The sequence below is a fragment of the Ornithodoros turicata genome, unplaced genomic scaffold, assembly GCF_037126465.1.
Source record: "Ornithodoros turicata isolate Travis unplaced genomic scaffold, ASM3712646v1 Chromosome97, whole genome shotgun sequence".
NCBI lineage: Eukaryota > Metazoa > Arthropoda > Arachnida > Ixodida > Argasidae > Ornithodoros > Ornithodoros turicata.
In genome coordinates, this window is record NW_026999398.1 from 339,766 (window position 1) to 411,854 (window position 72,089).

The following is a 72,089-nucleotide window of genomic DNA, read 5'->3' on the forward strand; positions in this document are numbered from 1 at the left end:
GCACTCAATTCTTTTTACAAACTTTGGTTTGTGATGTGATGAATGTTTCGGTGACTTCCATAGGCCCGGTTTCACCAACTCTGGTTAACTGAACCAATATCAAGGGTTGCCAATCCTCGAACAGACACTTCTTTTTTTCCATCGGTGATGTGGTGAAGCAGATAGTTTAATGACCGTTCATCTTAGTTCAGATGCTGAAAAGGTTGGTGAAACTGGGTCATTATGTAGCCTTTGTGTTCTGGTGCTGTGCAATGGTTTTTCGAGGGATTCAAACTATAAAAAAGGGTAGTAATAAAAAAAATTCTTGGCATACCTACCTACCTACATATATGTCCTGGACAGCATGTAAGAAACTCAACAGAATAGAAATGTCATCATGACATTGGTAGACAGACTGATACCGAAACAAATCGGAAGGGGAAGGCTGGGTTCCACGAATGGGCACTTGTTCACTGCCTCCTCTTAAAAGAAAAGTAGGACCGAAAGTTGCGTGCTCTGTCAAAGACCACCATAATCCCCTCAAGACCGTGCCTTTTTTGATGCGAACTCGTCACCCCTAGCTTTGAGCGTAGCTCAACTGTACCAAATTGGTGGCACTGTTGAACAGTATGATGTCATTTGTTTTTATGATGGACAGTGTGATGTCATTTGTACCGTTTCTAAGGCACTTTGTACAAGGGTTTTGTATGCCAGCAGTGTACTGTCTGCGAAAGGTAGTTTCCGTGTCCACTTCAAGAAGACAATTTTTTTAAGAGGCTTAGAGGATGTGTAACTAATGTGTGATTCCCACTAAATATCAGAAGAGAGGTGCACACTTAAATACCTGAAACCCTCAACTCAATTAATTGTAGGATCAAAATTACGTGGAAATATATTGAGGTTTGTCTCGTTCACAAAAGACATCATTGCACACTCTGCAAAGTGCATCGGTAGTTGTCACGGCCTACATCAATCATAGATACTGCAAACCACTCATTGAGCATAGTCAGTCCGCGGTACACAAAGTGAAAAGCGTCATTGCCCATTGTGAACATGGCCATGCAACAGTGCTTGCGGCTCCGCATTTCTCACTAGTTTCTTTCATCACTTTGTTATGAGATGACTAACGCTTTGCCAATTCAACACTTGGAACTTTGGAACAACTTTGCAAAGCATATGTACTCGTATGCACTTCCTTTAATCGCTTCAGGAGTATTTCTTCCGTAACATATCTCAGCAAAGCAGTATGTCATGTAGGTAACACAATTTTGGCACAGTATTTGCTTGATATGTCCAACAAGCAGAGATATCAAATCTTTGTGCCAAAATGGTGTGCGACATGTCCGTGTAAAGACGAGTCGCTTAGATGGAATAGGTACAGCATCTTGATGTTGAATGCAAGAGGTTAATGTTTGACAACATATATGTCATGGGTTAAATAGAGCAGTATATCATACACATCAGAAGAATGCCAACACTTCAGTGTTTTACCTTTACCTGTTATTCCAATGTTTACTCTCCCTTCTATTGGAATTATGTATTTCAGAATCATTTTTGTATTACTGAATTTTAATTTGGCAATCCTTTCACATGTCTTGTGATAGACAGGTTAGCAATGTAAGCAGTGTTTATGTGCCTCTCACAACCTGCATCTTTATGCAAAAGTACTCCAAAAGCCGGGAGACGACATAACTAGACAAAAAAGTAGAGAACTCCAACTTAACATAACAAAATAACGAGGTTTACTCAGACGTTTCATCCGTCATGCGACAGACATCATCAGTGCCAAAGTGAATGAGCGATTGCACAACCGGTCATTATTTAAGGAGATGGGAGTATTGTTCGGGGAAGGGCCACGGTTTTTCTTAAAAACCGAGGGGTCACTGCGTATGTTCCGAGACTCTAGAAGCTTCCTCTGTCCCCATCTTTGTTCTCTCTTGTTATGTTAAGTTGGAGTTCTCTACTTTTTTGTCTGCATTTTTATGTCTGAGGGTGTTTTTGTGACAAGAGGGCAAGGGTGCCGGCAACATGGCACATGTTCACAAAAATGCAGAACCAGACACACACACACACACACACAAAGTATAGCATAACACAGTCCCAATCATTTTGTCGTGTCCTTTTTTATGTGTCGTCTGTTCTATAGTTTTTTTTGTTTTGTTTTTTCGTGTGCAGTTTCTGGATTTTAAGCCCAGGAGCAGTTGCTGTAGAGGATGCTGAGAACATGTGAAGCATACATTTTCTCATTCTCACATTATGCTGTAAGCAGTGTGAAATACAACCCAAAAGGAATTTAATGAGAGACAACTTGTCATCAAGATCAGTGTGGGAACATTGCAAAGGAAAAATAAATCTGAACCATAATGAATTTCTATCCTATTTAATGGTACAGTATCGGATGAAAGTAATCCAAATAATATTAAAGAAGTAACCGTGCAAATTATGAGTCAAACAGTGAAGCTGGCTGCAGTACACTACAATGTGTCACATGTAACAATATCAGTGTTTCCAAAACTGACACATAAACCATAGGGAGGCCGCAATAGTCAAAGCAGGGGTTACACCAGTTGGCGAAAAGAAAAAGCAGATGAAATGAACGCAATATGCAACAAAACCAAGGAAACTATCAAGCTACAACTGCAATATATTGAAGTTGTTTTTAAAAAATAGAAGTTGGTTCAGCGCACAGATATCAGCTGTCGAACACACAGCCATCCCGAAAACTATGCCCATCTTCCTTGATGCACCCACGAATCCACAGGAAGACCGCCGAGGCTTTCCCACTCGGATTAAGTATCTGTACCTTGAACTGTGAACAGTTTGGTGTACACTCCAGAAAACGAGAACAGCTGATTGCCGATTTCATGGGCGCGGCCATGCGAGCCGACAAGGACAGTTCAACAGAGGAGCAATTTGAACGCGAATGTGGCGCTAGTGGTAGGCGCAACAATTTGCACTTCAAACGACGTAAAGTGACCAAAAATTAAGCAGCGAGGATGCGTGCTTGCTCATTTGTGATTATTTGGGCCTGTAATCCACATCACGGTTCAGAAAAGCTGCTAAAAATGCCGATGACTGGCACAAGAAAAACGAGTTTGCAATGTTTTTTGACCCGTTGCGGTTCAAGCGAATATATCTTTTTTGTGCTTCCTTCCTCTTTTTTTCTTTCTTGTTTTTCTTTGTCTTTTATTGTTTTTTACTGTTGTCGGTTCGTTCCGAAGCCCTAGCTTGGAAAGCTGCTCCTGTTTAGTTTCGGTATAAATCGGAATGTGGGGGCCGTGGGGGCAGGGGGAACAGTCCACCGCTCCTCGAGTTTTCACAGTGCTGGCTCTGCCCCCCACCCCCCACCCTCGAATTTTCCCTCCGAGGACCTCTTTGAAAATGCCGTACTTCTCAATCTTTAACTCCATGTCCAGCAGTGCTCTCCTTCAGGTTAGGTTAGGTTGGGTTAGGTTAGGTTAGGGCTCGCTCCCCCTTGCCGACTTCCGAGTTAGTGCGAGCGAAGTATCTCGATAATGGAAAATCTGAAACGGTGCACTAAAAACAAATGTCACCTCTGGGGTATCTAAACTGATTGCCAGCAATTCTGCTCTTTCTGTTTCTCGAAGAAAGAAAAAGAGCTTCACACACACACACACACACAAATACATCTTAGTGAATTATGCAAATTAGAATGCCAAAATACCTTGCAGGTAAGGTTTTCCTCCACTCGCGTACGCGTACGTGCGAAACTAATGTACACATAGTCCTAGTTGTTTTATTTTTTAAAAAATCTACATTAAAATATGGCTACGACCACAAAGTATGCGTTTGTGGCACCCCGTTTATTTTGTGTGTGTGTGTGTGTTTCAGCTTGGGGGGGGGGACAAACTTTTATAAAAAAGTCACGAGAGCACGTCATTTTCACAGTTGAGTTCTACGGGCGCGTATCTTTTCCAAGAGAGACTGTAATGACTAATAAGGATGACTAATCAATTAAATTCATTAATTAACTCTAATAAGGACGTCTTGAACAAAAGCCAGATACCGATATGAGAGACTGTCCTAGTTAAAATCCACGTTTAAAAATTTTTGAAACGCGTACGTGTATTAAAATATCAATCCCTGAATTTTGACATGCAAATGGCCAAAACCGAAACCGTGGCAACCACGTTTGGGGTGGTGGTCTTCACGGTACGGGATCTGTATGGGATACTTCCGTAAGTCAACTGCGCTCGCAACTAAGTACTCTTCTCCTTAGGGAAGCTAGGAAGCGAAAGATTTATTGACTCTACGTTGCACTAGTGTCAGCGCGCTGAGCGGTTGAGCTGGAATTGGAATTAGAATTGGAAATGAATAAAAAAGAATGATAAATATTACTAGAAAGAAAAAGAATGAAAAAAGCGTTATCTGAGCTGATCGAACTCGGTTCACTCTGGAAATTCTTGCACCGACGACTGGCGCCACGTTCGAACTTACCTAAAATTGCTCCTCTGTTGAACGGTCCTTCTCGGCTCGCATGGCCGCTCGCATGGCCGCGCCCATGAAAGCAGCAATCAGCTGTTCTCGTTTCGTGGAGTGTGCACTAAACTGTTTGTAGTTCAAGCTACAGGTACTTAATACGAGTGGGAGAGCTTCGGCAGTCTTCCTGTGGATTCGTGGGTGCATCAACAAAGATGGGCATAGCCTTCGGGATGTCTGTGTGTGTCAGCCGGTGTCTTTCTCCGTCTGTTACGTCGCGACACAACTGAGATCACCGTCTGTGCGCGCTCAGGAAGCTTGAAATCTGCCCTGATACATATACAGTAATATACACCTTCAATATACGCTGATACATATACGGTCAATAAATTGGGACTTGCTCCACGGCAATCTTTCCCGGAGTTCACAAGAGGCACTGTTTGTGGATTTATGCCTTACATTTAATCTATTGCATGCCGTTCCACATCCTACCCGAATAACTCATGCCACGCAGTCAACCCTTGACTTGGTTTTAACCTCCCATCCTGAGCACATCACTTCTTTGCATGTCACTGATGGTCTCAGTGACCATTTTCGAAGATATCTCTTCAAGTAGTCCAAATGTTCATAAATTCAACGATAAAACCATATACGACTATGCTCGAGCTAACTTCCAAGCCATCAACGAGGGTCTTGAAGCTCTGTATGAAAATTCATTTCATGGCATCTTGCCTCACTCCATTGAGGATAACTGGTCCCTCTTTCGTGACAACATAAACTACCTTACCGAGTACAATGTTCCAAAGATAAGAGTGAAATCTTATGATCACAATCCTTGGTTCACGAAAAGTCTTAAAATCTCGCTAACCAAGAAAAAGCGCTTATTCAGGAACGCAAAGCGTCTTGGCGACAACGTATCATGGGCTAAATTTCACTACTGTGAACGGGAATACAGGTGCTCGATCAAGGAAGTGAAACATAAGTTCTTTACCATCGACCTCCCGTCTCTCTTGAGGAATAAACCAAAACAATTTGGAAAATCTTATCTCCACCAAAATCCCACCGTATCAGTCTAACTGACACCCGCTGACAGCGACAGCGCCAACGCTTTCGCTTCCTTGTTTTCATCTGTTTTCAACACCGATAACGGGTACACCCAAACTCCATTATCAGTAATCGCCTTGTCACCTATGGTCCCCATTCATATCAGCACTCATGGTATTTGTAAAATCATTGAGTCACTTAAGCTGTCGTCGAGTGTTGGTCCGGACTCTATTAACCCGAAGGTTCTATACAACACGAGATCTATTTCCAGCAAGATTCTATGTTGCATATTTACTCAGTCACTCCAAGATTCTGCCATACCACAGACTGGAAGATTGTCCCTATTCACAAATCAGGCAGCTGCCACATCGTTAATAACTACCGCCCCATTTCACTCACATCTATAGTATGTAAAATTCTCGAACGCATACCCCAACGTAGTTAAGTACCTTGAAGAAAAATGCTTCTTCTATCACTTGCAGCACGGGTTTCGAAACCTCTTTTCATGTGAAACTCAAGTAGTCAGTTTTGTTCACGACATCTTTCTCCACGCAGACAATAATCATCAGACTGACGCCGCTTTCTTAGACTTTCGCAAGGCCTTTGATATGGTGCCGCACTCTAAGCTTCTATACAAACTCTATCTGCTTAACCTCGACCCGTATGTCGTCCATTGGATAGCTCAATTTCTGACTAATCGTACGTTATTTGTTACTTGCAACAACCACCTATCCCCAGATGTACCTGTGCTTTCTGGTGTCCCTCAGGGTTCAGTCCTCGGCCCTCTCCTTTTCCTTATCTATATAAATGACCTTCCTTCAGGCATATCTTCCACGATTTGTCTCTTTGCTGACGACTGTGTAGTGTACAGGCAAATCCTCTCTCCTTCTGACCAACTAACCTTACAAAGCGACCTTTAACTAATCCGGCGTTGGTGCAATGAGTGGCAAATGCCTCTGAACATTGCACAGTGTCGCATTTTGTCGTTTTCTCGAAGACGGGTCTCCTGCCTTCCTCCCTTCCCCTACACTCTAAGTGATATCACATTAACCCGAGCAGATTCTTACAAATATCTTGGAATCCACCTTTCCTCCAACCTAACTTGGAACGAGCACATCAACCACATAATAACTAACGCTTCTCGCTCCCTAGGCTTTGTTAGACGCACCCTCAGGTTGGCGGGCTCCATCTTAAGCTCCTAACCTTCACGGCTCTTGTACGAAGCAAGCTGGAATATGCATCACCTATTTGGGACCCTCCCCAAAAGTATCTCTGCGACGCCCTAGAAGCCATCCAGAATCGGGCTGCCCGTTTCATTTCCAACGACTACAAATTCGATCCCTTGTAACCGCGTTAAAATCAAACCTTAATCTCGACTCACTCGAACATCGTCGCCGTCTTGCCAAGTTAGCCCTCTTCCATTGGTTCTTTTTCATCTTGCCACCGCACCAATCGCCCATCACCTGCCTGAGTGTCATTTTTCCTCGCATCCACCACACTAATAAGGTCACATGCTTTCATTGTAATACCAATGCATTATCCAGATCATTCTTTTGTTCAACTGCCATCGAATGGAACAACCTCCCATCACCTCTCGCAACTATTATCTACCATACACTATTTTGTAACACCCTCTCCCGTTCACTCCACCCACAAGACCACCACGCTTGTATGTCAGTTGCTATGAAATTTTTCACCTCCCCCTTATCATGCATAATGTAAAAAACCCCGAGCATGCATCATCTTCACCAGCTCGCTTGCTTCCTAGCCATTTTTTCATTGCCCCTTATCATATTTGTTAATTATCTGTACTTATGTGAACGAACTCCCTGTTTCACGCTTTAATACCTGTTTTCATATAAGATTGTACTGTCGTCGTTTCTTTATTTTCCTGTTTACTTACTGCTAATTGTGTTGTTCTTTTGTGCTTGCTTGTTTGTTTCTATCAAGTTGCTGTAAATGTATCTTACGCTCCAGTTCCCACCCCCCATGTAATGTCCTCCGGACCCTTTGGGTTCACGAAATAAATAAAGAAACATGAATGTTATACTAGTGCGTGCAAGTAGCGTCTGATGTAGGTCCACGGTCTCGTCATGATACAGTGAGGAATACTGCGGCACACTTGATTCAAAGCATTGCTGCGAGTTAGCTTGTTTCCCGACTGATTGTGTGCTGAACTGAACTTGCATTTTTGTAAAACAACTTCAATATAATGCAGTCGTGGAGAGATAGTTTCCTTGGTTTTGTGGCATATTGCCCTCACTTCATCTGCTTTCTCTTGGGCCCCGTTTGGGCTATCGTGGCCTCAATGGGGGTCCTGACACACGGTTTGGGAAACACTGAGGCATACTGTATATTGTTACATGTTGTAGTGTACTGAAGCCAGCTTCACTGTTGTATTGTTTCTTCGCATGGTTACTTCTTCAACATTACTTGAATGAGGAATGCGGAGAATGAGGAAATGTATGCCTTGCATGTTCTGGATGTGCTCTATTTGCTGACCCCTGCTGTTGGGCTAAAATCCAGCAACTACACAAAAAGATTAACAAATGCAGAACAGGAGACAGAAACACGGACACAATGACATGATTGAGATCATGATATGCTGTCAATTTTTTTCTGTGTCTCTGGTTCTACATCTTATGAACATGCGCCACATTGCCAGCACCCTTTCCCTCTTGCTACGAAGAGAGCCTCTCAGCAATAAAAATGCGGGTTGTCAAATGCACGTAAACAGTGGTTACATTTTTTGGGGGTCTTCACTCATCTAATGTTTATGCCAGAAAATGCTCCCCTAGTTCACATGGCATACTGAATATGAGTGTGCTCCACAGCCACAAACTACATTGTAAATTAGCACTGCAGTATGTTTATTGGCACACATGAAATTACCCTTCATAAGTGCATCATGCAAGCTGATTGATTCTGATGCCAGCTGCTCATGAAATAACGTGGGGTGGGTGAAAGACACTGGAATCACATGTTGCGTCACTAGCAGTGCCGTACTCACTCAGCAGTGACATCACAAGCAGTGATTTTTCACTAAAGCCTGCAACTCAACGATGTAATTTACATCTTGATTGCAGAAAAAGTAAGCACATGTTTGTTATTACTTGCTATACAGTTGAAACTTGTTAATGTGATGACGGTCATTCTCGTTGATTTTGGCAATGAAACCATTTTAGGATAAAAAACAGCTGTCAATGTGTAAGCTATGAAAAGTAGTAAATTGAGTGAGACATTTTAAATTGCCTTTTTTCCTTTATATTTTCAGTGCTGACATACATCAGCTTGTGTAACTGTCAACCTGGGCTGTTCCAGCCAAAACCAGCCAGAGATGTAGCTTGACTCTGTTAAATATCACTGAAAAAAATTGCGTGCATTTTTTAGATGATGCATATATCGAATGTAACTCATCATTTTGTTTTCTTGAACAATGGGGGCACATTAAACTGTGCCGAAATATGAAGTTGTCCCTTACGAGCTTCCTTCTGACATCTACATATGCATCATTTGTGCGCTTTCCTTGCCTGGTGTTAGAGGGGAACCACGGCTCTGCCATCCCAAAGGGTATGTAGAACGAGAATAAATCTGGTGACGTGGTGAGAACTCGAGAAAGGAACACATTTGGAGTCAAGTTTACAATAAATTTCTGACACATTAGCATTCTTGAAGGAGCCCCAGATTATTTATGCTTGTAACTGATTGCTTGTGATTAGCTTCACATAAAAATATCAAGCTGATCTATATTCATTGTTTAACCATGTGTTTGAGAATAACAAGCACTTGCAAAAAATTACTTTTTTTTCAGATAGTATATTCACATATAGGTCGTCTAAAAGAAATCTTCCCTTATTTGTATAACTAGTCCTCTCCTGCAACATATTGAAAATCTAGAGGTTTATTTTTCTTTAAGAAAAATTTTAAAAAATTGTCACCATAATGTGCTGCAGCTTGTTCGTGAGTTGAGGCCATCTAGGAAGCAAAAAAAAATAATTTGAGAACCTACAGGTGTATTTGCTCTTACGCAAGAAAAATGTTTCGTCAGCTCATTCATATCCCATCTGTATGACGCTATAGCACACTTTGACCAAATTCTGCATTCAACTGTTCTGCCCAGTTCTACAGATTAATTGCAGTCGCTGCTTCATAACAGCTTTGTCAACATTTATGATTGTTTTCACATACCTGAAGTCATCTGGAAAGTGAACAAATCTCATCATTTCAAGGGCATACCCTCTCCTATACATGTTCAGAATCTGCTGGCATGTGTTTTCTGTAGGTCTTATAGCATCAGCTGACCATATTGGCTCAGATCATGTCAGAATGCGACGTAACAGCTTTTGGAAACAATTTATTATGATCTCGTGTGCCCTTTAACCACAACAGAAAAAAAAAACAGTCTTTCTTTCAGTGGAAATAGGTGTTTTTGCTGCATTAACAGAAGGTGGCTCAAATTAATTGTGTACCTCCTTGTGGCCTGGGTGGAGCATGCCTCACTGTGCTTTATGTCCAGTAATTTCTTCTCCAACCGCATCTCTTTGGCAGTGAGCCACAACGTATGCAGTCTTCAAGCTTTCTTTCACCCGGAAGAACAGCTTACAGCTCTGCAGGCATCAGAATATTTGCACGAATAAAGGGACTACAATCTAGCCCTATAGGTGCCAATGTTTTAAATCGTACTGCGAACACAGTCATAGTACCCTATATCACGGCACAAAGCAATTATGTCAAAGTTATGCCTGTGGAGGCAAAGTCACGCTTGCCAAAGCCAAAGAGGCAAAGTGATGCTTATGGAGGGTTTTATTATGCCCTGCTGCTCAGTGTATGGCTTCTGTTTTTAGCTGGAACAAACCAATAAAAAAAAAATCTGAGGAAAGAAATATGCCACCTTCAGTTGTCATCGACCAAGCAAACTAAGTCAATAATGGTGGTTGTTATTCACTCTGCTATGTGATTGTCTTCATGTAACTTCACCTCTTTGGTACTGTGGTATCAGGTAGCTTCCTTGTAGCGTATCATATATGTGACCACATAGAGGACAAAGAGGAGGAATTAGCTAGTCTGGCGTAGGAGCTCTCACACTGGCATAGCTAGCCAAAAAGAAAATGTGGGCCATACATCACATAAGACACAAATACCAGTATATTTTCAGCAAGCACTGGTTAATTTCTAGTAGGTGCAGTGCATATAGCATGTCCATGGACTGATATTTTATTCTTAGAGAAATAATATTTTTGCAGTTATAAAGGATGACAACATGTTCTACATCCGAAGCGAATGTACTAATTAGGTCTCGTTTAATTATTAGAAATAGAAGGTCGGTGCAAATGCAATGTCAGTTTCCCTATGTGCCGCTATTAGTTTTCCAAAGTATGCTCGTGACCATTTAGTGCGAGGACATGGCCCCGAAATAATGGCTGTGTGAGAGTAAGTCCCGGAGCGTTCTTTTTGCCTTTTCACTTGAACGTGAGGAAGAAACAACGCTGCAGAACTGCAAGCAGCACATTTAATGTAATGTCGTACAGGATGCAAGTTTTACAGCGATTTCATATTTCAGCACAATATTTATAAGCTGTAAAAATGGGTGCAAGGGTACCATACAGTGAAGTTGCTGGTACCGTAAATTTTAGACCTCTTCTTGGCGTGGGTGCTTGGCATCAAGAGTGACTGCTAATAAACGTACTTGGGGATTTCTGAATGTGAAGATCATAGGAGAGAAAGGAAGGCAAACAAATACAACAGAGGGTGCCATTCATTTCTCACACTTCTGATTTCAGTTACTTCATTGCTCTTAGTTTTCTTCAGTTCCGACATCTGATAACCAGAATTTACACTGTATGTCCACGTGAATAAAAAAGATGCAAAAATTCCTGTGAGAAAATTTCATGGTTTTTAATACCTTGAAAATGGCATTCTTCGGTTCCAGTGTATTCAAAGACCAGTGAAAACAAAGTGCTTGAAGTATTATGTCTAGATACATCTTTTGCAGCTTTTGCATGGCAAATCGTTGTCTAGGAAGGTGCGCGAATCAATGTGGATGTTCCTGAAATTAGAATCTTATTTCGTTACACTTTGAGATTACCGTATGCTGGTTACAAAAAAAATAGGACCTCTGCTGAAGTTATTCATTCGAGAGAAAATAGTTTTTTTCTTGCAAACAAACACACAATTTCTTCACATTCATATGCAGCTTATTTGCAGAAATGCATTTCGAGAGTCTGTCCAGTACCTGTTCCGTGTGTTAACCAGAACGTCGGCTCACAAGGAAAACCACAGGCAGGTTCCGATTTCACGATTCTGAGGCTGGAACACACACAAACACATACAGACGGATAAACACAACACATCCACACGGTACCGGAATCAGGCTTTTTCGTCGATCGTCACTTTTCAGCTCTACGACTTCACAACCAAGGCAGCTGCAGGAGAATGGCGATGTTTGCGACAATGTTCATAATATAGCAGGTGTCCACCATAGCTGGGACGGCTGGGACCAACACCGGGAACTCATTCGGTGACACCACACGAATTCAGAGTTCGACATACTCAAATTTGACAGGCGAGCAGCAGAGCAAATCATTAACTGCAGTGTAAACAGAATCCTGATAGCCGGCGGAGAATACAGTAAACGATTCGTCCAGACTCGGTACTCTCGTTCCCAGCGCACCGCAAAAAGCCTCACCCTGCGGGGAACTATTTTGAGACGCGGGAGCCAAAAGCCTTCGCTGCTCTGAGGCTGCCGTGCCTGTCGACCAATCAGAGATGATTTATTTTGTAAGTTTGAATCTGAAGCGTTTGTATCGCAAAAGTTGATTTTTACGGCTTTATCTTTACACCGTGGATTTTTTCGTGATTTATTTTGAGGAGTTTATTCTCGGGGTTTATTTTGCGAAGTGTAAACCAGAGTGATCCCCAGTGAAGAGCCAGGCATAAATCAGAAGACGTCGCTTGGGTCTGCCAGGGTTTAGGCTGCTTTCACATCTAACCATCTATATATATCGAAAGAAATTGCGGTAAGCCACTGTCTTGCATTTGTTCCCACTTGTTGCAGAGTGTCTGTTCTTTACGCCTATTTATGGCAGTGTTTGAGCTACTATCCCAATAGATGGAATGAACTATGTTAGTGGTTATCTTTCAGGGATGACCGTTGCGAAGAGGCGTAGCAATCACGTGATGGTTATTATTATGACCATTATCAGTGATTATCTTTTTTGTACATGATGTTTCACTAATTGATTTATGATTTTAAGGAACGTGCACATAAAAGGATATACCCCTCATTGTCTTCTTAAATATTCACCATTACACATTTGTAGTCTTGTACTTGGACACATTTAGGTTTCGGGTTACCTGCGCTTTTGCGCCAGTAGAAGTGGAACTTTTAACGCAACATAGTAGGAAGAGGTAGCGCAAGACAACGTAGAATAAACAGTAATTCACAACATTTGATGAATGTTATATCAACATAGAAAAAACAAATGTCAACGTGCGTTATAAAATTTCGCTGATTCTACGTGTTTTGAGCGGACATTTTCTACGTAGAATCTACGTTGCACGCTATCGCAGATTCTATGGTGATATTCTAGACGTGTTTACAAGTGTACCTCTCTTGCATTGCGAATTCATTTGACCTCTCGTATATTCATGTAACTGTTCTAAGAATTGTTCACCTGATCAAGGATGGACTCGGCCAGACAGCTTGTTTTTCCCATTACAGTGATGCTCCGTCTTTTCGAATTTCTGTTGTCCGTCATACCCTGCAACTGGACTCTGGGGAAATCATGTGAAGTGTTGAAGCACATTGATATTAAAGTGCACGCAAGTCATATCATTGTTATATGTTCATATGAGAAGTTGAAGCATATTACGTTACGTTATCAACCACGCCAGCTGCAAATTTGCTCATGTGCGTTGATCATTATGCACAAGGAGAAGACATTAAGTGCACTTACAGCTGTTGTGACAGCGGTACTAGACATATGAGAATACTCATCTCAGGATTTTGGTGTTTTATTTATCGAATGTGCCAGCAGCATCGCGTCTTATCAGTGTCACCTTATATTGTTAATTATCAGCCTATTTATGTTGTAATATAATATTTTGTACTATTAGAAAGAGCGTTTTTTACAGTGCACGTACCGTCAATGTACTTGGTTTGTATTCAATAAACAAACGTTCGCTGATACTATGTTCTCTGTTGCAGAGTAGTATTTTCCGTAGAATAAGTAAAAATTGCAAAAAAGCAATAAAATACCGTAATAATATATGTCCTGTATATGTCCTCTATATGTCCAAATATCCCTGACAGACATTCCTGGAACCTTCCCTGGATCAGCAAATGTGGAAGAAATACGGGTCCTCTGTCTGTCCCAGAGACGTCAATGGGTTATTCAGCACAGTCCCTGGAATATCCCAAAATCCCAAGCAGGATATCGTGTGGGCGTTTCTGAGACATATCTGGTTTACTGGACATTGACTGGGAATACAGTGTCCACAGTGATACTGTCCGCTCTTCGGGTAATTGTCGGGTCGGGTCCCACCCGACCTCAATATCTGCATAGTTATATTAAAATACAGTGATGATAAATCGAGCTACAAGTCTGAGAGATTTGTTATGTTCCATTCGATCGTCGATTCTCCTCCGCTGATTGTACAAACAGGATAATAAACTTGCGTCTCGCATGATTCTATTGAAACTTGGGTAGGAGATATGTTGAATAACTCACACTCCCCATTCAAAGACAGCTGGGACTGTGCGTGTACAAAGTTGACCTGCGACATCTTTGCAAATGAAATACACACACACAATGCTTTCCTCATAGCTTTATTTGTTAGCATCTTACCCCAGCAAAAGGCTCTTTTTTCTTCCGATCCCCTTACCCTTTGACATTGTCCTCACAATCCTACCTGGGCCACCTGTTTTCAGAATGCGATGCACAATTCGAAGCATTGTCCACCTCACTTTCTACGAGTGAAAGGCCACCCATTGTCCGACTTCTAACCCGCTTGGACAGTGATGCACACTTTTAACCCCTCACTGACCATACTTTTCGGAATGCGATCCCGTTCACGATTGGAAGCATTTGTCAACCTCGTGAAAGGCGACTGTGGTTCGTTTTGCTAACCGCCAGCCGATCCAGTCCTCTAACCCCCCGCTGACCACATTTTTCGGAATGCGATCCCATTCACGATTGGAAGCATTGTCCTCCAATCCCCTTTACCTTTTGACATCGCCCTCAGAACCCAACCCTACCTGGGCCACCTCTTTTTCGGAATGCGACGCCGATTCGAAGCATTGTCCACCTGACTTTCTACAAGTGAAAGGCCACCCATTGTCCGACTTCTAACCCGCTTGGACAGTGATGCACACTTTCAACCTCTCACTGACCACATTTTTCGGAATGCGATCCCGTTCACGATTGGAAGCATTTGTCAACCTCGTGAAAGGTGACCGCGGTCCATTTTGCTAACCGCCAGCCGATCCACTCCTCTAACCCCCCGCTGACCACATTTTTCGGAATGCGATCCCATTCACGATTGGAAGCATTGTCCTCCAATCCCCTTTACCTTTTGACATCGCCCTCAGCACCCAACCCTACCTGGGCCGCCTCTTTTTCGGAATGCGACGCCGATTCGAAGCATTGTCCACTTCACTTTCTACAAGTGAAAGGCCACCCATTGTCCGACTTCTAACCCGCTTGGACAGTGATGCACACTTTTAACCCCTCACTGACCACATTTTTCGGAATGCGATCCCGTTCACGATTGGAAGCATTTGTCAACCTCGTGAAAGGCGACCGTGGTCCGTTTTGCTAACCGCCAGCCAATCCACTCCTGTAACCCCCCGCTGACCACATTTTTCGGAATGCGATCCCATTCACGATTGGAAGCATTGTCCTCCAATCCCCTTTACCTTTTGACATCGCCCTCAGAACCCAACCCTACCTGGGCCACCTCTTTTTCGGAATGCAACGCCGATTCGAAGCATTGTCCACCTCACTTTCTACAAGTGAACGGGCGACCCATTGTCCCGACTTCTAAACCCTCTTGGGCGTCAATCCCCACCCGTTTTCGGAGTGCGACCCTATTCCCAACCCTGGTTGCTATTCTTTTCCATGCAAAAACCTTTTACTTTATAAAGAAGCAACATCGATGTGTGAAAAAAAGTGTCTCCTTTATTTCATGGCTACAGAGGATTAATCGAAAATGTCTCTTCTCTTCCTCTTTTTCCTTCGATGTCCGCTGCCTGCAATGTCCTTCAAAATCTGTGTCCCTAATTCACTTGAGGTTGCTCTCAGTGCTTGCTTGATGTTTCACCCTTCAGATAACTTTTTCGCCAAATTTTTCGCTACGCTCATCGCAGTACGGGCTATGTAAGGCTTTGCACGATGCAAAAGTGGCAATGCTAGCTTACGCAAAGTACTAAGCAAGCCATTCACAGTTTGAAACAGTGGCCCTTTGTATGGTAGAAGATCTCCAAGTCCTGATCCATAACGGATGTAATTAGTCCAGTCTTTCGAGCCGTGGACGTTTATTCCGTTCTAACCTCTTTCTCCTCTACCTCTTCTTCCTCGCTTATGTCTTCGGTGCTTTACCGGGTATACGCACGAGCTACTTTTCGAGGCGAGATCTCCACGGAGAAGCGAGGGTGACAGAAGTTACGTAAGAGCAAACGAGAGTGCAAAGAGAGTGCACGTGACTTGACGTCATGGCTTCTTGTGCAATCCTTCACGCCGGAGGTCCCGCAGAGATTCTCTCGGCTCCCCACAGAATCTCTTCCGATCTCTGCGGAGAAAACATGGCGGCTGCCCAGGAGCTGTTTAGGAGTGATCGTTTTTTTTACGACCTGTTTAGCGTGGTGGAGATGAACGTGTGTCTTTGGAAGCTTGATTCACCAGACTACAAGAACGTACGACTGAAGACAGCTACCTGGGAAAGCATAGCGACGGATCTGCAGCGAAAGCACGGCGGCAAAGTTACAGGAGATAAGTATTTGTTTCTTTGATTTCTCGCAAATGTATATGCGCTATACAGTCTTTGTCGGTGTCATAAAATTGTCTTTCAAAGTATGTTTGCTATCGCTGCTGCTGAAGCACACAATCCTAAAAACGGAGTCGTGGCTGACGATATACTTTTAAGTAAATCACGTTGTCGGTGTAGTACCATTTTATCATGTGTAATGTTAGCGTCGGTAGCTCGCCTGCAAGGCAAGATTATCAAGCGATATGTTTTTCTTACATGACGTAAGGAGATACTTTGCCATAAAGCGAAAGCAGTATAGTGATCAACGAAAGAAGAAAATGGCTACGAAAAGCGGACAGGCAGGAGTGACGTACATCGGCAAGTGGAAATACTTCGAAGCACTGTCTTTTCTGGATAACCGCTGCCCTGATGTTCATCACAGTGTTCTTGGTCTGCAGCAGGTAACGAGAGTAGGCTGAGCCAACTGTAACTTGCTTCTGTCACGGTTGCTGCTGTTTGAAACATTTATGAACTATTCAGTTGAGTGAGAAGTACACTCTCTTTTTGGAGACCAAAATGGTAATATTTCTCTCATGCAAGCTTTGTCACTACTATTTTTTGCAGCCACACGCTGTTGATCAGACTGAGAGCACAGAGAATGAGTGTCCCAGTAAGGAGGACGGGCAGGCATTGGTTGATCTGCTTCCCGTGGAAAGTGAAGCCATGTCGACAGCAGACCGTACACTGGAGGAGCCCGAAATGGTGCCATCATCCTCCCAGCCTGCACCACCTGTTTCACGGAAGCAGAAGAAAACTGCAAGAAGTACGGCTGAACAAAATGAAAGAACAGGTGCCCTTTCCCGAATTGCAGATGTACTTGCACAGCCGCCAGATGAGTGTGCGACATTTGGAAAGCTGATGGAGTGCCGTATGCGAAAGATTCCCAGCAAGCTACACAGTTGGTTTGAGGTGCAGGTCCTAAGTTTTGTAAATGAATTAGAAGAAGAATTGGACAGAAACAATGCATAGTCATCCACATAGCATAAACCTATACTAATCTGAACAAATCCTCTATGGTTGCACGCAGTAAGACATAATGCAGATAAAACATTGCCCCAACCCATAATATCATATTATGCTGTATCGACTCCTTTCACAACATGCTTCAGAACTAAACCAGTTACGTAGTAATGGCAGAGGCAACTAAATGTGAGACAATTGATGTTCTGAAGCTGGAACACATAGAAAGGACAGATATATACAAGCCTCTTTCAACAATTAAATATAGAGGGACAAATAGCACACATGCCTCATAATGCCCAACAGCATGAAGCAATTGAATAAAGGCAGCTGGGACTGTAACCCGCACCCCCTGATTTGCGATCAGAGATGCTACAAGATACAGCACATTGGCTACCGTCTCTTTCAAAGTACCAAGCCATGCAAGGAAAGATGGTGACGTGCACTCACCCAACAACACATTCTGTCTTACACTGCTGCCAGCCGCTCTCACATTCACGTAGATGAAGACATACGTGGCTGGCGGAATCTTTCTCAAGTAATGTAGTAGAGATGAGGCAATTTGGAAAATAAGTTGTGACGCTCATGTTGTTTTCATCCATCTATTGCCTCATCCACTACTGCGTTACCTGAGAAAGATGCCACACTCCACGTATGTCTTCCTCTGTGTGAACACTGAAACACAAATTATTGTGCACAGTTGACAGTGCTCAGGTTACTACATGATCTCATTTGCTTTTCGCTATGTAATACAGATCGATACAGAATTTGGACTCGCACATTTCCCACGTACGTTCCAGAGAGCAGCTTCGAAATAAATCGTAACTTAGCTACTCAGCATTTCAGCTCAGGAACTGCAGTCACAACTTAGACTACTTCAAAGTCGTATGGGCAAAAGGGCAGTGCCCAGTAAACCACCGATGTCCCAAGGACGTCGATATGATGTTACACTCAGGACGATTAAAACATCCTAAGGACGTCCGAAAACATTTTTTTGACGTACTTAGGACGTACTGAGAACTGCCAAAATAACATCCGCGCACGTCCCAAGTAAGTCCTTAGTACGTCAGTGCAGACCTTTGACGGACCTGAAATGGACGTTTTCCCTGTGCCTTATTCTGGTTTACTACTATTCTCTAATGTTCCCATCAATACTGCACAGCAGTGCATAAGAACAGGATAGACCAGCAACATGAGGTAAACATTTTATTTGGTATAAAACTGGGTATCACAGCATAATATCACATTACATAGTATTATATCGCAGTTTTCTCGTGACGTAAAGCCCAGAATGATCGCATATTACATAGTAATATATCACAGTGTAACATGGACATTTTTCCATAAACGAGCTGAGCATTGTAAAGGCAAAATGGAAGGTGAATCAATATAAGGCAGAGCACGGAGGTTCTTTGCACGGTTCCCTGCCTGGCGACCTTGTTGATTCATTGTGGCGCATGTGGTTGTCCCCCTCACCTGAAAGAAGTACAATTGCATTGTGCCCTGCAACAACAATGTAAACTAACTGACACTAGTATCAGAGCATTGCGTCACATGATAAAGCATAATATCACAGCGTAACATAGACATTTCTCCGCAATTGTCAGTTACAGGCTCGCTTTACACATATATGAAATTTTGATGTGCTATATTAGGCAATTGGTGCATAAACTAAATTTTCTGAAATGAAACTCACATGCATCCTTTACGCTATAGCGGGTGACACAACAATAGCAGATGACGCCTTAGCAGATGATTGAAAGTACCTTGATGGCCATTATCACACTCTATTTAATAGGAAATGAGAGCTCACTACTTGCAAGAGGAGTTGCTGGCCACCGCAGCGGGAAGGAGTGCCAACGCAAAAGCTAACAATTTGCTTAAATTTGTCAAATATACACTTGTCTCCCACCCACTGTCAATGATGAAAACGAATATGAAACGATGGGCAAACTCTAGGTTAATTAGTCAAACTAAAATTTGGTGGAATGCACTGTGCACTGACACCTTATACTTGTGTCACTATTTATATCCTGTAGATACTCAAAGATAATCATAGAGATTGTTAAGAAAATTTTCCACTACAAAAACTATCCGATTTCTGCGACAACTCATTGGAATCCAGAAGCATGACACATATCCCCCCCCCCTTTCAATGCAACACTGCCTGTACAGGGTTATCGTGCAGGACAGGCGAAAAGTTTTTACGAATCAGGTTTTAATGATTGATCAAGGGTAATGCCAGGGAGGATGAAGTCACTTGTGTTTAGTGTAGTAGCCTGAATCTGGATTATACTACTGGACGAACACAATCTTTAAAATAATGTCCTACGTAACCAACATAACAGGACTAATTACAGAGTTTGAGTATTGATTGTAATGCGCAGCAGCACTGCTGAAATGGTCACGTCAGGCAAAAAGAATGTTTTCTGAGTTGAAAATCATTTCTGCATTGTAACAAAATTTAGCCTACACTATTTGTATGCTTATGTAGAAAAGGAGCCAGACTGACTGATCCCAGTGACACACATGTACTTAAAATTTTTTTAAGCATATCAAGAACACGGAATACAATCCTAAATTTTCTCTGCCTGGTACGAACTGGTATGTAGTTCTCATTGCAGCAAGAATACCCTGAATGCATACAGACTCAATTGAAGGCTACTATTCAAAGAAAGTAAAATGGGAAATCTTTGATGTGTTCCAACAGTGAAATATGTGTTTGATATGTGCATCAGCACCGCCCCCCCCCCCATTCTTTTGCTTCCAGAGGAAGCAGATTACCTCAGGGAAGCTATGAGACGTGCCATCTAAACATAGTCTAAAAAACACAACCTTTCAGAACCAAGCTTCCGAGTTCAATATTCTACTGTGTACTTTTATTCTTGTCCAAGCTACAAAGTATAAGATATGATGTATATTTTTACGTACGTATGTATAGTATCATACTTTCAAACAGGGGTTTGCATATGTATAGTGTACTTTCACGACAAACGTGACTCTGTAACAGAACGTGAAATGCAGTAGGCTTAAAATACTCCAAAAATTTAAAATGCCACATGAACTCTATCAGTGGTTTAAGAGGTAGCTTACATTGCTACGCGAGCAGAACTCGCTTTACAGAAAACACAGAAAAAAAAGAAAGAAAAAACACCAGCAAATGCGGCTGGCAATAGAGTTCCATTCAATCACATCTCGCTGGTTGCTGAAACCTTTGTGCAGCGTTCTTTCGCGTGCCGAAGCCAGCACATTATTGTTGTGTCCACCTCGTGTTTGGTGACTTCCGCAAACTTCTTTTGGCGCTTGAGAGACTCTGAAAAATATCATTGTAGCTTTTGTTAGAATTATTGTATTGTGCACCAATGTGGAAGAACATGGAACATGGTCCATGTGCTTCATGTCTCTGTTCAGCACTCCAACACAGAATCTAAATGGCGTTCATGCAAAGCTGCAAATTTGTTCGCTTCACAAGGAGCAGTGTATATTTAGAAACAATTAGAGTATCACAAGTGTATCATGCCATTGCCTGACCACAAATTTTAAAGTCAAGATAATTGCCCTAGTAAGTGTAAAATCCACTGAAAAGCGGTGAACACTGCCACATAAATTGAAGAGTAGCAGATTCCCACACAGGTATCGAACGTCTCTCTTGTGGCAGTTAATGACACGAAACATACACTCAAGCCATGAGATACTTACAAGCTTTTAGTGCAAAAGGTGCATGCTGTAAAATATGCATGAATATTCAATACTTCACTAGTGTTCAACATTTCCCCCAATCAATCTCACTTGTAATATACAGATTCGCACACCCCTGCTGATCACAATATGGAACCTTTAGTACAATACCTGGAGTACAACAAATATGAAACTAAACAAGACAGCGCCACATTTGCCGAGGATTGAGCAATGAAAGTAGGTCAGTCTTTCGTGCACCCGCTCCTCTTTTCCCTTCCCCTCATGCACATAGAACGGTCCGATTAGAATGCTCTGAAAGAAGTTACAATGGCTGCATTCCAGAACTCACCCGGATCTACCAGAGTAGGAAGTAGCTACTCTCCGCGTTCCAAAACCTACTCGATGGCATCACGACCTCCGTTCCAAAAGCGGGTTGCCTGCTCGAGAGTAACTACTTGAGATCGACTCGCTCTACTCCCTATCAGACGGGAATAGGTAAGGCTAGTGACATCAGAGCTGTCATCTGCATTCAAATTTACGGTCGTCTGCTTTTGCTGCTGCTCATCTCGGCAGCATTATAGAGGACCCAGGAAAGTTCCAGTGTGAATTTTGAGACGTGATGATTTCTTCAGAGCAACATGAATGGAACCATATATACAACACACATCAGATTGTCGTATGAGAAGGTTGAAACCTGTTTCTGTGCGTTTCAGAGCTAGCTGCGGTCGAGAACAGCGCTACCTTTTTCGGAACGTGTGGTAAATACCCCTATTTCGTGGCGTGAATGCTTTACGAACCCTATACGGAAGTCAACAGCGTCACACTGAAGCAAAGCAGCGAACAGCGGTTCTTATGCCGCTGGGCCCAGATGTTAATATTGTTTGCTGTTGCCATTTTGAGAATCGTACTTGCGCCCGTTCCACAACGTACCCGAAGGTTACGTAATTCCGTAGTCACGTGACTAGCTTCTACTCAAGGGTTAGTGAGGTCCACATTGCTTCATGGTTTTCCCTATAGTGCTATTGTCAGTCTACAAATGTCCCCTTACTGCTGGTTCCTCTGTTGACAATTTGTCAAGTGCTTTCTCCAAATTTTCTCTCTCTCATGCACAGAGACGTACACTCGTAGCATATTTACTTACCAAGAATGATTGCAGGGAAGCACAGAATGCAAAATTTCCTCTTCCCCTTCTGACCCTTCCAGCTGTATTCGCATGCTACAAAATCAGTCATGATGTACTGGAGGGCTGTTCTTGTGGCTGCTCCAAACTCTGTCCCTCCAAGTTCAGCAAGTTCTCTCACCTGCAGGGGCAGACATTCTTGAGATCAGTGTTGTGGGTACGAAATGTGAGATTTGATTTAAATGTGGACCTGTTGTTTTGACTGAGAACCAGTAAAAGGAAATATTTGGATTTCGACTGAGTAGCATTTTCGCTGAGCAAGAAGTCTACAAATCCCAAACCGAGAAAAAAGGCCTGATCTGATTGACTGTCCTGTTGACACACATGCATTTCCCTTTTCTTTCCCTCCTGTAGCGGGCCAATGAATTGCAAATACTGTCGTAAAGTTTTTTTGGCAGGCACATACTGGCATGTAGATGTCATTGCAGCAAAAATAATAAAAAGGGGTAAGTCGACTAACCCCCTATGGCATACGGAGGTTCAGTTGGGCCCTTGCTTGGATCCGGATTTTCGTCAAAAAATTCAAATTGACTGAATGCTGAAAAATGCTTTGTTTTTTTACAAAAGGTACACACTGCACTTGCTATAACCAAATTGTGGCTGGGTATGGTTGTGTAGAGTTAGGGAGTGATTTTTTGTTCAGGTTGAATGCCTTTATCAGATTCGGGTGGGAAGGGGGGGCTATTTGTTATCTGGCTTGGTGATGTGGTCCCGAAGAAATTTGGGCGCTAAAAATCGGGAGCTATTTTTAAATCTCTAATTCAGGGAGAAATTGAGCTATAATAGTGCCTTCAGTTGTTATCGGGTGTTTCTGTTTCTCCACTTGTGCATTAAGCACTAATCTCCCATCCCCCAAGGAATAGACAGCGCTGACATACACGGGTGTATTTCTGGGAACGTAACTGATCAATCCTTGCATGTGTTACACATGGTGACCTTCATTCATTTTCAGTGGAAACCTCACTTGAGGATTTCATAGTGACTGGAATTGGGGGAAATTTGGTTAACTTGAATTGGTCAGAGGGCAGTTTGGGGGAAATAACCGGGCAGAATCCGGTTTAACCCGAAAATGTCACCCCCTATGTATAGCGCACAGAGGTCGCATGTTGGTCAATTTTTATTGGTGAGGAGCACGCGAGGCTAGAAGGAAAGAAGTGCTTTACACACATTCTCTCCTGTCGTGCATTGAGACAATCTGGTCTAATGTACTATACAACACTGAATTAGCCTTCCAATGATTTTCTTTCTCAAAATCGTTCATGTTTCTGTAATTTTAAAACAAGGTGTGGGGGGGAAGGGACAACTTCTGCTTTATGCAGCCAACATACATGACACTTAAAACCTATGTCCTGCTCTGCTGATGTATTGCTGTCACAGTAGACTGGCCTCTTACCAGCTGTTCCTTCCTTGTGTCATTCATCTGGGAATTGAACTCCTCCAGTTGTGCCACGCTTCCAAATGGAGCTCTAATAAGAGCTGGCGGTAGCAGAACTTGTTCAGGGAAAGCGTTGCGGCTGCAAAGCTCCTGCAACATATCTCCATGCTGCTGCTGTCTGTGCCTAAGTATATATAGAAGTCGCAGGACCTGCTTCTGGAATTCTAAGAATACAGCAAATTATTGACTGTGTAAGTACGCAGTAATTTATCTGTATGTAGCCATTTTTTGCTTCCTTCAAGTGAACAGTTTGATTGAACGGTGTAAGCAGTACTCTATACTACAGGTGACTAACATCTTTTGGGCTGTTGCATTGTATACTTATAGTATTGTGTTATCTCTTAATGTTTTACAGATTCATTAATTTGAAATGAAAAACTGAGAGCTTCTAAAATGTACATTACAGATAAATCATATGCAATTATAGGTTACACCTCAGTTACACTTCACTTCAAAAAGACTGAACAATATCATGTGCTGTGCGACATTTCTAGCTCTATGCAAAGTGATACACAACGAGTTGTTGAGTACATTTAGCAGCAACCACTATTGTGCCCCAGACAAGGCCATGTAGCTTGTCTTACTGCATGACGACGCAGTAATGACGACGCACAAAAGTCTGTGCGGCACATAAAACGTGTAGCATGTTTCTTTCATAGTAGATCTGGTGGACAATCAGGATACTTAAATAAGAAACATGCACAACTCCTATGTCTACTTAATCCCCTCCCTCCCGTTTTTCTTTACGTGTACTTACTCATCTTCTCTTCGTCCGGGCAGAGATACCCCCCATATACATAAGTGTGGAAGGCGCCATTGACGACTGCAGCAGATAATGTGCACACTCAATATACAGGGTGTCTTTTTTTAGGCAATACAGATTTTTCTTTAAAAAGCTTTAAGGGCAATAGGCATGCTGTTTTCACTTCTACCATCTCTGGGCCAGCGGACATTCTTGGCCAGATGTTGCTCGACCATCAAATCACTAATTACGTAAACATCGTTAATTAACTTTTTAATTATAAAAGCTACGTAGTTGTTCTAATGAGAACATCTGTTCCTTTCGATGACCTGATATCGTACCCGTTTTCAGAACAAAAATCCATTTGGTAGATCGTCCGCAAAACATTTGTGAAGGAACCCCATTTCTTTCTTTATTTTGTTCATTGCACATCTTCGGAGACGCGGCACAACTCACTGGACGAGAGTGAATCGCCCGTGCACATGTTCAGAACAGTTATGATGCCAAACTGGATTTTTCAGGCCCTTCATGACCACAAGTGATCCCCTTTCCTGTTTTAGTTGTTGTGGACGGCTGCGAAGGAGAAGGCATAACTTCGTACCTTGCTGGACTGTCCAATGTCGAAAAGTGAGTTTCCCCATTAACTGGACGAAATTGAATTGATAACGTTTGGTCCTCACAAAATTTGAGAGGCCATATTAATGGGGTTTGTATTAATGAGGCGCGGCAGTATAGTAAATACCATTCGAGTTGTTGGAAGGCGTGGTGTTGTGTTTTGGTCAAGTGTACCAGTTTTCCGGCAAACATACCACAAATCAGGGCCAAACTGATGGTCACCAACACTCATAGAGCTTGTCTGTTTCATTTCACATACAGGTCAAAAGTCTCCTTTTCATTGTATACTCAACTATCGTCCTGTTTGTTGACCAAGAGCAAGGGAGGCACTGCCTCCTCAATGCTGACGAATAGGACGACGCGGAAGGCGCAGCATTAGCCCTTAGGATGTATGACCAGCAGTTGTCTGCTTCTCGAGGCGCGTCGGCCTTCAACCTGACCCGCAGCCTCTGCTCCCGCCAAAGAGATGGCGCAACGTTAGCACTCAGTAGTCGCACATGATGGTCCGCCTTTTGCAGCACCTCAACCTTGAGTTGCACAGAAATGACCTAACTTTTGATGGCTCAAACTAGTTTTGACGATTATGCTTTTCGGTGTTCATTTAAAAACATTATCGATACATATTACAAAATTTGGGACAATATTACGTCTTCTATGGTATAGTTGAGCCCTCAAGCTTCAAGGATATGAATTCCATGTGCATTTCAGACCAGAGCTTCACGGTATTCATAAATAATAACACTGATCATTATTACTGTTATCCTTGTTGGTCACTTAACATTTCCTCCTAACAAGTCAACATAAAGCGTGCCAAGTGGTCTCCCCTCCCCCCCCCAAAACATTCCAGAAACACACCATGGGCGAATGATGAAAAAAATAAATAAAATAAAACAAAAACAACAAGAACAAAAAACTTTGCAGCTTGTTCAAGTGTACCAGTTCACTACCTCACACTGAACTAAAACATTTAAAATAATTATCCTGTGTGTGTGTATCATGCCATTTCACTAACTGCTCTGCAATACATGCTTTTATAGAAGAATGGCCCCAAGCGGCACATGTACTGAAAGTCGAGGCAATGGGATGGATGGTATGGGTCTGATCAGTGTTCTTTAGTTTCATGAGTCTCTTCAAAGCATTCTACTCACTCGTCCACTCCCATTGCATTCAAATTTCAGTACACTGTGCTGCTTAGGACAGCACCATTTTTTCCACCTACCTGCAAGAAATACTGAGAAGGCACCAAAACCTTGGAGAATCGCTTCCTAATCTTGTTTCATCTATACTCTTCAAAACAATAAATAAATAAGTAAAAACTAGAGAGAGGAACCGAAAGAACTGGTGCAATGTACTGCTAGATGAAGTGGGTTTTACGCTAGAAGGGAATAAGAGTCGCATGTGCACTTTGCATTCAGTCTGCTAATACACTACGAAAGTAGGTCAGCATTTTGTGCAGCCCCTCAGCTTTTCACGTTCCCCACATGCACGTAGGATGGTCTCACGGGATCGCTCTCAAATAAGGTACTGCAACAACTGCATGTGGAGTTCACTTTGCGTCATCTTTTCACCATAGTGTTGTGGCCCGTCTGAGAGTGCTCGCTTATTGCTGACTTTTGAGTGGACAGACGCTTTATCAGATGCTTTCTCTCATGCGCAGAAACATACTGTCGCGGCATATACATATGCAAACGTTAAACATTTCGATCGCATCGTAAAAATAAAAGACAGGGTTTATCCAACACCAATCTTTGCACACTGGTAGCCACTTGTCTGAAGTTTTGTTGGAATTTTTTGTGAGCATTATGATCCTGTAGAAGAAAAATTAAAAATCAAGCAAAATTTCACTCTATACATTTTCTATGGCCTATCTCACTCAAAAGCTGCCATTTTCTGCTGTGCGCGCTTCATTTTCATTTCACCACACAGAACAAGGCTGGAACAAGAAGATCGGTGCATAACGTCGGAAGCAACATGTCACATCGTTGTAGGCAGTGCTACCTGTGTGAAGTGATGGGAATGGGAAGCAGACACAAGAAAAGCGGCAGTGTTTGTGTGGGATAGGCCATTGAAAATGCATAGGGCTAGATTTCGCTTTATTTTTAATTTTCTTTCTACATGACCATAGCGCTTACAAAAAATTCGAATGAAACTTCAGATAAATGGCTAACAATCTGCAAAGTTTGGGATGTGCCAAACCTAGTATTCTATTTTTACAGTGCAATCGAAATGTGTAACGTTTGCTAGAATAACCCTGTAGTTTCAACGACCTCGCAAAGACGCTGACAAGATATTTCGTTCACAGCAAAACAGAACCTATTAGTTGTGGAGCATATTAACAAATGAAATTTCTCTAAGCACTTCTTAATCAATATCAATTACAGCAGTGCACTGAGGCAGTGTTTATGCATAAGAGCTGTGCAAAAATGTCCAACTTTGGTTTGAAAGACTGTGCAGTTCCAGTAGCATTTCGTGCATGTAAATAGCGAACAAAGGCACACGCAGTAATTACTTTAAGAAAGACACACACACAGGGCAACAGACCAGCAGCCACAGCATGTCATATTCAAGATATCATGTGATTGGGAGAGAGTGGACCGTTGGCAAAACAAACGCACGTTGGTGCTGCCGTCATTAAGTTCATAGTTTTCGCTGTTCGTGAAATGAGGTCAGAGTAGTATATGCCTCGCACATGACATTTCCCTTCGTATCTCCTTCGCTACCATCAAAACAACACACGTGGCTTGTCGTGCCAACCACGGGTCACGACATGTGTCGTTGTGACGTTGTTTGTTTACAACCAGTAGGTGGCCTATAGAACCATTTTTTCCCTTTGTTTTTATGAAAAAGTGATTTCTTTATCATATGCCCATTCGGCAAGTGTTTCTGGAATTTATTTACTGGCTTGTTTTCAACAAAATGTTAAGTGAACAATAATAAAAATAATCAAATAAAATATAATACTGTTCATCATTATTTATGAACAGAGGGCTCCTGGCCTTAAATGCTGGAATCAATATCACTGAAGCTTGTGGGCCCAACTATACACTGGAAGACATAATATTCGCTAAAATTTTATCGCCGAAGTTTTGAAATTAGCACTTGAAAGCATAATTGTCAAAAGTAAACAGTACTTGTTGCATGTAAGTATAGCCACAGCGTGGGATGGAGAGCAAAAGGAAGTTTAGGTCATGCCGGTCAGCCTAAAGGTTGAGGCTCCGCATTATCGTGACCACTGCTGGTCACACACACCGAGCATTCACGTTTCGCCATATTTTAGGCGGCAGCAGATGCTGCGGGTCAGCTTCAAAGTCAACGTCCTCAAGAAGCAGCCTGCTGGTCACACACCCCGAGAGCTAACACTGCACCATCCCTTAGGCAAGAGCAGCGTTTGCGGTACTCCGCCTTTCGTGTCCTCCTATTCGGCCACGTTTAGGAGGCAGAGGCTCCTTCGCTCTTGGTCGACAAACAAAACGATAGTGCAATACGGTTGTCGAAAAGATTGATTGATTGATTATGTGAAAAGAGTACACTTTCCCTGTTTGTTCATTTTCTGTGTGTACGTAAGCATCTCAGACATTTTCTCAGTATTGTGCATAATTGCTGGTACAAGGCATTCAGATAAAACAGTATCATTCAATTACCCTGTATGGAGGAGGGTTGCCGAAATCGGCGTGGCTGTTGATCTTCTTCAACACTGTGCTCCGCTTGGGACTGTCCTGTAAATCACAAAAGTCCGATTTTTTTTCAGCACTGGTACAGTAACATAAGCAAAATTTGTAAGGCTCGCACACCTAATACAAGACTTAAAAAAAGAAGAAAAACATGAAAATCGCAAAAAGGAATGGCTAGGTACAAGAAAATACATCCCAAAGGATGTGGCTCGCAGCTGCATAAGTGGATGTGTAATATGATCCCTCCAACAGGTTGTACGTACACTATACACAACAAACAGCGTAAACCACACATATTTGGAATATACACTTTCCCGCCAGCGACTATCTATCAGCCAGAGGCAGTGCAAGAAGCACGAAACATGGAAGTTTACGTAGTCACCACTACCAACGTGGGCAGAGTGTGAGGCAGTGCACTTAATGCGACATCCACTGTGACGTAAAGTAATCAAGTGTGTGCATACCTGTGTGAGGAGAGAAGATGGAGGAAGATGACCTCGAGGAATGTGGTTCGGAGGAGACGACCTCAGTGACCCCTGGCTGCTGTCTGGCACTGTTAAGAAATGACTCATGGGGTGCTGAAAATCGATCAACAGAAAAGCATGAATTTAGCACTGCATAAAACAGGGCCACGGCTTTGCATTTCCTAGATATCCATGTGAAAGAATATGCATATGCCTTGGGGTTGCGGTGTTGATGGGGCTAGCAGTGTTTCTGACACGCGTGAGTGACTTCGTGCAAAACAAATAAAAAAAAGAAGGGGAGAGAGAGAGAGAGGGAGACAAGCAGAGTTAGCTTAGATCATGAACTCATGTTGTTTTGGTTCATCTTTCTGTCCACTGCAATTTTTTATGCCTATTGTGGTAAATGAAGCTGGCAATTTCAGGTTGTAAGGTTGTACCTACACTGTACGCAGCAAACAGCATAAACCACACATATTTGGAATACGCAAGTACAGCCCTCTGTGTGATTTGTGCTTGTAGCAGCATGTGGGCGTCAAAAGCGTGACTGAGTGCATAGCACGCAGCAGCGAGGACGAAGTCCTCCACATGGCTTCTTGACTGAGCCATGTTCTAGCACTTCAGTACAAAAACAGATGGACGACACAGGTACATGGTCAGACCTCAGGGGACGAATGGCAGAAGCCCAAGGTCACTGCACTGGCACCATAGCTTTGGTCACTATTGCATTAACACTTTCCCGCCAGCGAGTATCTATCAGCCAGTGGCAGTGCAAGAAGTACGAAACATGGAAGTTTACGTAGTCACCACTACCATCGTGGGCAGAGTGTGAGGCAGTGCACTTAATGTGACATCCACTGTGACGTAAAGTAATCAAGTTTGATGTGTGTGCATACCTGTGTGAGGAGAGAAGATGCAGGAAGATGACCTCGAGGAATGTGGTTCGGAGGAGACGACATCAGTGACCCCTGGCTGCTGTCTGGCACTGTTAAGAAATGACTCATAGGGTGCTGAAAATGAACAGCAAAGCATGAATTTAGCACTGCATTGCATTTGCATTTGCTGGATATCCATGTGAAGGATATGCATGCCTTGAACTTGGGGTTGCGATGCTGATGGGGCTAGAAGTGTTCCTGACACGCGTGAGTGACTTCCTGCAAAAAAAAAAAATAAAATAAAAAAAGGAGAGAGAAAGAGAGAGAAGTGGGGAGGGGGGGAGAACAAGCACAGTTGGCTTAGATCATGATTTGATCACACTCATGTTGTATTTGGTTCATATTTCTGTCCACTGCAATTTTTGGATGCCAATTGTGATGAATGAAGCTGGCAATTTCAATATTTTATTTTCAGTGCCCATGAACACCCCTTGTACAATTTCGCGCAAACAAAAAAATGTTTTTGTTCTAAAAAAAAATTCAAGAAAGAGTAGAGAGTACTCACCCTTGCCTGTTGCTGTAGCTTGTGGGAATGATGCAGGGATTGAGGGTAAATCTTCAACAGGCAGAACGTCATCATCTACATCTGAAAGCAGTGGGTGCACACGTCTTCTTTTGCCTGTTCAAATAAATATAATTTTTTTTTCAAGAAGAAATTTGTTTGTACCCGTAAGGTTGCTTGCCCTAAGAATTGCTGGGATTGAGGCCCTTGTTCAGCAGAGTGACACACATTGGTGACAGAGAGATCACAAGTGTTTTTAAAATGTTACACATTTCAGACCATAATGACAAATGCATTTGACAATATTACATGCAAATCAAGAGAAGCAAATATAACTTCATATTTACCTTTGATCTTGCTGAAAAATAAAACCGGATAAATTCACACGCGACATACACAGTGTTTTCACTCGGTGTTGCTGCTGTTGAGCAGCAGCAAATATTCAAAAAGAAAAATTGCAACGCGACTCAATATTTCGCTATCAGCTTATGCCATGTACCAGGTGGTAGAGATATTAGGACGTCACCATTGGTTCACCTAGCAACATCTCCATTATCAAGCAAGAGCAAAAGGAAGGCAGCATATCGCAACAGGGCCGGCAAATGCACCTACATCACCTGTAACGTGTTACTCTGTTGTTAACTGATGGTTGGACCCCAGAGCAACTGTCTTTTCACTCCGATCATACCTCATACCTCATCAAGCAGCATGCAGGGGTGAAATGATCAGACCTGTAGTGTCTGCTCTTATTTTTGTTTCCTTTACAGTATCCTTGGAGGATTTAGAGGTCAGCCTTAACATGCACTGAAAAGCCAATTACTAAACGCTACATTAACATGTTTTGGCAAGTAGCCCTGTGGTCACTACATAGCACGAGCTGAAGGACTAACTACTGTCAATCAACTCCTTTTTTCTCAAAAAAGTGGTGCAGCAAATTCAACACATTCTGGATATGGATTGAGTCGCAGGTGTCACGCTACAGTGCCTACGTCATGTACAGCAAATTATGTAAATAGAGCATTATAACCCATAACAGTCCTGTACCTGCAGCTGAAATGGGGTCATCATCTTCAGAGGAATCATCTAAGAAGCGTTGTGGCCGCTTCCTCTTGCGTGCTTTTCCACCACTTTCGGTGGCTGCATCGGATGTGTACTGGAAACGATCCAGTTTAGATCTCGCCTCTTCATATGTCCCTGCGTGTGAAAAAAATAGGTATTTTAGTACAGTGAGGTACCTACTTGGTACCAAATGCAATACTGATGTTGCAGTGTTGCTCACTTACGCACAGCGACATTCTGGAAGGTAAGGATAATGTTATTACTCAGATTAATGCCAGGTTCATGTTTGTAATCTCTCGATGCATCCCATTCAGACGTACAGGGTATTTCAATTAAATCCCCGTGTTAAAGAATTCGCAAACGGGTGCACAACTCGAATAACTTTCTTTTTTTTACAAATATTTGCCCGATACTGCCTACAAGGAGGCGCTCATGGTTTAAACAAAATTCGTAAGGGTTTCGTGAAAAAATAGGAAAGTAAAATATATGTGCGTATATATATATATATATTATTGGATTGAATAAATTAGTTTTTGTTAACTTTCCTGTAATCTGTCATCCACCTCTTATTATTCTACTTTTATATATATATATATATATAGGTATTCAATAAAGATCAGAAGTGGAGACGGTGCTTCTACAGGACAAGAAATAAAAGGGGCACTTTAATAAAAACTAAGAGGGGGTATTCGACGTTTCGACAGCAGCGCTGTCTCCAACAGGAAATATGTATATATACACCAGGGTGGACCAAATATAAACGAGACACTTGTTGTAGAGCGCATTCAGTAAATTGGCGCACGCTGTTTTTTATTGTACTTTTGTACATATTTTTGTCACAACAAACTGCAGGACGTAATTCATTGGTGGGTAAGGGGGTGGAAGAGCATCCTTTTGTGCTTCACCACCACAACAAAAGTAGGTAATATTACAAATGACCAGCATCAGTGGCAGATTTTTCCGCAAAGTGGTAGCACCCATTTTAATGCCGATGGCACCCTGCTTGAGAAGTTACGTTTTTTCACAAAACTGGTCATTTGTATGTTCATGTAAATAGAGCACCTCCCACTCATTCATACAGTGCACAGCTTCCAGATTATTTAGCCAGGGGATTTAACTGAAATACCCTGTATAAAAAAAATATATATATAAATATAGCAAGCATGCTGTAAGACGAAAGATGAAAGTCACTGAAAAGGTTAGCCAGCTGTAGGGATCGAACCCACATCTTCTGGAGGCTTTGTTTGTATCTGTCCCTTCTATGTTGTTCCAGCCTCAGAACATCAGGTTCTCTCATGCTGTAAGACAATTCGTATTGGAGAGCCCCAAATTTTCGCAAGCTGAAAAATGATTATTTAGGACAGCTACAAATTCCAAACAAGGGGCTACATGTACAAAATATTGGTGCAGTTGTAATTCAAGCTCTATTATCAGGTGCAGGTATAGAAATGTGTGCAGGGGAAGCACACAAAAGCATTGATGTATCAACACTGTACCAATGATTATCAAAATAGAACAATTTCTTTACGTGGCGTGATTATGTGCACTCTTCCCAATTTGTGAAAAATTAGGAAAGGAAAAATAAAAGTCTTTATAGTAGACTCTTTCAAACTTACCAAAGACACCCTTCACTGTCACTTCATACACGGCCCACGAAGCTTGCGCAGGAGCACTTTTGGTAACCATTGTCCTAACTTTGTGTGACGCTGCTTTTGGCCACTTGCACATCGTACCATCAACCCAGGACCCAGGCACAACTTCGATTTCATTATGAATGATGAAATGTACTACAAGAAACATGTCTGCAGTACAAATGATAAATCATATAAATTTTAATGTCACTTCTCCAGTATTGCACTTATCTTACAAATCATATGAATTAAGACATTTCTGTAATGAAGTAACACAGTCTGTGGAAAGAGAACATGTGCAAAGAGCTATTTCCAAGAAAGAAAAATATTGTCCCGTGTACTATACTCAGCATTATGACTGGGAATAGTGAGCCGTTGTAAATCTTAAAACCGATTTGTGGCGATGGTCTGTGGCACTATGTGGAAAGGAGAGAGTGTGGCTGCCTCAGGTATTGCTGCCCTTTATTTGCACCTTCCCAAAGTTGCGATACAATGTCTATCAGCCACGTGATATTTCCTATCATGATGCTTATGATAGTACCGGGCATGGAACATGAGGGAAAGTGTGTTGCTGTGTTTGCTGATGTCACGAATGCAACATCGGTAAGACAACATGCCGATTGTGGAATGGCAGCTTTACCATCTTTCTTATGCTACCGATTGGCCAACACTTCAGGTTCGAAAGATCAGATACGACATAAATGCCTAGGCGTGACGAGTCATATGGCTGGGTGTACAGATCATTCTTTTCACAGAACTCTCGCCCAACAATGCATGGCTCCCCAGTCGACCTCAACACTGCAAAGTTGTCAATCACTATAACGTGGTTGTCAATGCAGCAGCAATTGTCTCCATCACGTGTGGTCAACACGAAACCTGGCAATGTCACTTTGCTGTATTGTGGTCCCCTGCATTCAGGTACGAGTGGTCCATGAGAGTGGGAATGTGCAAACTTCACGCTCCGTTGCTCTGTCTGAGACGTCGCTGTACTTCCTCTCTCAGCAAGCCTGTTGTACAGCTGCTCTAGTGGAGCCCCACCTCTTCGCAGTTGGCGCTTCAGGAACTTCATGTTGTTTTCAAATGGAAACGCGCTGAAACGGTCTAGGGGACCCCGTTTGCTCGCGTCGTTTGCCAAGTGAATGCAACAATGAACATTGTACGAAACCTGATGTTTTCCATACAGGGTAGCAAAATGGGAAACAAAATGTCGAAGGAGGGACTCGGCGTAGCCAGCATGGTCCTTACACAACACCTCGTTGCACAAGATTTGTATAGCACAATGCAGCGTCACAAAATTTGTGTAGTGGTCGTTAGGTAGCACACCATGCAGAATACATGGCCCAGTGTACAGAACGAACAAGCGGAATTCAGTTGCCTTCCATCGATCGAGTTCATTTATGGCTCGAGGCTTTCTAGTGAACTCCCGCGGGATGTGTTCTTGAAGGGCTACGCTGCGTTCAGATAGCATGTGCCTGTCAGCCGGACCAAGTGTACATCTTGGTGCAGCAACCCACAAATTAATAAGTTTTCGCATTACACCTAAGCAGATGAGATGCATGTAGTCCAGGGGTGCGACTGATATGCAGTCAATTGGCAACTCTGTAAGAATACTGGTTCCCTTGTGGTGGTCTGTGTCGTGCTGCTGACGAAAGCTGTCATCAGTTCGCAATGGCGCATCCATGTCAAGAAAGCACATTCTGTTCACCATGTACTGTCCCTCAATGGTGCACTTTGGGCAGCCGGATCTCGCATTGTGTCCCTTTATAGAAAAGACAAATGCCCGTGCCGGGGCATCACAGATGATGCTATCTAAAATGAAGTCACATTGACTGCCGTTAACAGTCAGACCGTTGGCAATGAGCAGTTTCAGTTCATCAGCAAGTGGTGCCAGGTATTCATTAGCTGACTGAGGTTTCTCCACTCCGGAATAGACGCCAACCAGAAATATAGAACCTGCATTAACTTTAACAAGGCACTGAATTGGCCACAGCTGTAGGCCACTACTCTTGCTGATAGGTAGCCCGTCGAAACTGATATCAAGCCGTACTACTGGTGGTATGTCAGATGTGTTGTCAAGAATTGCACGGAGGCCACGGGAGAGTCCGAAGTGGCAGTACTGCCCTTTGCCCATTGTTTGAATCTGTGACGCTGTACCACGAGGTGTACGCATGAGCGTTCGCGCATCGGTCGGGAACTCAGAGTGGCACGTGTGTTCTTTCATTATTTTCAGTAGAGCAGTCAAAGCTGCTTGGGTAACACTGTATTTGATTGCCCATGCTCTGATCTTTGTAAGCATGTCTGCCTCATTTTCGATTTCACCAGACGATCTCTCTGACGAATCGCTTCGATCAGCTGCTCTAAAGAGCGGTAAAACCTCGTCTATTTCTCCATCAGTGCTTTGCATTTCGCTGCTCACATCCGCAGAATGCACGTCTGACAACTCAGCTGCGTGTGAGGTCGAAGGGAGCGTCACTATAGGCACGGACGAAGACGTCGCGACATCAGATGAAAGTAATACCCCTACATCAACATCAGATATAGAGTGCGATTGGTGACTTGCTGACGGAAGTGTGCTGCCTAAATCGAGCTCAATAACATCAAGTGCCTCTTTGCTAGTGCGCAGCGCTTTATGATATGCATATTTCTTGTCTTTCACTTTCGGCATGGTGTAAGTTCAAAGTTCTACGCTCCAAAACACATCGTCAGCATAAAGTTATGAAGCACAAACCAAATACAGATGTGAATATCCAAAATCGAGTGCAAACCGAACACGGAGATTGAAAGACGCAGATCCCAGTTTCGAAAACGCGGGAACACTGCACTGAACGCGCCAGAGGGAACAACTGAACGCAAACGTACCTCGCATGCTGCTGATCCTGTGTCTCCGTGGGCCACCTAGTAAAGTGTACTAGCGTCTTGTATTTCTATTGCTACACACCGTGCTTCACACTTGCTACTTACTATGTACGCAGTTTGCCTTCTCCGCCTTCACCGCCTTCCTCGCTGTGAGAGATTACGGCTACGGTTACGGCTTACAGCTGCTTTGGCTTCGGCGCGGTTCGATGTTCGATTGCCCAACGGCCCTACGCGGCACGAGAGAGAATAAAGTAAAAGAAAATAGCAGCGCCGTTTAGTGCTGAAATTGTGCCTGTTTCCGAACATAATACGTACATGCCGATACATACCATAAAGCGAACGAACCGATGCGCTGCTGCAGGCGGCGTACAGGCGCCCAATCGACATCGCGACGCGAGGCTTTGGCTTTGGTTGTGCTGCTGGTTGTGGGCCACATATCCGTATCTGTGTGGTTCTACTCCTGTTTTCCCACCTCTTATGAGGTAACTGCTATTATACGAACTTTGAGTGATCCTCTTGGTGAGGATCAGCCACAAAATAATAGGTGAGCATTGTTTCGGTATGCGAAACTTAGCAAAAGTTTATGGGCTCATATGCCAAGTTGTGATCGGTCACATCACTGCACGTTAGGTTTTATCTCTCGTCATTCGGTGTGCTCCTAATCAACGTTGTGGATGGACAGATCCGCAAGAGCTTGTTACTGCACTTAGCAACTCTGCGTGACGGATGTGGTCCTCCTGTCGGGGATGTGACAGTGTGGTGAGTAAACCATTTCAGCGCCAGCAGTGTGTTTCTTCTTCTTTTAACTTGGTGTTTGCTGGAGCTATGTGGTGACTTCATATATCGCCTGCAGCTCCATTTCTTGTATGTAGTATAGGTGTTATCCTCAGAAAAGACTTGTGTTTGTCATCGTATCGTGTTAGGTCAAGTTAGTTTAGGTTAGGTTAGTTTATTCTTGTCAAGTTAGTGCAAGTTAACTTCGTGCAGCTTAAGTTAGCAGCAGGTTATGTTGGCTAGTTCAGGAAACAGAGTGGCTCGGCTGCCTGTGTTCAACCACGACAGAAGAAATTTGCACAGAGAAAGATGTAGGGTGCAGACAAGCTGGTACATTGCATGAGAAAGAACAAGCCGAGACAGAGAAAAATAGAGAGGACATGTTGTGTCATGCCTCTTTCACTTTGGTCTCTGGTTTGGTTATAGTCTTCATCTTGCAACTTACTACCTACTTCTTTGCTTCTCATACAATATGTGCTGAATGTCTGATGGTGAACCCCCCCCCCCCCCATGTGCAACATGGTGCACATGGCATGGCATGGCATGGTATGATATGGTAGACATGCTTTTCATTGCTCAGTGGAAGTGTGACTTAAAGGGGCATTAAAGTACAAAAACAAGTTCATTTCAAATTACATTGCACGCTATGTCAATTTCGTACTGGTTATCATAATTCAAAGCTTTGATTCCGGTACGGAGCTACAATCGAAATAATACCAGACTTTTTCTTGTTTCGGCTCTAAGCAGTGAACGTCGTTTCAGCTTGTGCATCAGTGTTTTTAGCCCATGCTGTGTGTTTGCTCTTCATGGTGTTGTGGCTCTTTCATATGGACAGTATTCAGAGAAATGAATATTTCCATGTGTCAGATATTTCAAGATAGCAGTGCCTGGAACATCATCTGAGCTGAGGTCTGATATTACAGGACAGAGAACACCCACCACTCTCACCGGATCTCAAAAGCCACTGCCCCTACCACTTTGACCTCGGTGATGGTAATGAAAGCTGTAACATCAAAGCAGTCTCGCAATCTGCTGCATTAACCTGATGTGGTAAGTGAGTATCTGCTTGCTGCTTGTAACGCAGTGTGACAGTGGGGATTCTTTTGAACAGCACTGATAGCACAATACAAAAAGCAACACTGAAGCTTCCTTAGTTTAATATTAATAAACTACATAATATTAATATTAAACTAAGGAAGCTTCAGTGTTGCATTTTGCTACATTTCTTATCGGACTTGACTTCCCATTTCATCGAGATTCTGTTATCGAACAGCATTGATTTAAGCCTGTGCCGTCGCTCTAATTTTCCCACATTGTTCTAAGATAAGCACTATTGGTTTACCCTACAAATGATTCTGAATTTGTAATTAACTTGGACTACTATTGGAGCAGCGAGCGACTGCTTTTCTGCATATGCAAAGCACTGTTCACCTAGTAGCACTGTGTATTATGTGTCTCAGGTAAGTGTCTTTGCTACTAAGCAAGCACTGATGTAAACGATGTACAAACAGAGAAACTTTACACAGCATAATTTTGTACTTGCTGCTATAATTCAAAGTTCTGATTCTGCTATGGAGCTATATGGAAGTCTTCCTTGCATTAGTCTTCTTGTATATGTGCCAATCTCTCTTGCTGCACTGATGATGGCACTCCAGTCTGCATCAGGTGCTTTTAGTGTCTGTTGCACATGCCGGACAAGTGAGTGGTTTTGCTTAAGACACAGTGCCATGTATGAAACAAGGTTATGTCGCTGCTCATTGAATGTGCTGTTGATTTGTAGCACAGGAACATTTGTTACTATTGTTACAGACTAATTCATAGTCATTTTCATATTGAGAAATGCACATTGTGAATAGCTCCACACACGAACGATCCTGTTTCGAACGCACAGATACACAACAGGTTTGTGTGTGCTTCTGTTCTGTGATTGGATGCTGTCAGCATACTTCCTGAGGATCCCATTGGTCGCTACCAAAAATGTCTCTTTCATAGCCAGCTTCAATGTAATTTTTATGGCTAATGTGGCACTGTGTGAACTAAGCGTGCTTGTGTTAAGCTTAGTGTCATTTCTCTTGAGAAGGCAGTTAGTGTGTCTTTAACCGATCTGTACTGTGTTGTAGCTATTTTTCTCGTGGCTGAATTGTTAGTTTTGTTTCAGCCTGTGCTGTGCGCATGAAGATATGCTGAAGCAAATTTTGCACTTTCGTTCTTCAACCTTGGCTCAAGCACGGCAAAAGTGGAATGGTGCTGACAAGCTGGTGTATGACCGAACTAAACGTCTCGTCCTCACGTTTTCCGAGGTACTTTAGGGCACTCACACACTGCTGCTGTCTGTTCAACAGCTTTTTGCCATCTTGGATTTATCTCGTGTGCCTTCAGCTTTCACCTTGGATTTGTGGCTGTGTTACTCCTGCCATGAGATGCTAAACATTTACCGCTTGCGTCAATCCCTGTCGTATGAATGTGTGTATGAGTGAGCAAAAATGTAAGAGTGAAAGGAGTATGAGTGAGAGAGAGCGGCTGGTTTGTCCCTTCAGATGACACACCCTGGAAGTCGCTGAGAAGGCGTGTTAGCTTAGCTCAATTGGTAGAGCCCTGGACCGGCAATCCAGAAGATGTGGGTTCGAGTCCTACAGCTGGCTAACCTTTTCAGTGACTTTCATCTTTCATCGTTATTTTCTTCATGAGATGCTAGTTTTTCATGCCACATGTCAGTTGTCGGTGTTCTCGGCTGTCATAGTGACTGTTGAACCTTGCGATAGTAAGAAGGTTGTCGATGGCAGGGTGTCGAACCGAAACGTTTTTCGTTCTGGTTCTATCATAAACGGTCCGGTACCGGTTCTGCTCCAGAGCAAAAAAATAACGGTTAATACCGGTTTTGAACCGGTTCCGCTTCTGTTGGGCATATTCATTCCCAGAAAAAAAATCAATGTTGCAAAATGTAAACCCATTTATTCTGCACACATGGTATTTAATATTAATAGGCAGCTGTGAAATTGGTAGCTCCTGGTTCCTGTTCGTGACTATCTGTTCAAATAGGTTCCCCTTTCTTGAAGCCCATGATACAGACGGACTTGTTTGTCGTGATGTCATACGTAAAGTACTTTCTTGCTGGATTGGTGCGATCGCGTCCCATCCGAATGTCTGTTGCTGCTTCCTAGCCAGCAAGCACCACCGCACGAGTGTGACGCAAATCGAGGTTTTCTCTCCTTTTTCGCTTCTTTTTCTTTTCTTTGCGTCCTGTCCACAAAAGAAGCGTCACTTCGTACGCGCTTGCCCTTGCGGATACGTCAACTTCGCTGTTCTCAAATAAGTGACGTGTTGCGCGACATTACCGATAGAGAAGCCGTTACGCAGCCCCCTTGGGTCGTGTTTAGTTCAGGAAGGTTTGTGCGAATGAAATTAAAACGAACACTACGGCACATTGGTAGAGAGTCACAACCGGTCACATGTACCTCTAAGTCTATGTGCGCGAACGATAAAACGTTACCAAGGGGTCATAGTATACCGACATACATTCCACCGTAACCCTCGTAAAGTATCCATGACATGACTTCAGAGCACGCAACGTCAGTTTCATTCGCTCATTCGTAGTCCAAACCGGCGAAGCTTTTTCTTGGACAGAAAACCGTTCAATAAATTTTTCGGTTTCCCTCCTGAGCGAAAACAACGTATACAGTTTCGATTCGGTTCCGGTTTGCACCAAAATAGAGGGTTTTTTTTTTTGGTTTTCGGCTCTGGTGCTCTGGTTTTCGGTTCGCTCCGACACCCTGGTCAATGGAGCGATTCCTTTGCTCTTACCATATTAATAAATATGTCTCGGAAGCCAACGTGGTCCTTGGCTATTTTCGTCACCATTTTGCACTCGCTGCATCTCATATTAAGCTTCTATCATATTTCACTTTCGCATTACCGAAGCTAGAATATGCCTCCGCTGTTGGGAACACATCAGGAATATCTAGTACATGATCTGGAATGCGTTCAGAACGCTCGTTGTATCACTTGCAATTATTCACTGGACTGTAGTGTTTCACAATTAAAACGGAACCTTGGCATTAAACTTCTGTCCTGCAGGCGAGCAGTTTCATGTTTGTGTCTTTTCCACAAATTATTTCATAACACAGGTACACACGCAATCAGTTTTTTCTCCTGCTCCTACATCTCTTCACACCATAATCATGCCCACAGATCAAAATTCCGCACTGTTGCAAAAATTCCTTCATGCACTCTTTCTTTCGTAAGACGATTCGCGACTGGAACCACGTGCTGGAATCTCTTGTTCATATTCATCACCCTCCCCCTTTCAAGACGGCCATTACTCAACTTTACATAGCGTAACGCATTGCAAACTGTGACCTTGTTGTAAACTGTACAAATTTTATGCCTGATAGTAAAAACTCTCACTTGTGTAATGCTCTGGTTTAAGCAATCACAGTCGTAAAAATACTCTTTCACCACTCCAGCCACAGTCCTCATTGCTTTTCTTTCCGCTTGATATATTTGGTTAATATTGTAGCCTTGTTATTTCTGATGTTATTCCTGTCTGTGTTGGTTCTGTTATTACTGCTGTTGTTTATGGTCTCTAACGCGAAGTGTTTGTCGCAACAGCAAAAAGGGTTTTGCCCCTCCATTATGCAAAGCCCCCATCTGTATCAGACAAGCGTACAGATATGAGTTGACAACTATTACATTCATGGTCCCATATCCCTAGCAAACTTGCTGAACACATTTCTGAAACACCCAGTATTGGTGTATTATGAGAGATTTTAGTGCAGTGATGTACGAGGTATAAATAAAGGACATATGCATATATAGTTGTGTGTTCTGCACTGCATGGAGATATTACAGGACATCTCCGAGCGTTGTTGGTCTACTCATCAAGCTTGATGGGTACTACTGCAAAGGGAAACAAAACCCATAGACTTCTGCTAAGCTTACACCACGTTAGCAGCTTTGGTATTTCAAATTGAGCGGAATAACTTTGGTGTGTTGCCACTTTGGTATTGTTGTTAACAATGAGCCTGGTTGTTTATTTCTTGGTGTATGCTGTTGAATTTTGTCATATGGCTGCAAATATGTCATTTGCATGAAAGATATGCCTGTGTCTAACGTCTAAACCAACGTCATATTGGGACGTATATATGAAGTCCCAGTGATATCATGACCGTACGTCCTGGACAGACGAAGATAGGACATTTTTAATGACGTCTTCTTTACGTCGATGGGACGTTTCTCATGGATCAGGACTTTTGGATCATTACAGGACGTCCTTGGGACATCGATGGTTTACTGGGTGCTCTATCTGCATAGTTGTCTTTTGTTTTTGTTTGTGTGGCATATTGCCACCAATGAAGTTAACAAGTGTTAGCCCACATAAATGTAAAAGGTCTGTTTCTAATAAAAAGTAAACTGCACCTTTGACTGTTGTCTGATTATTTGACCTTGAAATAAGCACTATCTTTTAAACTGCAAACACGAAGACGTAATGTCTGAGTAAGATGTTTCGACATGAGAGTTTATGTAGCTAGTGGCTTGAGTCTTAAATCAACAATAGATCAAAGTGTTTAAAAAGTGGCTAATAACAATTACAAAAAAATTATATATTCACTTGGCAGCCGTACAAAAAAATTATGTACTCGGGTACAATTATAACACTCCAATTTTTATGATGGCGTACATCTGAATATTCTTTTACGTTTTACGCAACATTTGCACTATCGTGATGAATGGCTCCTTCTGCTGAGAAGTACTCCTTTAGCATGTCACGAACAGCAGTAGCCCTTGCACTGTGTCGCACACGAGTTGCCTCCATCGAAGTGAAGTGTCGCTGTCCCTCTGATCCTGTTGCTAGTGAAGCATCAACGTACCGTGTTGTAGGTGATTCGTGCTTCATTAAAATGTTGTGCAAGATGCAGCAGGACTTTACAACTAGCTTTACATGTTCAGGCGCACTTTTTCTTTCTCCACTCCTTCACTATCTTCCTTTTCCTCCCTTCACCTTCTTTGGCGGCAAGGGTCAACCTTGGGCAGTCCTTTCACTCTCCAGAAGCTGCACTAGGGTATAGTGCAGAGGCAGGCGTTAGCGTGTGGGACACGTTCCCTTGTTGGGCTCCATGGTGGGCGACGCACCACTGCACTGAACCACAACATTTCTTTTATGGATTCTTCAAACTCAAAAAAACATGATCGGTACCGAAAGCGGCACCGCACCGATGCACTAACTACACAATCACTGGACCTCACACCAGAACCATGGTTTGCAAAGGTCCTGATCATCCATGGAGAAGATGAGTCTAAGCCCCTGAGCAAAGTATCACCATTTGCGATCGCGAAGGAACTGGAAAAAGCCATTGGGAAGTCGTATTCTGCGAAAAAGCTGACTACAGGAGACTTGCAGATCGAAGTCCAGACACGACAGCAAAGCTCAACTCTGTTTTCCCTAAACAGAATTGCTGGCATACCTGTTACAGTTTCGAGGCATCGTACGCTGAACATCGTGAAGGGCGTGATATCGGAACATGAACTTCTCGATTGTTCAGATGCAGAGATCGAAGAAGGTCTAAAGGATGAAGGTGTTGTGACAGCGCGGCGAATAACCATGCGTCGAGACGGTAAGGAGATTGCCACTAAACACATTGTCCTTTCCTTTCAATTACATAAGCTTCCCACTACCATTAAAGCAGGGTACATAAACTGTCACGTCCGGCCATATATCCCTAATCCGCGGAGGTGCTTTAAGTGCCAACGTTTCGGCCACGGGTCGCAGGTCTGTCGTGGACAGGCTACTTGTCCGAAATGCGCTGGCACGGATCATGCTGCAGAATCCTGTGAGAAGGATGTCAGGTGTGCAAACTGTAAAGGTAATCATCCTGTCTACTCTCGCGCCTGTCCACGGTGGAAGGAAGAGAAGGACATACTAAAAGTCAAAGTGACACAAAATCTTTCATACCGAGATGCAAAAGCGCAGGTTGAGTTTTCGAGAAAGGGAACCTTCTCCGAAGTGGTGCGCAGGGGAGTAGCACCACTGAGGAAATCTGTAGAGACCCAGACTTCTGGGCCTCTACCCCATACTCCCCAACAAGAAGGAAAGGACACCGAGGTGTCTCTTCCTGTCTCTGGATTTCCTCCGGAGACAGCCACAACTTCTACTGAAGTTGATGGCACAGCCTCCATCTGGGATGGGGCCACACCAGGCCAATCCCAGGCCACATTGCAAGACATGGACATGGACGACGACGACTGCTTATCGCAGAAGTCGTCGTCTAGTCTCCCAGGTGTACTCTCTCAGGGGAAAGAAAAGAGAGAGAGGACATCTAGCCGAGGTAGGGGCAGCAGACCAAAAACTACACAGAAAGTGCTTCCACCAAGGATAACTCCTCCCTAAATAACATTCATGTCCAAACAGTCCACGAGATTCTGTATTAGCGACCACATGTTAAGGATTTTGCTGCTTCTCTCTCCCATCCTTTTTATGGGTGCACAGGTTATAATCCAATGGAATTGTCGAGGTCTTTTTTCAAACTTGGACGACGTTCATGACCTGTTTGAGGAGAACAGTGCAATGTGTTTCTGTTTACAGGAAACGTACCTAACTTCGGAAAATTTAAATCCTTTTCGTAAGTACACTATTTTCCGCAAGGACCGTGCGCACACAGCACGTGCATCTGGTGGTGTGGCTGTTGTCGTACCACTCTCTGTCCCTGTAAGGAACATTCCACTGGTAACAGACCTTGAGGCTGTAGCCATACAAATTTGCTTAGACCAGATCATTACAGTCTGCTCTTTGTACTTGCCTCCCTCAGCTATGGTACGTCAGAGGGACTTTGAGCAGCTTTGCGACCAGCTGCCTCAACCATTTATGATTTTGGGAGATTTTAATGCCCACAATTCTTTGTGGGGCAGTGCAAAAACTGACAACCGTGGTAAGATGTTGGAAAGAATACTCTTTTCCCGGTCAGTTTGTTTGTTAAATAGAGGGTTGCCGACCTACATGAACTCTGCAACCCAGTCACTCTCTGCAATTGACATCTCATTATGCAGTCCCACTCTTTACCCCTTTGTTGACTGGAAAGTCGACCAAAACCCTCGAGGTAGTGATCACTTTCCGGTTATCCTTAAATTCTCTGGTACCAGTAATAAAAGAGCACGGCCACCCCGGTGGAAGCTATCTGAAGCAGACTGGGAGTTATTTACCAAAGAGGCAGAACTTGCACCTTCATCTTTTGATCGTCTCTGTGGGGAGGAGGCCAACAAGGTGATCACAGACAAAATTATTCATGCTGCTACACTATCCATCCCACAAACAAAAGGGAATCTCCCCAGGCGTCCTAAACCCTGGTGGACGAGTGAATGTGAGAAAACACGCAGGGAGCAGAACCGAGCGTGGGGGATATTTCGAAGATACCCCACAAGTGCTAATCTGCTTGCATTTAAAAAAGCTCGTGCTAAAGCCCGATGGACGCGACGCCGAGCCAAGAAGGAGTCGTGGAAAATATTTGTATCCTCTCTAAACTCTAACACCCCTTCAAAAGCACTGTGGGATAGACTAAGAAAAATTAAGGGCGACTACGCCAGCTTTTCCGTACCTCTACTACAGGTTAATGGCACAGTTTGTAAGAGCATAGATGAACAGGCAAATGCTCTTGGTGAGCACTTCTCAAACGTTTCGAGCTCATCACATTACACACCTGACTTCTTAAGGTTCAAGGAGCGTGCGGAAAAACAAACACTCTCAAGCGCATCAGGTGACAGATGTGGCTACAATAAGCCATTTACAAAACCAGAACTTCTTCAAGCCTTGTTTTCTCGTAAAGCCACGGCACCTGGACCAGACAACATCACTTATTCTATGCTCAGCCATCTGTCAGACACCTCCCTTGACAGTCTTTTGGACTTCTTTAATCTGGTCTGGAAAGAAGGCATGCTACCTTCTAGCTGGAAATTGGCAACAGTCATCCCTCTCTTGAAGCCAGGAAAAGATAAATCTGATCCATCAAGCTACAGGCCGATTGCTCTCACCAGCTGTCTCGGAAAAACCTTCGAGCGCATGGTGAACAGTCGACTTGTGTACTACCTGGAACAAAACCAGTGTCTGGACCGTTTTCAGTGCGGCTTTAGAGCTGCACACTCAACAACTGATCATCTTCTGCGCCTAGAAAGTATAATAAGGGAAGCTTTCATCAGGAAACAGCACTGTGTTTCTGTCTTTTTTGATTTGGAGAAGGCCTATGACACAGCGTGGCGTTATGGTATTCTCAGGGACCTCCACTCTCTGGGAGTGCGTGGTCGCCTGTTTCGCTGTGTCAGAGACTTCCTCCAGAGTCGACTGTTTAGAATTCAGTTGGGCACTACTTTATCGAGGCCTTTCGTACAGGAGAATGGTGTCCCGCAAGGCGCCGTTCTCAGTGTCACCCTTTTTGTAATAAAAATGAATTCACTGGCCAGTGTTATACCCCCATCCGTCTCGTATTCTTTGTATGTAGACGATCTGCAAATATGTGTTTCGTCTTCTAACCTTGCTGTGTGCGAAAGACAGCTCCAGCTGACTATCAACAGGCTAACCAAATGGTCATCTGAAAACGGGTTCAGGTTCTCACACACCAAGACTGTTTGCGTACCGTTTTCCAGAACAAGAGGCCTTTTTCCGGATCCATCACTCCAAATGAAAGGTCAGGATATTTGTGTTCAGTATGAACATAAGTTTCTTGGTTTGATTTTTGACAGAAAGCTGACCTTTCTGGCCCATGTGAAGGATTTGAAACGCAAATGCTTAAGATCTTTGAATGTGCTGAAGATCCTCTCTCACAGGTCTTGGGGAGCAGACCGCGAAACCCTCCACCGCATTTACATATCCACTGTCCGTGCTAGGCTAGATTATGCATGTTTCGTGTATGGGTCTGCACGTCCCTCAGTTATGAAGACCTTAGACATAGTGCATCACCTCGGATTAAGGCTGGTCCTTGGAGCCTTCAGAACTTCTCCAGTCCAAAGTCTTTACGTTCAAGCAAATGAATGGTCCCTAGAAAGACGACGGTTTTATCTTGGTGCGTCGTATGGGCTCAGAATTAAAGGTTACCCTCAGCATCCTGCGCTGCCCTGTGTGGAGGGTACATGTTCCGAACGGCTATTCATGAACAAACCGAATGCCATTCCTGTATACAGTATTCGGCTCCAACAAAATATAGAGCACTATACTTTTACGCAGAGCTACAATCTACCCCCGCTACAGCCCCCACAAATGCTCCCTCCTTGGCGGACACCCGTGGCACATGATACTTCGCTAACCAAATTTAACAAACATGAGAGGCCTCCTGTGGAAATACAGCAAGAGTTTGAGACCCTCAAGGAAGGCTTCGGTGAACACACTGATATTTACACGGATGCCTCAAAAACTAGTACAGGAGTATCGTGCGCCATGATTTCAGGAACATGTACAAAATCGCATTCTTTGAACAGTGTTCTGACAATTTTCAGCGCAGAAATGTATGCGATTATTGTTGCACTAAATCATATTCTAGAAACACGGATAACGTCGTCTGTTATATATACAGACTCACTGAGTTCCATACATGCCATTTGTAACATCAAGCCACACAAAAATCTTTTAGTTCGACGTGCGCAGCATTTAGCAACTGTCATATATGAGAAAGGGTACAGTTTGAAACTTTGTTGGGTACCCAGCCATGTCGGTATAAGCGGCAACGAGAGGGCTGACCGTGCAGCTCTCGCTGCCCATGGTTATGACAACACTTCTTTTGAAATCCCTCTCCCTGATCTACTGCTGGATTTGAAAAGGGTCATCCGCAGGAAGTGGCAAGATTTCTGGTCTGGCCAAACAGATAACAAATTGCACACAGTTAAATCTCAAATTGGAGCCCCAGTTCAAGTATTTAAAAACCGGCTACACGAGATTTTGTCAAGTCGGTTAAGATTGGGTCACACACATTTGACCCATGGGTACCTTTTACGAGGAGAGGAAGCACCTGAGTGTGCACACTGTGGCGCAGACCTTTCCATTTTGCATATACTCATTAGTTGCCCTTCCTTTATGACACATCGCCAACGTCATTTTCATATCTTCTACAAGTACTGTATCCCCCTTCACCCCGCATTATTACTAGGGGATGAGGCTGTCATCCCTTTCGAGGACGTTTTCCTATTTTTAAGAGATATAGGCATCGTGAATGAATTGTAATATCTTAGTTATCTCATTTTATATGGTGATTTACACACTTATCGAACCAACACCTTTCGATTCCTTTTGATTTTAAACAAATCACTCTATTTTTAAGTTAAATTTGTTTTAAATAACACCAGAGTTTTGGCGCATTATGATCCTAGTTGTCGCTGCGCCACAAAACTCCCAATCATCATCATCAACATGTTCAGGCGCTGCGTAAATAGGTGTTTGAAAAACCCGAAAACGACTTGCAAAATGCCAAATGTACTTTCCACGATATTCCTTGCCAGGGAAAGTCTGTAATTGAAGGTTTCCTCCTCTGGTGTAAGAGATGTGTGTGCATATGGTTTCATAAGGAACTCAGTGAGAGGGAAGGCATTATCTCCTACAATTACAGCTGGTGCTGTTTTATGTGAGTTTCGAAGGTTTAAACTGGTAGGCATGTGGGCGTACGTGGATGTGTCAGTGTCAACATACAAAAATCTATAATGTGCATCCACCAGTGCCAAAAGCACAAGACTAAATGTCTTTTTATAGTTAAAGTAGAGTGAGCCTGAGTTGGCTGGCTTCATGATTCTGATGTGTTTGCCATCTATTGCTGCTACACAATTGGGAAACTGCCATCGCAGTTCGAACTCCTCGGCCTTTCCCCTCCATTCTTGCTCTGTAGCTGGAGTCCTAATGAAGTATCCGAGCTCGTCAACTATGACATTGCAGGTATCCCAAATAATTTCGCCAACAGTTGTGTGGCCGAGCCTTTCACTTTCACCGAGACTTTCACCTGAGAAATATTAGTTACTATTGAATTTGCTTAATGTATTATGAAAAAATAAATTTCACGCGTGTTAAATCTGCTACGAGCATGTTTTGTGCACACCTCCTCTTGTATGGGGTCCGCTCAAAACACAACATATTATTTTCTTCTCTCTTTTATTTAATGCAGTGTTTACCTGTTGCAAAAAATCTCAGGGTAACTATTAGCCGGTCCTGAGGTGGTATACTGGGCCTCATTGTGGTGTCCTGCCTCACGATGGGGTGTCTCACACGTTGCAAAATAAAGTTGAATGTATCCTCATTCATTCTCAATAGCGAACGGAAGGACGAAGCGTCCGTATCTGACAAGCACTTTATAAGGTGGCTTTGCATTCCAAACTTCGCTGCTTCTTCAGCAGCTCTTTTGTCCACACTTTTCTTGGTCTTTCAGCATTATCAGATTCGAGTTCTTCATCGACTAGCACGGCGAGTGAGATTAACTTTTTCTGGCTTTCATTCATGTTTTTACCGAAGACGAGTGCAGAAAAACTCGAGACGCGCTGCCGTCTGCTACCTCTCCCGTTCCCACCCGCTTCTTGTCCGCGGAGTTTTCACACGATCGTCCGGATGCTGCTGGCATTTCTTCCGCGATATCTCTGTGGCGCGCGCTTGCCTCCTCGCTCTTTTCCGCCGACATCTCGCCCGATAAAGTCGCTCGTGCGGATACCCGGTTACATAGGCCAAAAGGGGGGGGGGTCTGATGTCCATCCCTTCTGGGATGGTATTTGTACGCGTTTATAATGGCAGCCAGTTCAAACCGGTCTGCTTCGTCCAGATAACCGACAGTTTTCAATATGCCTTGTTTTGGGGCTGTTTGCACCGCAAAGAACGGCCCGAGAAGTGAGGTCGGTGCACCAGGTAGGCCTTTACGGACTAGGATTTGATCACCGACGTGAATGTCTAGGATGTTAGGACTGTGTCGTCGGTCAAAGTACTTCTTGACAGATGTCCTGTATTTTTCTTCTCGTTGACGACTCTTCCGTTCCTCCTTGAGACTGATGTTATCAACAATTCCTAAGCCGTGGTCTGCTTTCAGGAATGGTGGCGAACCATGTTGGGCGAAGTATGGAGAACATCCGATAGCACTGTTATGCGGTCGATTGTGATGGTGTGTTGCGGCCTCTAGGCAAGGACGCCATTCGCCTGGGAAGTTGTGATAAGTATGTATGTACTGTTTGATGTCCCTTATGGCCCTTTCGGAGTTACCATCGAACAGACTTGGTTGGATGGTAGTCCTGTACGAATGTCCCCCTCGGCTCAACGATTACACCAGATCCAGGAGTATTTTTTGCTGTTGTGCCATGTGCGTTTGTTGATCCCGAAGAAGTTTAGGAACAAATGTGTCGTCAGAAGAGCTCACATCTCTTGTCTCCGCAGGTCGTCGTGGCGTTGTGGGATGTCGAATCCTTTTTTAGAAGTCATCCATCTTCATATTTACCTTTTTCGTTCCCTTAGAGAGCAGAGTAGCGACATCGGTCTTGGCTTTCTCTGCTATGAAGTTCACCAGGTGCCGGATGTCCTCATGGTGGGACAGATCAAAGGTCTCATCGTCTTCCACCCAACATTTCTCGACGGATGGGGACTCTACAGTCCCTCGAAGCGTGAACTGTACCCACAGACTTCAGGAAAGTCCTATTGCGGCTGCGCCAATGTAATAAGTCCAGTCTCTCCAACCGTGACTGTCAACATTTATTCCTTTCTAGCCTCTTTCTCTACCCTCTTCTTCCTCGCTTATGTCTCCGGTACCCTACAATGGATCTCTGGAACTGCTTTAAGATACAATTTTGAAGTGTACAACTAGAGCTGTACGACCTGGTCCACTAAAATGAAGTGCACGACCTGTCTCATCATACAACTTAATCGGAATTGACGTAATTTCGTTCAGTAACAGCTTTAAATATTGCACGTTATGGAAGCTGTAATGAATCTGGGGATCATCTTTATGTAAATATGGGACGAGTTTCAAAATGGGAAACTTTTTTGCACCTATATGAGATGATTCGATAATGTCAAATAAATCATAAAATTATGAAACAATGGTTTAAGATTGAGTGGTGTGGTTCCTGTGGTGCTGTTTGCAATAGATTGAATTGGTGCAAAACCCAACATATTACTCAAATATTCAGAAAGATCTATAGTTACTCCATCAACAGGAGTGAAAGTAAGCAGTCGGGAATCTTCATTGTACGTTAGTATAGTATTGCTGCTTAGCACATCTCTGATAGCTTGTGAAGCGAACGCGGTGTCTCGTAATAATTTGGTGGAACTTGGACTTCTTCCATTGCAAGTATTACTTTTTCTAGAACAACACCGAAACTGAATGTAAATGGACCTCCAATGTGTTGTGTTGTATTTTCTAACAGATTACTGGAGTTAAATTTGAGGAGTCTCTTGAGCTGTTCCGGGATAACAAAGAGACGTGGGACCAATAATGTATAGGTATTGTTTTGGAATAGTATCTTTGCATCGATTTCATATCTTTTAAAGAAGCGATTTAGTGTGACAGTGATAGAGCGACCTGGTGCGAATATGATTGAACCATATTGTGCAATGATAGTCATCTCTTCCTTTAAAAGCATCCTTGAGATCGCTTCCTCTCCCACGTACATGTTCTGACACGGAACTTTAGTACCTACAACTTGCAAACCTTGTACACACCCATGGCTTGTTGCAGTTCTTCGTCCAAAAACTTAATAGAATGAATTATTTGAGGTTGTTGGAATGTGTACCTTCCATGAACATAACCAAATGCGATGTTGAATTCTTTTTAAAAATATTGCAATGCGTGTTCCAAAGTCGATATCACAACAACTTCCTTACGCAGGTCAATAATGCTTCTGGAAGTAATATGTATAGTAGCATCGTTAGTCCGTGGAACGTTGTAGAATACATTAGAGATGGAAAGTTCATGCAGGCCGACTTCATATTCTTCACTCAGTTGTTGTGGTTTTCTCAGAGGAATTCTCTCAGAGAAGTCATTGAGACTGTTGTTCGGGTGCATATCCATGCAATCATTGGATAGGAGATACATGTAAAAATCAGAGCTTTGCGACATCTTGGACTGGAACCCAGGAATTAAATGAGTCATCATAACCTAGCCATTTCACTTTATAATGTGTGGCGCCGTTTATTTCGACTTACTATGCGTTCAATTGAGTACGGGTCATCTTGCCATTTCAATACGTGTTGCAATTCATTGGCGTAGTAAGTTGCATCGTCTTCGACCCCGTCTGGACCAGCTATGTAAAACACTGGTGGATCTGAGTTATTGTATCGCGTGATCGTGTAGACAACTAAGGACCAGTGCCCAATGTGCCCCTTGTCAAAAATTGATCTATTTGTGAGTATACGCACCTGATCACCAATATTCAATGGAATCTTTTTTGGTTTGTTGTCATTTTTACTGTGAAGTCTATTGAATAGTTCAATCTCATTATTTTTATCGACGTCGTTCGGGGCCATCTTGATAGTCGAGTGATATGATGAATTGTAGTCGGTGATAATCTTTGGGAGAACAGCAATGTACTTGTGATGGCCTTTACTGGCGAATTAACGATAAAGTCTAGCTTTAATAGTTCTGATTGCGCGCTCGACGACCGCAGCTTTCATGGGGGAAAAAGAGCTGAATAAATGTATTGAGTGACGTTTACACCATGCTTTCACGTGTTTGTTGTAGAACTCTCTCCCTCTATCTACCTGCAAAAGATGTGGATAGGTTTTATGGCTCCTGTACAACTTGATCAATTCTTTCTTCACATCTTCACCACGCTTGGTCTTAATGGCTGTAGCCATGAGTCGTCTTGATAAGCAGTCTATCACAATGAGTATGAAGGAAAATTCTTTATTTTGTTTCTTGTACTGCAGGAATGAAATCAGGTCTGCTTGATGAAGATCGTCGATGTGCAGTAAGATGGTCTTTCTTCTCTTAAATCTACGTCTTCCTTCTTTGTAAAGTGTGTAGACGTCATCTCGCTGTAGTTCTTCGATTGCCTGTTTCTTAGAGATGTTTCGACCTCTGCAGTATCGGGCAACCCCCCCAAACCAGCGTTTGGATCCCTATAACTCATTCTTCTTCTGTGATATATTCATCTGATGATGATGATGAAAGCAACTTTGTTCTTTGGGGCGATTTATATGTTTCCCAGAGTATACGTTTCCTTGCTTTCCTCTTCTGACGTATTTTGTGTGGCTGCAAGAACTTTGCCACTTTTGGGAACAAAGCAGGCTTCCCTTTCTTGTGTCCGGACAGATGCAACACCAATTCTTTTATATTAGAACCAGCGACTGTTTGGTTGTTATGAATGATTTCTCCCTTATCATTCCAAGTCAAGCTCCTAGGTAGCACTGAGACTACGCATCTTACTTTTTTAATGTTGACTTTAGTAGGAAGCGAATTGTAATCAAATGAGCGTCCCATTGGAAGTGACTCATCGTTTTTTTCTTCTTGTACTGTGGGTGCTGGCTCTGTTTCATTAGATGCTTTCTGATGATTTTTTATAATGTAGTACATAGCAGTTAACATTCGTTTTACTTTAATATCATCGCTTTCGTTAGATTCCAGAATTGATTCGATAGGAGTCAATACCTCAAACTTTGTAGCCATTTTTTAGACACCTACCGTCTTTGCTAGAGCACGACCTGCGACACCACCGAGCACACTGGTTAATCCCGTGAGTAATAAGGGGATCAGTGGCACTAATCCTCCCCTCTGACGATACAGGTAGGATCTTAGTCTTTTTGGTGATTTGTGCAGCGTTTCATATGCAATGTATCGAATGGTGTGTTTATATTTTTCCAGCTCTTTGAACAATCTGGGCGGTAGCTTAATATTACCATTCAATATATTCTTACAGACTTCAGAAAGAGCTTCTATGCTATGATGTGGCACCTCCTTTAAAATCTCATCGCGCTCTTTAGGAGTACACGTTGCAAGGACTTTTAGAAAAGTTAAATGATGACGCAAACTTTTCATTTTGGCAAGAAAACAAACTGGCGAACATTTCCAGTAATGCCTGTTCGCAGTCGAAATTGAGATAGCGTCAGAGGGTGTAGGTCAATCACTAGATAACCAAATGGTTTCTCTGTTGCCTGCTCAAATGCACCGATAAAGTACAGTAATTGAGCTTTGCCGAAGATCTGACTTCCTAAAAGTTCAAGTTGCGTGCGTGACCTTAAATTATTAAATAATATTATATATGTGCTAATCAAATCTAATATATGTGCTAATAATCAAAGTAGGCACGCTCTCATCCCATGTCTTTGGTAGCTCTTTCTGGAATGTAACATCATTTGGGAATTCATTTTGCCAGGTCGCATCATATTTGCTAACGTAAAAGATTTGCTCTGGGACTACAGTGAATACTGTAAGATTTCGTAGAATGTTACGAATGAGATAGGTTTTACCCGACATGGAAGGACCGTAAATAATAACCCTTGCAGGGTGGATAAAAGCAAACCGACCTGCGTCAGACATCACGATGCAAAAGTAAAGGAGGCAATGAATAAGTGATGATGTGAGAAATGGATTTATTGTACACCTCACCAATCGATTTGATCGTCTTGACTTTTTGCGGAACGACGTTTCATTTCAATAAGACGCTCGTGTGCGAGGAACCTCCTCACAGATTCTGCTTTTGCTTCATGTATTTCTTGTTAAAGTCACCATTCTTTCAGGTCCGCCGTCTCCCGCTCATCATATTCCTTTCCAAAACATCGAGTGAAAAGCTTCCATGCAGCTCCGATTTTGTGTAGAAAGTTGATAGGTTGGTAAATGGCGATTGAAACTCCCCGCTCGGGAATGTAATAAAAGATGTGGAAAAGGAATACGATGTATTTTGCATGTTGATGCATGTTCAAACGCGAGAAAGAAACCCCTCTCTACGCGACGCGCGGCCGCGAAACGCGCGGCGCGGTCTTGGCGTGCGCTCCTCCTTGGGCGCGAAGTATCTTGCTCCAAATACCTTCCTATCTGGAGCGGATAGTACCTATGGTCACCAGTATCTTTGGTTACCAGTCTCTTTCCAGCTCTACTACTCATCGCTTTTTTTGTACACTTATGCTGTTCATAATTGTCACAAAAAAGCAGTACGCCCCCCGTTTTCAACAAATCAAGGTAAGTAACGATATCATTCGAGATGTTGGTTGGCTAGGAGCGTGCTATGCGGTGAAGTTCATTTTTAAGAGTGAACCTGAGGTAAGTGCTTGCGAGCTGGAGGGACGTCCTGTCTAGGCCATAATAAGCTCTAGAATGCGTTGCTTGGATATACAGTGTGTTTGCTCTAACGTGTCCAGAAATTTGATTTAAAGGGAGCGAAAAAAGAGAACCGAGCGCAACCTTTCAGCTACCTGACTAAGAAGCGGGTGCTACTAGTGAAGCAGTACCTGTTTCTTACTCAAGTAGCAGAAAAGTATCACTTGCTTTTTTATTATCGCTCCCTTTCAAGATAATTTCTGGACACGTTAGTGCAAAAACTCTGTATAGAAAACCCTCATTAAACGAAGGCAACATGACTGGGGAGAATGTTCAACAAAAGCGGAAATCTCACACAACCAATGGCAGCAGCCTAGGACGTACACGGAAACACCGCTGGAGCCACTAGAAGTAATGCAAGACCCTGGGAAGTATTGCCAGTGTGGCATAATGGGAAGCGCACGTAACAAGTAATGAAGAGAAGTTGGTTGGAATCCTGCCGCTGTCTGGATCTCCCGACGACTGCCATATTTCAATCTCGAAAACAGCTGCTTTCTTGTGGTGCACGTAATATGCGATAAGATAAGGCTTTATTAGGCAGTTTTAGAACAGGACACCGCATTGAACTATCAAGGAGGTCGTCACAGCGCAGTGCTTTACGCAATGAGCAGTGACGACTGCTTCTTACTTTGGGAGCGCCTATGTACTTTTGAATCATGGCGGTTAGAAGAAAGCACGCGGTATCAATGACGTGTCGAATCTACGTGGTTTCCCGTTAAAAAAAAAGTATACCGACGTCGCTAAACAACAGCCAATGCGAACATTGTGCGCTATACGTTTTAGTGTCATTATGATGTACTAAACATTACTCATATTTCATTGCTATCGGAAATCCTGATCAGAAGACCGAGATCACCGTGCTTTCTACATTGACGACTGTGTAGTTGACTATATCATTCGGCCTAGCTCTTCGGATTCTCGTCGCCGATGATACTGCTCCAAAGGATTGGCCATGGCGTGTTTCTACCCTGTCCCGGAAGAGGCCAGAATTCTCAAAAGTTTTAGTATCGTTCGGGCTCGCAACGCGTGGAATTGGTTGCAACTCCAGTCAAGCCAATGATCGTTAAAGTCTAGCTAATGAACGGGTTTTGAGTGTATTCTCGCAAACAACAACAACAAGTGGGGAGTTTCATCGACCAGCGACGATACTCTACCCCATTGCTGGCTGTATTGTCCTACGGTGGCTAGAAGCTCTAAAAGTGCTTTCAGAGCACAGCGTTGGTGGATCGGATTTGGCCACGGTCCAAGTCAATTTGATAAACTGGAGCGCGAGAGCCCATAGCTGATTTAGAGACACTGAAAGCTTATAAGCTTATGTGTCTCTTATAAAGCTTATGAAAGCTCTTATCTTGTTTCTCTTAAGTTCCTCCTAAGTTTCTAAAACGAAACGTCTATTTAATAGTAATCAAAACATCACGGTCATCACTCATACCTGCAAACACTCGCGACGTGCAGTCCGACAGCCTTACAAAGCCCACTAAAACACACGTAAATACTGCACAGGAGATACACCATCCTTGCGACGGCAACTGAAGACAAAACCAACTGCCATGCCACTCTCACCTCTCGCCCTCTCCTCTCCCTCTCGGCTCTCGCCGTTTGAAGTTTGAATTTGTAGCCGCCGTAGCGTCTTCACATTGCATCAGCCTCTGTAGTTACGTTTTCTTTCTTTTTTTTCGTTGTCTTTCTTCTAGTTATTTAGCTTAATTTTTGTTGTTGTTGAGATGTATTTTTTACATTTCTCTGGTACTTAATATGTTATGATATTCACCTTCAGATGAGAGTATGTGCTCGAATTGGAGTTACAGGGATACAACATAAATTTGATCGCAGACGCGCGCACCTGGACAAACAGCAATCAAAAGAGATCATGCATGTGCTAAAATAGATCAGAGTAATAGATAAAAAAAACAGAAGGATATATGGCAAGTGTGGACAAGATGAAATCTCAAAGGGGGAAGCTGGGAGCTGCCCAACTTGGAGTCTCAAGTGACTATTCTGGGAACAAAGTGGTACCTGTGAGGCTCCAGCTGGAACTTCTGGAACCATCTGAGCCCAGAATGGAACACGCTTAAAGCCAGAGTGGGAACCACATACCATTTTGCACCCATGTGGGCCCAGAATGGAACCCGCTTAAAGCCAGGGTGGGAACACTGCAGCACTATGGGTCCCATCTGGTTCCAGAATGGTACCCGCTTAAAGCCAGAATGGGACCACTAACGCCACTTGGGGACCCATCTTGGACCAGCGTGGAACCCACTTAAAGCCAGAGTGGGACCATTAATACCACTTGGGGACCCATCTGGGACCATTCAACTGCAAATGGAACCACTTGGGGACCATTCGGGAACCAGTCCTGATTTCTGCCTGGGAATTGTTCTTGAGTGTAACTGTTTTGCGTAACCTGTTGAGTGTCTGCGGCGTGGTTTGTAGTTCTATTTGGCTGATGGATTTTGAAGCACCCTGTATGCTTATACGCAAATGAATAACCAAGAAACTATGTGACAGCGTCTATTTACCATTACTTGGGTTCCGAGCTATCGCTTTGAAACACTGTACAAAGGAGTATAAAGCTGCAATATAAGAAAATTTATCTGCTCGATATCCTGAGCCCTCATTACTCTAACGTCCCAATTTTCGTCCTTACTGCGATTATAGTTTTTTTAGAAAATTATAATTGAAGACGTCGGGCAACACTGTGTCGCAGTCACCACCAACTGTGTGTCCCTCGTCAACTACGGCGCAGAAACTACAATGGATCCGCGCAACACTGAGTGGAAAACAAACGAAGTCGGCTACGCCGTCATCACGAGCAGCACAAGATAGTCGGGCACATATAATAGTGTTGCTTGGCAGCTTACGCATTATTTCCAACCAGATGTCGTTCCGAGACATTTTACCGCGATTTCACTCGCAAATTAAAGCTATTTAGCGTTCCCTGTCACATATAGCTCGAGTAGCTCGGTGTACAAGCAAGATGTTAAAGCAATGAATTGCGACTCCACCACAAAATCGTCACAAAGGTGGTTGTACATGTGTAATCTCTCAGCTGACAGGAATGTATGTGTATGAAATATCTCCCTCCAAAAACTGCTCAGTTTGTCAGGTGGGAGTTCTTCAGCAACGAATAGCACACACACACACACACACACACACACAGACAGACAGACAGACACACAGACGATGATGAGGTGGGGGCGATGCCGGTCAGGAGGCTGGGCGCTGCGTAGGGTAAAAGGGCAATGGACGTCTGCATGCATCCCGCGCTCCAAGATCTCGCGTTCCAACTGGTGGACGGGGCAGTTTATAAGTAGGTAGTGTAGTTCAGCACGCACATCGCCTGTCGCAGCAAGCTCGGACGGAACATGGCAGAGGCGCTGCCTCATAACTGGGGTAAACGGAACGTTCAGCTGCATGCGGTGAAGGAGGGATGCGTAATGTCGCGGAAGGCCAGGTGGAAAGAACAGTGAGAGAGACTGGTCTAGCTCTCCACCATAGCATATTACACCGCTCCTATTTTTGTGTATATCTTATTGGGCATTTCATGGTAATTACCTTGTTCGTTTCTTGTGTGGCCCTCCATGAATGGTGTCGTCTAAGGTCAGGTGCCTGGGCTTTGTATCTCTATTACTTCTTGTTACTTGGCTACCAGGACGTCTACAATGGAAATCAACTGTGCGGAACTCAGTCACTTGATGCGCACAAGCACATGGCTTCATCAAGATGCACTTCCACTTCAAAAGCCATCTCTTCTGACACAATATCATTCAAGTGGGGTGAGATGTTCTGTCTGTAGCCTCGTTGCTAAACATTGATCATAAAGTTCGTATTGCAGTAGCACGAAAAATAATCGCGTTAAATGATTTAGACGGCGACGCACTGCCGAAAAGAGGACTGAAAATTCGCGCATCCAAAATGAAATAAGCGAGTGCAGCTTCATAATATACTTTCTGAGCTTCCAGGATATCTTCATAATAAATAGCCATAAAATACATATATAACTCGCGGATGATAAGACCAATGATTCCCGTTTTTTTACCAATCAATCAATCAATAAGAGCATTCAGCGCGTTCTCAAACGTCGGCCACTCGCATTGATATGCCGCCTCTGCCCGTTTAGCGAGCCCCTTGAAGCTGAAGCTGTTCTTTAATGGGACTGCCACATCCGTCCAGATTGAACCGAAACTGTAACGCAGTTTTTTTTTTATCCCTCGACAGTACCGTCAAAAATTCGACACCAAAGAGCGTAGCAGTTTCCGTGCGATTTGATGCAATGCATGGTAAGAGCAGGCGTTGAGAATATGGTGAGTTTGTACTTCTGGACATCACACAAAAACGTCTCACGCAAGGATGGTAGGCAGAAAATATTTCGGGGGGGGGGGGGGGGGGGTTCTAATGGGACATTACAAGGAGGACGAGGATTTCCCCCGTGCTTCCCTTTTCCAAATGCACAACGAAAGGTACAATTCAGGGGAGGGTTTGAACTCCCTAAACCACCCCCTGGTTAGTGCCCTGTCACACACAAATGTCCAGTCAGGGAGCGCCCTCTTGTGACCAGCGGGCGGGCGGAATTCATATTCGTAAGCCAAAGGCGGCGTATTTATCGAGCGCTTTTCAGTGAGCGTATACTCCGGAATTGGGATTGCGGTGTGAACTCGAGGCAGACGAACTCGGAGACCAAGGAAGAAGGAAAACTAAGGAGGGAGCGCTGCCGTTTGTTCCCGAATCACGAACGTGTAGTGGAAGTGATGACATATAGTGCACGCCTCAGCACGTCATGTAGATCGGGGGGCTTAATCGCTTCATCGTCGTTACGGTCGTTACCAGCTAACGAGTGGCGCGAAATTTAAAAAGGCGGGCGGGAAATTTAAAAATGTGGGCACGTGATAAAACACGTGCACGGCGCTCTTCGCGCGATACGTGAAGGCCGTGGTACACGTCACGCGCAATGTGTCACGTGCGCACCTTTTTGAATTTCCCGCCACTCCTTAGCTGGTAACAACAGTAACGATGAAGCGATTAAGCCCCCACGCGACCGGAGCCGACCAATCTGCGGTGAGACGCCACTACACCTAGGAGTCCGGAACAAACCCGGAACTTTTAGGAGAAGCAATTACACTTGAATTAAGCTACGATTAAGGTACACGATGAAGATCTTCGGCGAACTGCGGCTAGCTAGATGGATAATTGCTTGTCTCAGTTGATTCTCTTCACCCACACTTCCGGAACCGAGCGGAATGACGTCGCACCTTCTCCTTATTTTTCTTTCCTTCTCGTTGTAGACAATCTTCTGCCCCGCGCCCCCATTCGTGTCCCTGGCCTACGTCATCATGGTGTTACTGTCGGTGGGGCTTCCTCAGCTGCAGAGGCAGTACGAAACTTTAAAACTGGTTTATTTAACATGAAAGCTGTTTCCCGAAGATAAATTTAGCCAGGTTCGACGACTTGCGCCGGTCGTCTACAGTTTTATCGCAGCATACAGCTTTGCCAAAACAGAGGGTCACAACATCATCATCCAGTGGATCCCAGGGCACTGTGGTATCAGTGGAAATGAGAAGGCGGACCAGGTTGCTCGAATTGCTCACTATAAAAAGCTACTCATAAAATCTACTTCACGCAAATCTGATGCAAAGTACTTGCTTTCCTCCTTACGCTATCGCCTCTCTAAAACCACGTGGACAGGTGACGTCATGAATCAATCGTTCCTGTACCTACTGCCTCCAATCCAAGATGCCAAGGCCGTTAGAGTCCGTCACCCGTCGCCTGCGTCGACTTAACGTCCCGTACGCAGCATCTCTTCATAAGATAGGTGTCGTTGGATCGTCGAACTGTTCAACTTGCGGAACTGTGGAGAACACGGAGCACGTGCTCGTCACCTCCCGACGCTTCGACTCTAGTCGACGAACACTAAAGAACGCCCTTGCGAAACTTGACAACCGACCTTTTAGTGTTGAGAAGGTACTGGGGAGCTGGTAAAAACAGCACCAGCAACCTGCGCAGTGTGCACTGACGAACTACCTCAAGGGCGTTCGTGCTGAAATAATCTTTTCGATTATTCAGTGCTGGCTTTCACACTTCAAGCGTCCTGGAATATTTTCCTTTTTTTTCTGCTTGCTACTGTGGGAGCTAGCTAGGAGCAACCACACTGGGACAGAGGTCCGATGGGGCGACAGTTTATTCCTGGAATGAGCGAGCGAGAATGATGATCGAGATCGTGTGCGTGAAAAGGGCATGCTGTCCGTCTTCTTTTACGGTAGGTGGCCGCCACACTTCTATTCTATTCTATTATCCAGATAGATTGTGAGGCTGTGTCAGACATTACCCTATCGGGGTCATACACATGTTTGCGGATGTGATAATTTGTTTTACCGAGAGTCTTTCACCTCCACGATATGACGGAAAGAGTACACTCTTAAAAATAAGGTCGGTGCGCTTACTAACTAAAAACTAAGCACTTACTTGTCACACCAGCCACTAAGATCTTAGTAACCGTAGGTAGTAAAAGTGGCAGTAGTAACATTTACTAATTGAAGAGGCTAGTAAAGAGCACTACCTCCAGCAGTAGGTCTTAGCTGATAGCACTGCCTTTGGCTAGTAAAAGCGCGACCTTCACTTAGTGAAAATTACAAAGTGTACACTGGGAAAAAAGAAAGAAAAAAGCATACATGGCTTGCGTATAATTTCGGAAAAAGGGAATGCTGAAGTGCTTTCAGCGCCAATATATTTCCCAACTTCTATATAGAAGTAGTAACAAACATACGAAGATCTGTCATCTCTAGCTGTGGTTGTGTGTGGGGGGGGAGAGGGGGGGGTGTACTCGGGGGATACTGCGCCTACACAAACCCATATTCGCAAAGCATGGGTGTGAACGAAAAAGGACAGCTCTTCTTAGCAGATTGCCATTTGCTGGACAACAGATACTGATATAATGCATCGCAACTTCTGAGATTACGAAGTCGCCACCAGCCGCGAAGCGACTTCTTGGGTGTGGATGCGCGCATACGGTTGTCTCAGGAGCAAATAATACACTACCGTAAGTCTCTCCCGTATTGAATAAAACTGACACATGCTACTCTACTGACACATGCGTTTTTAAATCAAATTACTGTTTAACTCGGATAATATCGCTTCCATCACAAATTAACGGGCACAAAATAACATGTAGCAAACATAAGTATCGATCTGGTAACAGCTACTAAGCAAAACTTTCTGGCTAATGACGGCAGTATTTACTGCTTTCCACAACTCTTAGCTAGTACTCAGCTAGTGGCCAACTAGTAACGCACTTCGAGGGTAGTAACCGCAGTCGTTACTACCTTTTTACTAGCCATTTTTCTAAGAGTGTAATACAAAAGATGTCGCAAAAAATGGAAAATGCAAAAAAAAAAAAAGGAAATGACATCTCGATGAATTGCCATTTCTAGTCTTGGTGTAGCCCCAAGAAACTTCGTACACTGAACGGAAATTGGCCCCTATATTACTTGACCGTCATCAACATCATTCGGGTTTCCTGAACGCCAGCGGACATCCACAGGATCTTAGGCATCCCGAGTACCACTTGCAGTACTGACAATTTATTCGCCTATACATCACTGCCACAACGCCGGAGTTACCCAAAGCGACACTGTTTTCATAGCACAGAACTTGACTACGTGACATCCTGAGGAGCAAACTTTCCGCAGCATGATAGCGTTATCACTCCTGATTTGTGGAAAGTGCAGTGAACGCACCCTTTTGTGACGTTTAACAGAACTGCGTGAGTGTCACAAAACGGCGTACGGGCCTCCCGTTTTCGACAAATCAAGAGGAAGGATGTTGTCACTGCGGTTATGAGATCTCGTCCAGCGCGTTCTCGCCCGATTGATAGTGAAGACCTCGGCCGCGTGAGGTAGACGCGTCAAGTTCGGGAGCGCACGGAGCGCGGTGCTTTTTACTATACGGGATATCTCATTTTGCGAAGTGTGCCGCTCCTGCGCTCCCCACCAGTCGTAGTGCCTCCTCGCGCTCTCCACCCTCCTCTCCGGTTGCACCCGCCTGCACCTTAATGACTCTTTTTAAAGTTACAGGCACCCGGATCGGAAGACGGCAGTATACCGGAAAATAAGTTTCAATGACACCCAGAGACCTATTCAGTTACACTCCACACACAACGTGCACGCGTCTTGTGCACTCCCAAAGCTCTCTTAGTAGAGGCTCCCGAACCATGTCGGACAGAGTGGACAGAGCACACTGTGCAGAGCAGCTACTTAACGCGCCCCCTCTTGTTTATCCAGGCGAGTACCGTGGACCCCGTAAATGCCCCGCAAACAGCAATGTCGAGGAATGCGAAGAGGCAGCATATGACGTTGGAATCAGCAGACAAAGTTGGGCATCACATATAGATTTCCAATTGTGTACTTTGTACGGTACTTTAAGTACTTTTGTCTCGTACTTTCCCATCAGGTACTGAAGTAGCTAGCTGGAAGTCAAGACATAAAAATGGAAAACATCCGTAAGTTTTGTGTCTGGCGGCAGTATTTTTGAACGAGAGTTGTGGAGTGCTCTCCTCTTTTTTCATAGTATAACGAGAGATGCAAGGAGAAACAAATCAGGAAATAAAAATATTTCCACTACCACAGCTGGTTGCCTGAGCAACTATAAGCGGAAATTGTGTAGTCTGTTACAGTTCATAATGATGGACAAGCACTACCTAGCTAGGCTCCAGATCTGGCATTGAAAAAAAAAAAAAGATGCTTACATTGGCATTTAGCCGATGTAAGCAACGCGTTGGTAAGCACAAATTCGCAACACAAACTCTTCCTTAGTCCCGTTGTTTCCACGCACATACATTCCAAGTTTTTCCTCTTCAAGATGTCTACCAACTTGCTCACATTGCTGCCTTAACTACGACCGGGATTATGAATATTGAATGACTCGCGGAATGTGTGCTGCGAGTGCCCCAGCGATTTCCACATCTTACACTCTCTTGGTCGAAACTTTTGAGCTACATATTGAACTCCAGCATCATCTCTGTTCATGATCCCATCATTTGTTTGTACTTTCTGTGTGTAACCGTACTAGTGTAGCAACTACGACGTCGTCGAAACTCATGTCCCCATTTTTTTTTCATTACTACGTCAATATCACTGCCTTCACTCAGTTGCGACGTACTTGGCGAGTACATTAAGGCACAATTCCCATTACTTTATGTACTTTACTTTTAGTATACTATGTATTTAAAATTCAGTGCTTTGTGCTGTACTTCAAGTATCACCGACGCCCAGGTACTCTGTACCTTCCTTTAAGTGCATTTTTGGAGACTTTGTCCACCACTGCAGGTACGCCCAGGTAATATACTATCATTCTGTGTCTTGATTTGTCAAAACAGGGGGGAGGCGCCTATCTGGGACAAGATAATCTGTCCCAGGCAGGCGCCTCCTTTCATTTTCAACAAATCAATACACATAATCATATCATTCGGAATGATGGTTGCCTATGAGTGTGCTATGTGGTGAAGTTCTCTTTTAACAGTGCACCACTGCTGACACGGCTGTGTTTTCAGGCACGGCCAGAGTACTGCCCAATAATTCTTTCAGAGCCATGGTGGCAGGCGTTTTTTTTTTCTTTATTCTTTACTCTTTATTCCAGACGTACCCTACATAGCCCGAAGGCGTATAGTAGGGGTTACAAACTTTCAGCAAACAAATCAACATTTGCAGAGCACACTTGCGACTGCGACAACCGATTCCACTGCGCAATGGTTCAACGAAAAAAGAATTTGCATATATATTGGTTCTGGCATGGATATACCTAATTTTAAAGTTATGGTCTAGTCGCCGCGATAGATAATGTGGTCTCTGCAAATAAGTATCTTTATTAATTCCCGTTTTGTCATTTATTATTAAATATAACAATTTCAAACGAAGTTTTTTTTTCCTGTGGGAAGCGAGTGACTCCCAATTTAATATTGTTCCCGTGCAACTGTCTCGTCGGCCGTAGCGACCCAACACGAATCTGGCTGCCGTATTTTGATTTTTTTCTAGTTTATTGCTCAGTATTATTTGGGAGGTGTCCCATAGTGCGCAAGTATATTCCAAGATGGGTCTCACACAAGTCAGGTACGCTGTTTCTTTTAACGATTGTCGCGAACACCTTAAATTACGCTGTATAAGACTTAGTGCCCTTCCCGCCTTAGAAACAACATTATCAATGTGGGCGTTCCAGGAATACTCACTCGTAATCGTAACACCTAAATATTTAGCAGAGTTCTTTATGTCAATGGCCTCACCGTTTATAAAATACTGCGTTCTGATTGTTTTTTTTTTCTTGCGTGTAACTGAAACGTGAACACACTTTTTAGGATTCATGGTCATCATCCAGTCATTACACCACTTCTGGACACGTTCTATGTCGTTTTGTAATTGGACACTATCGTTTAAGTGATCAATCCGACGGTACAAAACACAGTCATCCGCGAACAAGCGGACACAGGAAAAAATATCACTCACAATGTCATTAATATAAACTAAAAACAAAAGCGGGCCCAGGACGGTTCCCTGCGGAACGCCAGATGTCACATTTACATAGGAAGAACTTTTGTCATTCAATACAACGCACTGGGAACGATCGAATAGGTAGTTCTCAATCAATTTCATAACAAACACATCTATGTTTAGCATTTTAAGTTTATACAACAAATGCGGATAAGATACGGTGTCGAATGCTTTCCGAAAATCTAAAAAAATACAATCTACTTGTCCTCCACTATCCACTTCTTTTGCAATATCATAATATCATAATAGAATTCAACAAGTTGTGTGACACAAGATACGCCCTTACGAAATCGATGTTGTTGTCTGGTCAGTAAATTATTCTCGGTCAGGTGCTCCATTATCGCTTTGTACAGAAAGTGCTCGATAATTTTGCATGACACAGCCGTTAATGAAATTGGCAGGTAATTTGTGGCTTCCTTCCGGGAACCTCCCTTATGTATGGGAACGACGCACGCCTTCTTCCAGTCATCGGGTAAAATACTCGTAGAAAGTGATCTTTCATACAACAAGTAAAGGTATAACGATATAGGTCGCGCACAACGACGAAGCACCCTCGGGGATATACCATCCGGACCACATGCTTTCGTTTCATCTATCGTTTCGAGTAGTGCCTAGATTCCAGCTACGCTCAACTGGACCGGTTGCATTAACGGAATGTGACAAGAGGGTAAGTCAAAAGGACAAGAAGTCTCCGCTAGAAACACAGAACGGAAGTAGTTATTCAAACACGTAGCTATTTGAACGTCGTCTGTAATGGCGACATCTTCATGAGTAATTTCACTTATCCCAATGGGATCCTTCCTACAACTTTTTATGTACTTCCAAAAATTTTTAGGATTTGTTTTCATCTGCTCATCTAACTTATTAAAATATTGTTCCTTCGCTATTTTAATTTTTGACCTATATTCTCCCGTAACATCGCGTAAACTTTGGAGATCTTCATTTCGTCCATTTTTTTTGAAAACAAGATAGGCCTTTCTTCTTCGCTTAACAATATTTAATACGTCTTTATTAGCCCAAGGCTTCTTGCGTTTACTGAGTTTAGATGAATCCACATTTAGTATATGCTGGTTTACCAGTACTAGTAGTTTGCTCTTAAATAACTTCCATAGCTCGTGAATGTTATATTCTTCGGACAAGCACTCAAACACAGGCAGGTAGTCAAAAAGGTTTTCTGGTATACTCGCGTATACCCCGTTATCAAAAAAGTAGACTCTTCTGGACGTTGCTACCTTATTACGTACACTCTGACTATTCAAAGTAACCGCAACAGCTTCATGATCACTAATGCCAGGAATAACATTAACGTATTTAACAGTATTTGGACAATTGCTAAGAAAAAGATCAAGTATATGGTATTCACGGGTAGGTACATTCACGTATTGAACTAAACCAAAAGTGTAAACAATACATTTCATTTCATTATTTACGTGACTACCAACTCTTGCAAGACACGAAGAACCCCGCCAGCACAAGTCAGGCAAATTAAAATCACATGCTAACATGATAGGACTATTAGGAATCCCAGATATAATATCAAAGAGCGAGTGCAATAGTCCAGCATCCGATCCAGGCGGGCGATAGAAAACGCCCAGTGCATGTGAGCAATTAGCAAAACTAACTGTGCAACAAACAGTTTCTGCTGTGTTACACCCAACATCGAGCTATGATGACCTTAACCATGCGTGAACTAAAATAAAAACACCTCCGCCTCGGCTGGTCCTGTCTTTTCGATAAACACTGAAGTCTTCAGGAAAGACCTCCTCGTTTTGAATACATGAATTTAACCATGATTCTGTTCCAAATACTATGTCAGCTTTTACGGACTCAATCAGACTAGTCAGGTCTTCAACTTTCTTTACAACGCTCCTGCAGTATATTACAAGTGCAACTATTTCACGAGGCAGAGGAATTGTTTTGGTTCGTCGTCGTCACTGTGTTTTCGAACTGGGAACAACTTCGCCTTTTTCTTTATCCCACACAAAAGTTTTTCGGTCAACGACCAGCCTATAGTGTTGAAGATTTACACGGCTATCTTCCCGGGCTCTCACTGCTTTCGCAATTCCCAAAGTTTCTTTCTAGTGCGTCGCGTTTCAATGGAATAATCCTGGTCGACGCTGTATGCCATTCCCTTGAAGTTTCTTGCTTTAGACATAACTTTCTGTTTTTCCTTGTAAGAGGCAAAGTTCACAACGACTGGTCGCTTAAATTGTTCTTTATAACGACCGACTCTATGCGCTCTCTCGATGGTTTTTAAATCTATCCCCAAGTTTGCTTTACAATTCTCTTTTATCGGCGATTCACTCTGATCCCTCTGAGCTGTCTTCAATGCCATAAAAAAAAACTAGATTCTGTCTTCTACTTCTATCTTCAAGGTCAACATTTTTATACTGTAGTTCCTTAACTTGGTGATGAAGCTTTCCAAGATCGTTTGCCTGACGCGCTACCACTTTCTTCAAGGTTTCAATCTACTCTTCTGCTCTACTCAGCTTACTGCTAATGTCCGTTAACATCGTTTTATGCGCCGCTATCTTAGAATCGATATTACCTAATTTAGCCATAATACGTGTGTGAGCACACTACAATAGCCGCGGTTACATGAACCCGACTGAAACGGTTCGAGTTGGCATCCTATACTTCCTCATATGAATCCTCCTTACCCTCTCAGAACAGACCTTCACAGCATAGTTCGTTGTGCGCCAACCACTGCAACGATGATAGGGTTATCGCTTCTGATCTGAAGAGAGAGAGAGGGGCGTACGCCTTGACTGTAGTCGTGAGGACACCCACTTCTGTGTGGCCAACAACGACTAGCCGATCCTACCATCCCCCCGCCCCCCCCTCCTGTAGCAAGCATCATATATCTAAATTACTACAAAGAGGCGAACGCCCCCACGCTCTTCGAATCAGAAGCGATAACCCTATAATTCGTCGCAATGCCATGCGATTGATGTTCTGTTCTTAGAAAGTTCAGAAGATTGGATGATTCTGCTTGATGGAAGAGGATTTGCTGCGATAAATCAAGAGTTCGCGTAAAAGCGGCTAGTACATGCTTACTCCATGTATACGATCGACCAGTCGCATTGGCCGTTAGAAACCAACCATATAATCTCGATGGAGCGGTGATTTATTTGTCAGATACCAGGCCTCTGTCTCCTCTACGACAGCGCTGTACTCGATGAATCGTGAAACATGGTTACGCCTGTTTGAAGACAGTGTTGAGTGGCTTCGAAAACAGGCGTGTCTAGAGCATGCTGCGCACACGAACACATCACGAACGTATCAGGAACGCCAGCGGTTAATATCTCAATTTCTGTCCTGGGGCCCTATTCTTGTCAAAGTAGTCGACCTCAATTACTTTGCGTCATTGCCTGTCATTGGTGGTTACGTGAAGGAGGCGTGACCACCAAGGCGTGATGATCAATGACAGGCAAGACACAAAGTAAACAAGGTCGATTACTTTGACGAGAATAGGGCCTTCGACAGCGTTACAGCAGAATGCCTTTCACATTCTCTCAATAACGACGGTCTCGAAATGCGTTCATTTGCATTCGTTACCTTTGTGGTGATGTTGCAAGTTATTCTCTCGCAAGAGCCATGGGAGAAGTTCACTACATCTGTCAGTTTCATCGACTACATGAACAAGCATTTCGGCGGCCGCAGCCTCGGGATCTTAATGACTCCCAAATGTGCAGCTCAGCACAGCTGGGTCTTCTCCCGTCTCACGCAACTCCTTCGTCACCAGATCGTCACCACTGTCCAGGACCACTTCAAGAGTGACTATTTCCGGTACAAGGTTTCGCGAGCACTAAAAGTGGTTTGTAGCTTAGACGATTTCAGGAGGCTACAAATGAAGGGTTTCAGATCGAAAGGGCCACACACGCCGTCAATTACACTGTACGCGGACAACGTCGTATCGAGCGGATATTTTCACACTCCCATCTTCCTAGGAACATTTTCGCACATATTTCTAATCAATAGTACAGCGTTCCTAGCACCAGATTTTACTCCAGATTGTTTTTTTATGTATCGTTTGTCACGTCTGCCGAAGGCTGAATTTGCGAAGAAACTTACGGAGCCTGCCTCAGTAGAACTCAATGGAAGGACACTTCGAGTCGACTGCGTTCATGGCCCTGTATGCGGATACACAAACCCTATTACTTTCTTTGAACACATCCATCACAAGAACTGCAGCGTCGATCAACATGCAACCCTCCCCGAGACAAGACTGAATCCAAACAACTACACCGCGTCACATATAGCGGATGTGTTGCAGTTTTATAATTTTCTGTTAAATGCAACGGACGTATTACTGGACCCGTACGACACAGATTACCGGACATTTAGCACCAATACCGCGTACTGGGGATCCACTCATTTCGTGCTCTTTGGAAAGGCTCGGAAGCCACAGGCAAAAGAAGTGGTCATTCTCTTGCCATTTAGCTACAGCGTCTGGATGTGCGTATTTTGTGCGGTGCTGTTTTGTTCTACCATGACATTCCTCGTCTTTAAAACAGCCACTGGAAGATCACCCACCTTTTATAGATTGTCGGCCTTCTACACAACGTCACTTTTTTCGACGGCCAGTCCGGGGCTGCTGGCATCTGATCATCAGAGATTGACCTCTATTCGAATTATCCTTGTGTCGTGGCTGTTCTTTGTGCTGACGCTGTCCACTGTTTACAAGGGATCTCTAACGTCTCTTCTCCGAAGTGTCCCACTAGAAGATGGAATTTATGACATGGCATCGCTGTTACGACACAACCGTAACAACAGTGTGTGTTTATGCATTTACCGCACACCCCATATCTGGCGAAGGATGCTTCTCACAGGCGTGGATCTTGCCTTCACACCACGATGCGACTGCTATTATGTCCCTCTTGGAGGACCTCTAGTTTATATAGCAAAAGTTGAGGACTTGAACGAGTGCATAGAGGTTCTCCCAAATGATACTTTCGGCTTTCAAGAGATCATTGACGGTGAGGCGCCTTCTGGACCTATCGTACACTTCGGGTCACCTTACAGGGCAGCCCTCAAGAAATTGATAACACAAGGATTCGAGGCAGGACTGTACGAGAGGGCAAGGTCCTTGGACGACTTCAAGAGCTCTTATAAAAGAAACAGCGAAACAACTAATCAAGATGATCAGGGGGTCACTCCCTTCACAGTGGCTGATTTGAGGCCCGCTTTCGTCGTACTCATTGGTGGATTACTCTTAAGTTTTCTAGCATACCTCGGTGAGAGACTGGTAGCTTGGCTTGCAAAGCAACAGGGCCTACGGAGAAAGAAGTGCGAGGAAATGAAGGGCGTGTTGGATGAATAACCCCTGTCCGTCCGCGTCGTTCTTGCGTTCTTCATCATGGAGAAAGAAATGCAGGATTCGAAGAATTGGTTCCTTGAGCCCGTGAGGGAAGAAGCTAACCGTGCTGAGGTGAAATGTGTTAGTGTATGAGTGTTAATGTCTGTCTCGTCGGCTTGAGAGGATTCCTTGAAATGTGGTTATATCAGCCATCAGTATACGCTATATCTTATATGCGCTATGCTACTCATATATACGCTACGGTATCAGCTAGTATATCAGCCACGGCGTGTTCCTCTGTGTCGCCCAGGAACTTGAGGTACGTGTTTGCGAGCTGGAGGGACGTCCTGTCTAGGCCATAATAAGCTCTAGAAAGCCTAATTTGGTTATACAGGGTATTTGCTCTAACGTGTGCAGAAACTTTATTTAAGGCGAGCGATAAAAGAGAAACGTCCGCTACTTTTCAGCTACCTGACTAAGAAGCAGTACCTGTTTCTTATTCAAGTAGCGAAAAGCACCACTTGCTTTTATAATATCGCTCCCTTTAAAGACAATTTCTCGACGCGTTAGTGCAAACACCCTGTATAGTAAAGCCTCATTAAACAGAGGAACACGACTGGGGGAATGTTCAACAAAAGTGGAAATATCACACAACGAATGGCAGCAGCCTAGGACGTACGCGGAAACACTGCTGGAGCCTCGAGAAGTATGCAATACCCTGGGACGTGTTGCCAGTGTGGCATAATGGGAAGCGCACGTGACAAGCAATGAAGAGGAGTTGGTTGGAATGGCTGCCATATTTCAATCTCGAAAACAGCTGTTTTCTTCTGGTGCACGTAATGTGCGATAAGATAAGGCTTTATTAGGCAGTTTTAGAAAAGGATACCGCATTGGACTATCAAGGAAGTCGTCACCGCGCATTGCTTGACGCGATGCGCAGTGACGATTGCTTCTTACTTTGCGACTGCCTGGGTTCCATTCCCGTAGCGTCGCCTATGTACTTTCGAACGATGACGCAAAGAAGAAAGC

General features: G+C 43.6%; 2 protein-coding genes and 1 long non-coding RNA gene across 3 annotated transcripts; 1 reads left to right on the forward strand and 2 right to left on the reverse strand.

Moving 5' to 3' along the window:
* Positions 1-20,418: 20,418 nt before the first annotated feature.
* Positions 20,419-31,962, reverse strand: LOC135374675 (uncharacterized). Its single transcript, XM_064607607.1, has 10 exons — positions 31,947-31,962; positions 31,712-31,861; positions 30,671-30,784; positions 30,127-30,384; positions 29,234-29,347; positions 28,740-28,814; positions 23,700-23,905; positions 22,268-22,427; positions 21,148-21,172; positions 20,419-20,761 (listed from the first exon to the last, which is right to left on the reverse strand). The coding sequence occupies exons 1-10, from the start codon at positions 31,960-31,962 to the stop codon at positions 20,566-20,568; spliced, it is 1,314 nt and encodes a 437-aa protein (XP_064463677.1). The 3' UTR covers positions 20,419-20,565.
* Positions 31,963-33,273: 1,311 nt separating this feature from the next.
* LOC135374680 (uncharacterized) lies at positions 33,274-36,335 on the reverse strand. The gene is made up of 3 exons (XR_010417068.1): positions 36,319-36,335; positions 36,217-36,252; positions 33,274-33,528 (listed from the first exon to the last, which is right to left on the reverse strand). It is a non-coding gene; the product is annotated as an uncharacterized LOC135374680 (long non-coding RNA).
* A 6,809-nt stretch (positions 36,336-43,144) lies between these two features.
* On the forward strand, positions 43,145-44,371 carry LOC135374676 (uncharacterized). The gene has a single exon (XM_064607608.1). The coding sequence runs from the start codon at positions 43,145-43,147 to the stop codon at positions 44,369-44,371; it is 1,227 nt and encodes a 408-aa protein (XP_064463678.1).
* The last annotated feature ends 27,718 nt before the right edge of the window (positions 44,372-72,089 follow it).

What these genes read in the sequence shown, in the direction of transcription:
- LOC135374675 (XM_064607607.1), bottom strand. An exon ending in CATCTTCTCTCCTCACACAG is followed by an intron (nt 28,815 to 29,233) that starts GTATGCACACAC and finishes TGTGATTTACAG; the next exon opens with GACAGTCCCAAGCGGAGCAC. An exon ending in ACACAAGGAAGGAACAGCTG is followed by an intron (nt 22,428 to 23,699) that starts GTAAGAGGCCAG and finishes CTGCCCCTGCAG; the next exon opens with GTGAGAGAACTTGCTGAACT.
- LOC135374676 (XM_064607608.1), top strand. Translation starts at nt 43,145, where the DNA reads ATGGATTCTTCAAACTCAAAAAAACATGATCGGTACCGAAAGCGGCAC.